Raw genomic sequence first — 64,999 nt, forward strand, 5'->3', positions numbered from 1 at the left:
AACAAGGTCCATCATTTCAAGGCAGGAGGGTGATAGTGGACCCAGTGCTCTTGAGCTTGCATGTAGTGACCGATGATTTTTTTTTTTTTTTTTTTTTGGTTCCACCAGGTCATCTTATCTATATGTTCCTGCTTTGGCATGATCAAGTTCACTGGTTATCTGTAAGAGACGGTTAGAGTTAGAGCAGGCATCACCTTTAATATTTGGTCAGCTGAAGTCTATGTTTTTGTTAAACAGTCAGGCCTTGAGTTTGCTTCGTTCCTTTTGCAGATTTTAATCTTTCTAATAGACACTCCTGAATTGGGTTATCAGGGTAGCTTTAATATGTAATCTTGTTAAATTAATAATGTGATGAGGTAAGCTTGTGCTTGAGAGGGGGAGGCCCCTAGTTACTAATTTTAGTATTAATTTGCCTATTATTATATGTTGGCCTGTAGGTGATAAGGGAGTTGTATTTTTTTTTTTTTGGTCCTTTCAGATGAGGAGCTTTGAAGCGCTCTTTATTGGTGACTGCTTAAAGCCTACAGTGTGAGGCATAACAGTTGAGTAGTTAGCTGCTAGGGGAGATTGTGTTCTTTTTCTTTTTAAATGAGCTGTATCCCCTTTGAATTGCTCATGATTTACTACATTGGGCTAGACTGAATGTCTGTGGAGGAAAATTAGGACAGAACTTAAATTTCACAGGCAACCAGCTATCACCCAGTTCAATTGGCTTTTCACCTCTACTAACAAATGATACCATTCTTTTGCAACAGAGTCAGTTTGCTCAGTGATAGCTGCTTTTAAGTAGCTCACTTGGGTTTTGGGATGGCAAGGTTAACTTCATTTTGCTCTTGCCAAGTCATGATGCAACGGTTACAAGGGTTTATCTTTGCTATTTAGTGCTTGGGTTTTTCATTACTATTTCATCTTTCCCTTACAACACAAATCTCTGGTGTGGCAATGGTCTTTTCTATTGCCTATACTAAATGGAAAGAATGTTTTAGTTTGGTGATCATTTCTAGTGGTTTGGCTGGGCTAGAGTAGGGCTTCAAGAGCATCTGATGGGTAGTAGACATCTTTCAGGTGTAAGCTGAAGGCTCTCAGGTTATAGGTATGTCTTGATATGCTAAGTGCACCTTCCAGTACACTTACCTTCTTACAACTTCCCTCCTCTTGAGCTGACAGGCACATTAGCTATACGGGTTTATAGGTTATGAGGAGGATGGTAGGCAGTATGTATGGGCCCCAGGGCTGACTTAAAGAGGCTCTATTGTTCTGCTTTGCTGCTAATCCGCCTTCTAGGGATGATTTCACATGTCTTTTGGTAGGTTTTCTGTTTTAGAAAATGTAGCCCATTTCTTCCATCTCATAATCTATACCTTGACCTGTCTTGTTAGTGGGGTTGAGGCTTCTATTTTTCACTGTTATGCTCTAAGGGGAGGTGAGCTGGCAACAGTGGTAGGTAGTCCATCTTGGTGAAGGATGGTTGGGTGCATTGTGGGTTAGCAATTCTAGAACAGGCTCCTCTGTGTGGGTTTGGGACAGTTCTCAGGAGGATACTTTGGTAAAGTATCAAGATTTAAGGCTAGGCAAAGTGAGTTATGTAATCCCAGTTTGTTTTTTTTAGCTTTAATGGAGTTTAATTAATGATGATCATAAAATCATCTTGAGATTGGCTTTAGGTGCATCTTAGGTTTATGACAGTTGTTACTTCTTGCTCTTAATTGCTTTGATAACGTGTTACCACTCTTTACATTAAATTAGAGTTAATTTGCATCTCATGTGTGACTGCGCTGGCTGGCACGAGATTTACAAACCTTAGGACTTGCTATAATTCAAGGTTACATTTATTGCTTAATGTTCATTACTGCTGAGTATCCATGGGGGGGTGTAGGTAAAGCAAGGTGTCTTGGGCAATGACTCGGTTGTGCCTGGTGCCCACTCCTTTTGCCTTAATAAGGCAACGAAGGGCATTTACACTGCACAGCAGATACTTGCATGTATATGTCTAGGATGAATTAATGGTAAAGTTAGGACTATGTCTTTTGTCCTTGGCTGTGTGTGTGGTAACCATCTTGGCAGCTTCACTACCATGGACACTTCAGTGCTACAAGAACAGTTGTTAGTTTGTTTCTTGATTTTTTTTTTCTTGTTTGTTGTTTGATTTTATGCCGTTTGCGCATGTGTAGGGCGGTTTCTTTAAGTTGTGGCGCATTGTGTATGTTTGTGTATGAAATATGTATTTAATTTGTTAATGCGATCCTGGTGCTGATGATATGTGAAAAAATGTAAACAAAATGTGTGTTAACAACACGGTGAACATTTGCTTGAAAGTTACTGGTGGTATTTAGGATTTTAGAGGAAGTGTGAATGTAAGAAATTATGTCCTGCAAGCATTTGCTAACTAGCAGCTTGAGTAACAGTGCATGGGCACACCATAACTAAATGTAAAGCAAAGCGTGTCATTGTTAAGATGATTTCCCCATACACTCCAACCATCTCATTAAGTAATTCTTGTGGACCAGAATTAGGCCGCAATGTATTGTATGCTCAAACTTAGATTGATCTCACCAGAGCACTGTCCAAAATATAAAAACCTCCAGCCAGGACTCTCACAGAGAACTGGCCAGGACTGAAAGCTATAGGCAGCCCTTCACAGCCATCCAGCACTAGTGCTCTGCACTTGCAGGTTGGGGGTGCACAAGATGTTGGGAGGGGACACAGCAGGGACCCCCCACTGAGCAAAGGGACATCCCACAGCATATGCTGCTCTGCTCAGCAAGAAAAGTGTGTGTGTGTGTGTGGCAGGGGTGTGAAGGTTTGGCAGGGGCTGCCCTTGCTCAGGGACCGGCTGGGCATTGGTCTTCTGGCAGTGAGAAAGGGCTTGGTTTTGCATCACTTGTTTTTCTTGGACTTTCTGTTTCTTGGTTTTCTTTTCCTACCCTTTTATTTTAAGTAATAAAACCGTCTTTACTTGAAGCCATGAGTTTTCTCCCTTCCCATTCTGACCCTGCATCACACTGTGGAGAAGGGAGCGAGCGGCTGTGTGGTGCTGAGGTGCTGGCCAAGGTTAAACCACAACAGCCTATAAGCAAAAGAGTTACCTACCCACAGTGACAGTGCTCACCCTTCCTTCTCCATCTCCTGTATCGCACCAGGACATACAAAAGCCTCAGCACTCTGGCTGCTGTTGGAGATGCTCCAAAAGCCTTTTTGGTTGAGCTGAGGCATTTATCACACCCAGAATGGAAGATAATCTCTACCCTTGCCAGGCGTTAGGGGAGGTCTGAGGAAACTGTCCAACAACCAGTGTGCAAGGAGGATGGCTGCAGGGACGAGCAAGCTGCAGGTGATGGTGGCTGCATAAGGAACTTCAGCCGTGCCTGGCCATGAAGGTAAGCAGCCAGGCCTCTGCTGCTCAGCTGCAGTACCAGTGCTTGGGGAGCCCAGACCTGAGAGACACTCATGGCATGGCGTGTTATTCATTTGGGGGAGTTGGTAATGTTTTTTGTTGTGCATTAAATCCAAATCCATTGCTGATGCCAAGTGCCTGGCACAACCTGCTCCAGAGACAGTGTCAGATGGTGAGTTTGACTGGGGCAGTACACCTGTCAAACCATAACACAGCTGTCCTAAGGTGAGCTCAGGGAGAATAGAAGCCTCCCACGGAACAGAAGACCAAGGCTTGATCTTGATTTTCAGTACAAATATCGTCCATGAAAGCAGGGCGTCACGATCTTTCTGACTTTTTTGGGTTTTAAGCAGGCATCCAGGAGACAGTGGATGAGGAACTCCAGGCATGTATCTTCACATGAGGAAGTCAGGCACGTAGGATGTTCTCCTCTGTCCCCCAACAACCTGGGGAATTCAGGCTGTTCCTGCAAGGACTGGTCACACTGGGAAAGACGAGGCTGTCTGGGCACCCCCATTGTATGTCTCCCTCAGTGGACCTGAGGAGAGGGCCCAGAGAGATGTCACACTCTGGTTGCAGTCCCACACCTGCTCCCAGAAACACCAGCCCCATCACTCTGTGTGGTCTGGTCCCCTGCCCTCTTTCCCATCCCTCCCCACCCCCTTTACTGTTCACTGAGCTGCCCAGGAAGGAAAAGCGACTTTGCAGGGCAGACTGCATGGCCTGGGTGAGGATCCCAAACCCATACCAATTTCACAAATAACTCCCGCGATGAGCACTTGAGCTCATCCTTCTCACTTGAGCATATCCTTCTCACTTGAGAATGTCCTGCTCTCCCTTCACACCCATGTTCCCCATAGACAACAAGGAGGCTTATGCTAGAAGAAAACTGTTTCTTTTTTAAACAGAACTTTTTTCAACCCTTGTTCCTCAGGGTTTTCTTTTTTGCAAAGATAAAGTATTATCTGAACAACCTCTGCATATATATCTCTCTCATATATTTGTGTGTGCATGCATACATTTATACACTTAAAAAGTCTTGCAAATTTGTGCCACTCATAGCAGCCCATCCTGCTTCATAGCGGAGAAGACAATTCCAACAAACAGCAAAAAAGCTCTCCCCCTCAACTAGAGGAATGCACTGAACCACATCCACCCGTGGCTCTGGAGGGAATCCCACCAGCTCCAGATGGGAGGTGCTGACTTGAGTGTAAACACATCGCTTTATAGTATTCCTAGACACTGGCTGGATTAGACAGGGCCATGCTAAGACACGTGCCACACTCACCTGTGCCCAGCCCTTGGGGAGAGCATGCCCAAAGACACTGAACAGTCCTTTAACAGGCGGCAAGCAGTCCTCCCTTTGCAGCTGGACTGTGACTTTCTAGCTCAATTAGATACCTATTGGCAGAAATGGCAACAAGGGAGGACGAGAAGATGTCTTTCTGAGAGAGGTGGCCACAGTAACAAAGCCCATCTGTCCAGAGCAACATTTCTGCATGTTAAAGGGGAGTCACTGAGCAAGTAGCCCCCACAAAGTCTCTTCATTCTGCCTGAGAGCTCCTCACTGTTTTTGACAGAAGACACTAATACAAACTGGTCAAGACACAGTAGAGGCAAAGGTCCAGGCTGGCAGGCTGGGCAACAGCCCTCTTCTAGTCACAGGCATCATCATCATCAAAGTAGGAGTCACCATCAAGGTTATCTGACTCATCATCAAACAGAAAGTTGTCTTCATCAAGGTCATCATCATCATCATCATCATCATAGTCTTCCTGCCACTGTGGTTCATACTCCTCATCTTCAACCTCTTTGCCCCATTCATCTGTGTTGGGGGAGTCACACAAGATGGTACGTTTCGGCCTGTTGAGGAGGAGAGCATCAGAGCAGAGCCTTGTCTGTGAGCAGCAACCACAACCCAGCCCCACACCACCCTCACCCTCCCTTCTACCATCACCTCAGCATCCCCATCTAAAGCCATGCCTCAGGGACACAGCAGCCAGACAGGTACACCTAGGAGAAGGTGATTAAATGGCCTTATCCATGCATGCAGCACAAGGCTGTGTCACAGGGCCATCTGTGACTGGGCCAACAAGCTGCAGTCTGCCACCAGCTCTGGTATCTCGGCCTCATTTCATGGAGACCAGAAACCCTGCTCTGAAATAGTGTTTCTTGACTCAGTTGTCATTCTTTCTTCAACACTCAGCACCCTGTTCAGCTCCTGGAAACACAGCAGCTGTCAGAGGGGACTGGTCACACTGCGACAGCAGATGCCAGTTGTTTTTCTTGGTTTGAACAGCGTGTCATACAGGAATGGACTTTGTTTTGAACTCATCACCTTCCAATCATACTTAACACCTGCCAGCTCAGTACTCTAGGACAGGGAAACAACAAAGCATCCATTTCACCTCTCAACACACTATTTTACAGCTGTGTCACCTCTTCTCCATTCCCCTCTTAAAATAAGTGTCAGGCCCCTTCCATCTCCCCCCATGTATGTTCTTATTCTTGCTTCTTTCATCTAGACAGTTCTTAGATCTCTGATACACCTCTGAAGAAAGAGTGTGACTCTCCACAGAAACTGAAGAGAGTCCAGGGAGAGCAACTTCCATAACTGGGACTGCCAGTGATTGAGCTTTCTTGACCATAACTGCATACCAAGCGGAGGTTTTGCTGGTGTCCCTACATCACTATGTCACATACATTGTTATCTCAAACCACAACACAGGATGCGAGTATCAGTATCTGTTATTAACTTATTGTTATTATTATTGTGTGTCAGCGAGCACAGGAAAAAACTCTGGTTACCTGCTTTTTGTCTGCACTCACCCATCCTTCCTCATTAGCCCGCTAAGAAAACTCACCCTATGCAGGCAGGGGCTGAAGTAGGCACATTTGACAGTTTCACCTTTCTCTGACCAGGATCTGCCAAAGTCTGGAGCCCAACATGGAAATCCTGCTAGCATGGAAGAACAGAGAGACAAGTATGTGATTTGGGGCGCATTTTGTGCTACAAACCCCTTCCCTACATACACACATCACTGAGAATCTATCCCCTCAGCTGATCAAGCCCCTTTCTAGGTTTGCCCAAGATCAAACTAGACCAGAGCAAGACAAGCCACTAATCAGGATGTGGAGTTCACCTGTGTAGAGTGCCAGAGAATTGCAAAGAGACGCTCCTTGATCCGGTGTACCAACTCCAAACCAGCACTGAAATGCTCTGCTTTCAGGAGCCGAAGAGAAGCGGCCAGGTCCTGGTACTGCAGCAGGGTTTCCTCTGCAATTCAAGGCCAAAAAGGTCACACTGCTTCCCACGCTCTTAAGTGGAGACCGCGCCCCTTGGCTCTGATTATGAAGCCAGTCACAGCCACCCAGGTCTCCTGTGCACATACACTCCTCTTTCAGGACTTACCCAGAAGGATCTGCAGAGCATTAGTGTGCAGCTCTAGGCTCTCAGTCTGCTGTTCCACAATATCCATGCTCTCAGTGTCCTGGTTATAGTAGCTGTACACACAGGAGTAGGCCAGCACCTGGAGCAATACAGATCATGCTGTAAGCATCCTCCTGCAGCTTCAGAGTGGGCAAGAAGAGAGTAGCATCAAACCCTTCCAGATTTCCTTACGTATCAGTGGCTGAGAGAAGCCTGGCAGTGCTTCTGCTCTGTGGTGACAGCCCAGTGAACCATTATGCCAAGTGACAGGAGTGCCAGGCTATCTAGAGCTACTTGTAGGATTGGAAATGAATGTGTAATTATTTTGTACTTAAGTCTGAAATAACTGATTGTTCCCACCTGCAAACCATCACAAGAACACAGACTGTAAATGAATAACAGGTGTGACTGACCAGAGTCAAAACAACCAGCCCACAGAATCTACACATTGCTGGGCAGCCCAGGTTGAACTCAAGTAGCAATGAACTGAGAGAACTGAGCCCAAAGGGAAGCAGGCATGGTGCTATACAGCACAAAGAGCCCACGACAAAGGCATTTCAACAAGTGACAAGCTCCTAAAGCAATCCAGGCACCCAGCAGGAAACAAGACCACTGTTTCCATTTAAAGAAACAGGCCAGAAAAGCCAGCAGCAGCAAGCAACAGTGATATGTATCCTGGCACACAGGGGCTACCATACTGAAAAGAAAAAACAGGGTCAGAAACCCTTGTTCACATGCCTCTCTCAAAATCAATCTGCCTGCACAATTAAGGTATATATTGCAAAAGCAATACTGCAAAAGGCAATTCCCATCTCCTTCCTGCGTTTCAGGGGATAGCAGGCATTGCAGGCCTATGCTGTCACAGGCTGACTGCACAGATGCAGTGGTTGCACTGCAAGTCCTTCGTAATGTGGCTATCAGGGCATGCAATAGGTAACTTAGTGCTCCCAAAACACCAATGGCTCATGAAATGAAGTTAAGAAAGGAAAATCATAACGTGAGCACCAAGAGGGATTTCCATGCTGTAATACAGCATCAGGAGAGCTTTCCAAAGGTAAGGACCACCACTGGGGGCATTTCAAATTGGAATGGACCAAACCCAGCATATGCAAACCCTAAATATGAATTCTTGTGCTGATTCCATGGTGTTAACTTGAGCTAAACTCCAAATCCTATGACCTGACCGTGAGGAACACTGCAGACAGAGCCCAGTTCAGAGTAAGAGCAGGGTAAGGCAGGCATGAGCTCTTCCCCTGTCCTGATGCTATTCCTCCTCTCAAGCTTTTTCTGTCTCCCCTTGTTTGGAGTAGAGCAAGGCTGGCATCTCCTTGTTTTAAGAAAGGCATAAAACACACTGATAGAATTAGGCCTAAACCTCAGCAAGCCTGTTATTCAGCCCTACCTTCCGTGCCTGTTCTAGCACTTTGCAGGCATCAAGAACAAAGGTCAAAGTCCCAATTTTTGGTACCTCACTGATGGAAGAAACCCTGTTCCTCAGCCTTGTGGCAAATTCCTGCAATAACCACAGGAGAAAAAAAAAAGTCAATGTCAAGCTCCACAAGACCAAAAAAATAGCACCTTCCACACAGATAATTGCTAAGCATCCTGAAGTGCCATCCCAGAAGATGCAGGTAGCAGGAGAACATTTACTGCATCCAACTAAGACATCTCTACTGTGCCATCACTTCAGTCTTTTACAGTACCTCAGCTCTAGACAGAGTTCAGTCTTCAGTCCTTCAGTTGCCCTTGCTTCCAAGTACTGCATCAGTTTTAGCATGTGAACACAAGTTAGGTGTTCAGTTTCCACAACAGACTTAGTAGAAGAAAGCAAGCCAAGAACTACCCATTACGTCAGAGCAAGGGTGAATCAGCCAGGCATCCCCACCTGGATCCAAAGCCTGTTTCTCAGCTTCAGGTGAAATACATTTAGACAAAACAGAAACTGTCCTGCTCACTGGGGCTAAGGCAACTGAGTCAGCACCTGCAAAGGAAGGAGGAGGCCTTACCCTTGCATGATGATGAAAGGTGCATCTCTCATTGTAATCCTGAAAACGCTTCTCCTGCCAAGCTGCTTTACTCACCTGAAAGGAAAGATAGAAGTAAGCTGTAGCAATTTCCCTCAAGCAACAGGGTTGCCTGGAAATAGCCACCACACAGACTTTGACAATACTACCTATATTACTGGCAAGTGCACAAAGTCCAGAGTAAAGGGCACAAGTGGAGATCCTCACCCTCTCTATGAGAGGCCAGGTGCATCTGAACACAAGCAAGCATGAACTACTGGGATATAGCAAACCACTCACCATAGCAGAGCAGTTGTAATAATCCTTATGAGTTGGCCTCCAGGGCTTGAGGCAACGCCAACAGAAGCCATGATTACACTTTGCGCACGTCATACTGCAGAGCAGAAGAACAATGGGAATTACTCAGTCTTAACAGCCACTTGCAGACAGTTCCTCCCAGTGCTCCCCTACATCACAGGGCTGGAGTGCGCGACCCAGTCACTCCCGTTCACTCAGTACTATGCATTTCCCTGCATGTATTTTTTAAAGCCTTTGCTGGAAGCAGATGATGCTTAGAACTAGTCATTGTGTCTCCAAAAATGAGCTGTGTAAACTGGCAGCACGATCTCACAGTACCAACTTTCCAAGTACTTGAAGGGTGAACTAAGCATTCCACAGTTTCAAGCAAGATCCACATGAGCACCTCACCTCTTCCCTCAGTAATGCAGCACTCCACAGTGCAGAAAGGCACTGCACAGCCCTAGAGCCACACACAACATGTGGGGATAAATCACAGCAGGGCACTAAGGGCTGTGCCAGTGCAAGAAAGAAACAAATGGTGACTTTTGAAGCCCTGGCTTCAAAGCTGGAGGTAATTCCTCTATCATGTAAAAAGCTGCCAGAGATCCAAGCCAATTCCAAAGAGGCAGCTAAAAGAAAATTGCTTAAAGTTACAGGAATAGGGGAGTATGAAAGAAAAAATGGTTCTGAGATATCCACTCCCCTAACCTGTAGCGCTGTATGTCTATAGCGGACTCTGAGAGACAAGCGTGCACTATGTAAAGGTACTGCAAAATGAGGCTTTGTTCTACTACAGAGCTATCAATGGATTTAACTCTGAATGACAGGGAACATTTTGCTTTTCCTAGGAATTAAAAGCAATCACTCATTCCTCTAAAACTATAAAACAGACCTGCTATAACTCTTAGTCCAGAGCCAAAAAAAAAAAAAAAAGGCACATGGACCTAACTGTATGTCTTTGCCCTCTTCTCCATCAGCAAACAAAAATGGATACTCACTGCAGGCACCCCTCATTTTTCTCTATCTGAGCCTGGCAGCTTGGGCAGTGCTTCGAAATGAGCTTAGCCAGATGTTTGCTTTGGGCTTCAGTTGTCATTCCCTCATAGTACCCATCGTCATCCACCCACTGAGACATGTGGCTGCAGCTGGCAGGATAATGGGCCTGTAAGAGAGAGCCAGTCAATCACACAAACGCAGAACGGTGCGTGCCAAACCCGAGAGAGTATTGCCCGTGATTCAGCTCAGCCTCACCTCTGGGAAGTTGCAGTTGAAGCAGGACATCCAGGAGCACTTGGAACAGGCTGCCCCATAACCAAGTCCATCCTTAAGGAGGATCTGATCACAGCCCTGAGGGTTGGTGCACCATGTCAAGTTGGAGCAACACTCAACGTAACCTCTAAGGAGGGCTTTTTCATACTGTAATAAAAAGTCAGGAAGGAGATTTAAAGCAGAGAAGCTGCATGGTTAGGCCTTACAACTGGGGTCTGGTGCCTCTGGGCTCTACATCTGACTAAACAACTGCTCACAACAAAAAAGCACTAAAATTAGTCTACTCTTTCATTCCCTTCCTGTAAATTTCCCACCCCTCGTGCCATATCTGGAGGCTGTTTCATATAATCACAGAATAGCTGAGGTTGGAAGGCACTTCTGGAGATAAAAACTAGCCCAACCTCTCCAGCTCAAAGCAGAGTTGCTCAGGACCATGTCCAGTTGGGTTTTGAGCATACCCAAGGACACAGACGACAAGCCTCTCTGCCCAACCTGTTCCAATGTCCCATTACCCTTACTGTTAAAAAAAAAAAAGTTTTCTTATGTTTAAATGGAATTCCTTGCATTTAAATTAGTGCCCACTGCCTCTTATCCTTTCACTGGATATCACAAGAATCTGGCTCCTTAATTCCATTTGTGTATTTACACATGTTGGTAAGATCCACCCCTGAGCCTTCTCTTCTCCAGGCTCACTCAGCTTCTCCTAGAGATGTTCCAAAACCTAAATAATTTTTGTGGCCTTTTGCTGGATTCTCCCCAGCATGTCCATGTCTTTCTTGTACTGGTGAGCCCAGAAATGGACACAGTACTCCAGATGTGGTCTCACCAGCACTGGGTAGAGGGGAAGCATCACCTTCCTCAGCCTGCTGTCAAAGCTCTTCCTAATTCAACTTAAGATGCTAGTGGACAACCTTCTTAGCCACAAGGGCACACTGCTGGCTTATGTTCAACTTGTTGTCCACCATGATCCCATTTTTTTTTTTTCCTGCAGGGCTGCTTTCCAGATGGTTGGCCTCTGGCACATACTGTTGCACTGGGTTATTCCACCCCAGGAGCAGGACTCGGCATTTCCCTTTGTTGAACTGAATGATATTCTTGTTTGCTAAGTTCTGTTGAGATGCCTCTAAAATTTGCTGAGGGTGCACTTGGTCCCACCATCCAGGTCATCAATGAAGATGTTAAACGACATTAACCCTAGTATCAACCTCTGGGTTACATCACTAGTGACTGGTCTCCAGCTGAACTTTCTGCTATTGATCATAACCCTTTGAGCTCAGCAGGCCATCTCACCATCCACTCATCCAGCTGGTACTTCATCAGGCTTTTTTCTGTGAGGATGTTGTGGATGAATGGTGTAGAAAGCCTTACTAAAGCTCAGATAAATAACATCTCCTCTCATTTAACAAGCCAAACATCTCACCATAGAAAGCTATCAGGTGCTCTTTTTAACTTTTTCTGATTTTAAGCTTCTCAGCAGACTTTTGCTTAGTTATATGATGTGCAAAGGGGAAGGAGACTCACTTTGCCCACAGCCTCTACACATTACTGCAGAGGACAAGGCAAATTGGTTATCAATATACGATTGTTCAGGTAGGGACTCAGGGATGCAGCTATACTGCACATAGTAGCTTAGTTTTTCTATGCTCAGTTACTATAGCGTAAGGACTGTGCAAACATACACAAAGCTAGAGGAAGTTCAGAAGAAATCCTGTAGTCTTCACAGCCCTCCTGCAGAGATTTTTGCATACCTGGAGAGCTGCTCTAAAGCCACCAGGCACCGAAAGGACAATACAGGTCACAACAAGCACTAGAGAGAAAAGGTGCAAGCCCTGAGCACTGAAGGGCTCAGACAGGGCTCTCATTCGTTTCTCTCTCTTGTTTATTGTTTCTTGTTCAGTCTCTCTCTCAGGCAACCCAAACCAGAAAGTGTGCGCTGACTGGCTGCAAGGATGTCAGCCTGTGTCATGGCAAAACACCTGGTGGAGGCAAAGTCTCAACAAAGCCACTTCATTCTTCTCAGATAGTCAACATCTGTGTCTGTTGTCATCCTATCCATAGGCGATATTATTATTTCTGCGCAGACACCTGTACCCAGAGAGATAAATGGGTACTTGAGTCAGCAAACAGCACCAAATCACAGCCTTCACAGAGGCTGAATTTCACAATGTCTGATGTCTGGATTTTTGCTCTATCCTCTTTTCTCGGTGAGGAGGAGACAGAGATGCAACTGCTGAAGTGGAACTAGGATTTGTACTGGAACCATAAGAGAAAGAGCTGCTCTCAGGAAGCCTAAAAGAAGAGGGAACAAGTGTCCAGTGAAGGTCTGGGAAGAAAGCTAGCCAGGTACAATCAAGAAGTTGCCAAGTACCACATGACACTGACCAACAGATCTTAGAGGAACCTTTGCACACACTGGAGTTAATCCAGGTATGAAGCTTATGGCATGATTCCCAGTAAAGAATCCCTGGGGGCAGAATGGAAGACCACCTCTGAAGAACAGACTCTCAAGGAACTTGAGGGAAACAAGGTTGAGAGAAAACCTTTTTCAGAAACATGACAGAGTTTGTGTTTTGTAGAAATACAAGCATGAAAAGTTTAAACTCAAATATTTCTGTATTAGCAAGAGTGCAGTCAGTAGGCAAGGGAAGGGATTTCTCACAGCTATTTGGCACTGGTGACACAAATGGATACTGAGAACAGTTTGGGCTCCCAAGTACAAGACAGACATTAACAGACTAGAGAAAATGTCATCCATAGGCCACCAAGACAGTCAGGGGCTGGAGCACAGAATGTATGAGGGAGGTGGAGAGAGCTGAGTTTGTTCAGCATGGGGAGAAGGCAGCAGAGGGGGATCTTACCACTGCCTAGAGCTACCTAAATGTAAGATGCAGAGAAGACTGAACCTGAAGCAGATTGTTTTAACTTCAGTGTTAGATCTTCACACAATAATCTGGCTATTTTGAGCACAGGGCTGGACCAGAGATCTCCACAGATTACTGCAACCTAAATTATTCTGTGACTGTATGTGTGACTCTGCATGAGGCATTAATGCTCCAGCCATACCACTTACTGAGAAAAAAGGAAAACAGATAACATTTCAGCAAGAGCACCAGAGCAACTTGTTAAAGTTGGCTGCAATTTATGTTGACATGCAATATTTTTTTTTTATAAAATAGCCATAGCAACAGGATATTAAATCCTGCTCTCAGACAGGTGTGACTACAGGATTTGAAAGCCAGTAAGAACTAACTGTCCAGACACATAGACTAATTCTCCAAGCACTTCTCATAGAAAACAAGATACAAAAGATACATTGAAGGAAATGCTTTTCTGTAGCCTTGCCCAATTTGGTTGCCAGTTTTCAAGCTTAAAGAAAAATTACAAGATAGAGCAGTCTTTATGACTACTGTTCATTTCTCCTTATGACTGTTCACACAGGATCATAATGACAGTAACAAACTGGAAGAGGAGGAGAATATTTTGGGAGAAGCAATTGCTGGTGGAAAACAGATGAGACATCTGTTCTGCCCAGCAATTAACAAAAAGAGTCTTGTCATGCAACAGCCACAGCCCTGCCATTAGGTGGGGAGGGAATTCAGCTCTAAGTAGTAACTGAAAACAGGACTAGGTAGAAAAAGTAGGTTCTGCCTCAGAACAAGCAGCTCCTGCTGCCCCCTGCTGACTGAGGACTAAGGTGAGCAGAGCTCAGGAAGCCTTGTTTAGACATGGCTGTAAACCCACGCAGACTTAATTAGAGTGAAGATTAAGTCTGATATGGTAACTTCTGTCATCTTCACAAAAACCTGAGGCACTCAAAGCCGGAGACTGATAGAAGAGAAAGGACAGTGGGGTCACTGATGCAGCGATAAAATTAAATTGCTCAAATGTTTTCTCTTCATTTGTCCTAGATTTTACAATTGCTTCCAGCACACCAGCAGAGGATACTTGTCATGAGCTGCTATCACAGCTCTCACCTGGTACTCAGCTAAGGATACACCTGAAATAATGTTTGCTGGAGACATGTTTAGAGGAAAAAAACCACTGCACTTTTTTGCTGATGTTATGCTTTCCTGAATAGCTGGTATTGACCGTGATCAGAGACAACACACACGACTGGGCAGAAATCTGGTCTGCCTCAATTATCATGCTGCCAGTCTTAGTAATGGGAAGGGGAGAAGCAGCAGCAAGATTATCTGCTAGTGCCAACCAAAATGAAACAGAGCTTGGACACCCAATAACAACCTCCCCTACTTCACCTTGGCTATAATCTCCTCGGAGGAAACGATGGAAAAAATGAAGGCTGTTGTTGGCTGTGCCTGGCACTCAGATATGGGACAGGTGCAGCTGACAACCATATTCTGTTCAATGCGAGTCGTGAGGTACTCACTCCAACAGGACTGTGAAGGCAGAAGAGGAGAGATCAGAGCTCAACAGGAGCTGCACCACCTGGGTCATGTGAAGCCCAGCCCACCCAGCAGGGGGTGCACGAAACCACCACAAACAGTGGGTAAGTACTCAAAAGCACAGAAGTGGGAACAGACCAATCAGGAGCTGAAGGATCACAACGAACAAGGAAGCTGGGAAAAGAGAATGTATGAGCTCTATGAAAATCACCTGATAACAGCTTCAGGCAAAGCCAACCAACTGCTACCAATTAGGCAGCAGCAATTCCCTATCAAGTTACAGGAGTCAAAGACCCCAGGACCTTCACCTTGCAGCAGTAGTGCATGCAGCAGAGGGTTGGAGGCTTCTCAGTGGGACATAGCTGGTTCACACAGACTGGGCAGTGGGTTCCTGGGCTTGGTGGGGGCTGGGCATCCTGCACTTGCAGACCCGAGGAGATGAGCAGGGTTTCACGGTTCTCCACATAGCACTGTATCAGGAAATCCACATTCCACCTGCAGTGCATGAGGAGGTGCCGAGCAACATCATCTGGGATGCTCAGGGTATCCTGGACCTGCTGTACTGTCTGGTTCATGAGCAGCTTCGCCTCCTCTGGACTAAGCGTGTGCCCCATTGGCACCTGCAGCATTGCCATGAGAAACTCCTCTGACCTGCCTGTGCCAGGATTCAACCTGACATGGAGAAATGTGTCATGTCCATACATGGTGAAGATGCACACCGCTCCCAACACCTGGTGACATGCATCCCTACCAATACAAGCAGTCTACGCTGTCCTCATCCGGCGATGCCTCTGGTGGCCTGCTCTGGAAAACCATCTGTGCCTGGCCGCCAAAAGGTGTTGTGGCTTCAGCAGAGGTGTATTCCAAGACATGAGGCCTCCCCTCCTGGCGCCGAAGATAGCCCTGGTTCAGCAGGTGCAGGACACAGGACAGCACGTCCACGCTGTGGCAGCAGAAGCTCAGGAACTGCAGCCCTGGCCCCAACTCACCCTTCTGACAGGCATCAATCACCTACAGCAGCAAGGGAGCCCCACACTGCAGTGCGGCACAGCACCCAGGCGGCCCCTCTCTGCCCCTCAAGCCCTCCATACCCGAAACACCAGGTTGTCAATGTGGAGCTGCTTCTCCACCTTGAGGATACGGGTGATGAGGCAGCAGAGAACGTTCCTCTTCCTTTCCAGGGCGCTGACCTCAGCCCTCTCTGCCCTCAGGTACCTCTGCTGGGGCAGCAGCCTCAGGTGGCGGCCAGAGGCATGGGCCAGGGCTGCCCGGTTCAGCCGCAGAGCACCTGGAGCTAGCACCCGGCCCAGGGTCAGCCAAGCCCCAAGGGCCCGGCCCAGGGTCAGCCAAGCCCAGGGCCCCCCCAAGCTGGGCCCTGAAGGAGCCCCAGGACACACGTGTGGCTCTTGGACCCAACCCTGGGCCTCCTGCTGCTGCCTTCACAGGTGGCAGCCCCGTCCCTGCCCCAACATGTGGCCCCAAGCAACAGCCACACACACAACCCTTGGCCCCAGTCCCCAAGCCCACACATCGAGCTGAGACCCAACCACCCATGCTGACCCACGCCCCACGCACAGCCCCAAGCCCCAGCTCCACACACCACCCCAGCCCGAGACGTTACCTCAGGCCCCAACCTGACACAAAGACCTGTGCCCTGAGCACCAACAGACTCAGCCCAGCCCACTCGCTTCCCCTACAAGCTCGTGCACCCCCTACTCCAGCACCCGCTTGGGGCTCAGACCAGCACCTCCCCAGCCACGCCCTAGCCCCACACTCACCTCCTGGCGTGCAGCTCTGCACTAGGATGCTCTCGCCGTGGGTCAGCGGCGTCAGCGCATGGTGCACCAGGTCAGCAGGGAGCCCCGTAGCCTGCAGCAGGGCCTCCACAGCCACCTCCTGCAGGAGGGCATGGGAGGGGAATGGCCGGCCAGGACCCACCAGCCACAGGCCCAGCCAAACAAGGCAGGGGCCTGTGCCCCAGCCACCGCTGGAGACCCCGTTGGAAGGGAGGACATGGCCCTGCTATGCTCCAGCACCCGCTGCCGCACTCACCCCACCATGGCCCCAGCTCCTACCTCGGCGCTGTTGAAGCGCAGCAGGATGTACATCTGCAGCGTGGACACGTGGAGGACGCAGTCTCCAAATCGCAGCTCAGCGTGGCCCAACCACGTCCACTGCAGCTGCCACGGCTTCGTGCATGCCCAGCCCAGCCGGCTCTGGCCTGCCAGGGACAGCATCAGCGCCAGGGCCGGGGCCAGCCCTGCGGGCATCCCCAGCACTCCCAGGCACTCCGGCCGCTTCTGGCTGAGCTGCTGCGGAGTGCCCGGGCCCCGGCCAGACCCCCACACACACCCACTGCTGCAACACTCACTCCGCCTGCAGAAGTCGGCGAACTCATCCAGTGGGGAGCTCAGGGCTGCCGAGAAAAACCTCCCAGGCTCATCCATGTAGCAGAACGGGGACACGGGCCAGCAGCGTGGGGACAGGGCCAGCACCTTCACCTCCGGCACCTCTGCCGCCGAGGCCGCCCCCAGCGCCTGCGCACGTGGACACGAGGGCGGCTCAGGACAGGCCCCAGGACCTCTGCGAGGCACACAGGTGGCTCCCAGCCTCCCCATCCACCAGCAGCTCACCTCGTCCAGGCCCGCGTCCAGCTCCAGCAGCCGCTTGTCCTGCTCCCGCAGCTGGAAGAGGTAAAACTGCCGCTGGAGCTCCTCTGACTCAGCCAAGTTGCTCAGCATCTCTTGGGGGAAGCGGCTGGGGAAGCACAGCCCGATCTGCTCCACGATGGCTCCTTCCAGCCAAGACGGCCCTTGCGCCAGGAGCCGGTCCCCCAGGTAGTGCCTGCCACAGCCGCCAGGTCAGGGGCCAGCCCGAGCCCTGTGGCCATCAGCCACCCACCAGGAGACACAGACGGCCCCGCTCCAGGCCTCACCCCAAGGCGCACGGGCCTGGCAGCACCTGTCTCCCCTCCCTGTCGCCAGCAGGGAATGTGCCTCCACAGACTGGCAGCGCCCACGGGCCCTCACAGCCTTCCCCTCCACAAACCAGAGCATGGAGCAGCAGAGCAGGAACACCACTGCCACACCGGGCCGGGCTCAGCCACAGCCCCCGTGCCGCCCGTGCCTCCCCCACCACACCGCATCACGCCGCGCCAGGCCCTCTGGTCCCGTGAGACACGGCACCCCTCACCGGTAGAAGTGCTCGAAGGTGTGGGCGAGCTCCAGGCCACTGAAGACGATGAAGGGCTCCAGGATCTGCTGCAGTCGCTCTGTGCTGCCCGCAGCCCCGTGGAGCTCCTGGATCTGCCCATCCAGGTAGCGGGCAAACCGCTCGCTCACCTGCAGAGGGACAGAGCTGGCTGCAGAGGGGGTTCCCCGGGTGGCCGCAGGGCAGGGCTGGGGCAACAGCCCTGGGGGCAGCAGCTGGGAAACTCTGGGGCTCTTGGGCAGGGGCCAACAGTGCCCAGGCACCAGCCTGTGACATGAGTGCACTGGGGCCAGGGCCATGCCATGACAAGTGACAAGCGCCGCACACCCGCAGGTGGGCGCCATCCAGGGGCTCCGTGGCTCAGTGCGCAGCCAGGACACCACCCACCAAGGGCTCGCCCCGAGGCCGTGGGCCAGGGCAGCCTCCGAGCCCGTGCCAGGGGCTGGTGGGGCTGGACCCCGGCGCTGGTGTCACGCTCCCCCGACTCACGTGCAGGGTGGTGGGGAAGGAGAGCTGCAGCAAAGCCCCTGCGAAGCCCTGGCCCAGGGCCAGCACAAAGGCGGCCCGCTGCCCAAAGAGCTCCTCCGTGGCACCGCGCAGGCGCTGGTACAGCCCGCAGTATCGCTCCACAAGGTCCGGCGCCTGCCCTTCCGCCTCCAGGAACTGCTGCACCTGTGGGACGCAGCACGAGAGGGGTGAGCCCCGCAGCGGGATGCGCCCATGGCCAGCAGAAACGCCTGCAGCCCCAGCCTCGCTCTGCTGACACCAACCACCCAGGTCCCAGCCAGGGGCCAGCTGGAGGCCCTGGTGCTGCCACAGGCTACCGAGAGCTTGTGGCGAGGCGGGAGCGCAGCCCCGAGGGCTGGGCAGGGGCTGCAGGGGCAGGACAGAAGCGCAGCAGCAGCCCAGCAGGGAATAAATAGCCCAACACCGTACCTGGCTCCCAGCCTGCAGCACCAGCCTGGGCACAGGGCCAGGCTCATGCCTGAACCCTGCCAAGGTGGCAAGCCTGGCAGGGCTGGCCCCACACTCCTTCAGGCCCCGCAGAGGTCAGGTACAGCCCTGCACCCTCCCCACGCTCCCAGGGCACCGCCAGGCCCTGCTCCCCCTGTAACCACCCGCTGCGGGGTCCCACGCGCCCTCTCTGTCCCCCATGGCCGGCCCTCTGAGCTCTACCTGCTGCTGCACCACACCACGCCAGCACTGCAAGATGCCCCACAGGCTGCTCGACTTCTCCACCTCTGCCCTCGCAGCCCTGGCCAGCACCTCCTTGTTCTTCCCCTCCTTCCCGCCTGCCGAGGGACAACACCAGGCTCAGCATGGCTCTGTGGGCAGGCTCTGCGCTCTGACCGCCAGCAGCCTCCCCCTCTCCCTGGAGGATGCAGGGCAGAGGAGATGCTGGGAAGGCATGGCCACTGCAGAGGCACGGCCACTGCAGAGGCACTGCCACAAGCCTTGCCCGGCTCAGGAGCCTCCTGTGTTACACGGCCCTCCCCAGAGCTCCCCAGCGGATCCCCACAGCCTGGCCTTCTGCACTGCCGCCCTCCCAGCCCCAAGGAGGGCAGCCCCTCGCTCACCAGCTGCTCTTGGCTCCTCTGGCTCTGGGCCGCCGGGGTCCATGTGCGCCAGAAGCTGGGTCAGGCGCCGCACACAGGAACCAAAGGCAGCACTGCGGCTCGTGGCACGGCGGGGCGGCTCCAGGCTGTCCAGGTACTCACTCAGCAGCCAGGTCAGGGGGCTGATGCCATGGGGGTCTGTGAAGCCAAACAGGCTCAGAGTGGGGTGCTTCAGCCTCGGGCACGGCATGGACAAGCCCGGGAGAGCGCAGGGTACCTGGACTGGTGATGCTCTGCACCAAGGGGTTCACCAGGGCCTCCCAGCACGTCCTGCCCAGGGCCCGGGACGCCTCGTCGTCAGGAAGGAAGCGGTTGGCGAAGCCCTGCTCGTACTGCAGCGCCCGGTTCAGTCTGCAACAGCGACTGGGCAGCATGTGGTGCTGCCGGGCACCTCCGACGGCCAGGGGGATCCCCCCAGGGAAGCAAAGTGCCGCACGCAGCTCAGCAGCCCCACTCGCCCCCAGCACCAGGGCCTCTCGCTGCCCCTGGGGCCCTGCCCGCGCTGGGCCTGGGGCCCTCAGGGCCCCCACCAAACTGGGGGCCTGCGCAGCACCCCTGGCCACAAGACCCTGCCCGTGCCTGAGCCACCTCCGCCACGTCAGGGTGCGCTGGCTCCCGTGGGGCACCTCTCTGGTGGGTTAACCCTGCCCATGCGCCCAGCTTAAACCTGGGGGACCCCAAGGTGGCCCTGGCCCTCTGGGACTGCTGGTGGCCAGGGAGGAGTGAGGGCCCCTCCCTGCCCAGGTGGGACACCCAGCTGCTCCTCTCCTTGCCCTGCAGTCCCCTCACCCTGCCACCACCGTCCCTCAAGGCCCTGGGACACCGGGGACACAATGGCGCAGCCAGGAGACAACTCACTTGCTGAAGAGCTGCAGCAGTCGCCCCCGGTCCCGGCAGATCTCCTGGCACCAGGCATGAGCCCGAGCAGTGCAGGAGAGGAACGTCCGCCAGCACAGCTGCTCCTTGAAGACGGGCCAGAAAGTGGGCTTGGGACCCAGCACCTCGATGCCACGCACACGTGTGTCAATGCCACCCTACGGAAGAGCGCGACGCTCAGCTCCTCAGACACGACCCCAACACCCCACACTGCCAGCTCCCTGGCCCGGCCCCCTGCTCCCCTACCTGCTGGCACCGCTTCACCCGGATCTGGATGATGGGCCAGAAGCGGGTCATGTTCTCCAGCAGGATCACTCTGCTGTCTGAGGGCAGGACAGTCACCTGCAGGCAGACGGCGAGCCCTCAGCAAGCCAGGCAGCGAGCACCAGCCACCCCGCATGCTCCCCTGGCCACCGCCCATTAAAGCCATGGCCTCTGTCCCCCCCAGCAGCCCTTACACAGACACTGGGCACCCCTACCAGGGCCCTGCTTGTGGCTCACAGCCCCAGCACACCAGCCTGCTGCACACTGGGCTGCAGGGCTGCCTGTGCCCAAGTCTCCAGCACCCGCAGCCTACAGCCAGGAGGCGGCTCCCGCAGCACCACTCCTGCCACCCCCACCTCCCTCTGGGGCACCTCCCAGGGCCCCAACAGCAGGGAAAGACCTTCACAGAGCTCAGCAAGGACCAGCCCACAGCTCCCACAGGGCCCCACGGCCTGAGCAGCCCGTGCGAGACTCACCGCGTTGAGCTCGGTTCTGATGCTGGTGGGGCTCTCTCCCCCCAGCACCACCACACGGGCCGGCATATAGCTGGAGTCCTCGCTGGCTACCAGCATGCTCATCTCCCTGCAGCACAGCAAACACGCTGCTCCCCAGCAGTCCCCAACCCCCCTGCCCTGGGCCCTGACAGCCCCACGCACCACTGCCCTCATCCAGCAACCCCCAGGACAGGGACCGCACACATCCCCAAAGTCCTCTCCTCCCTGCACAGCCACCAGCCCTTCCAGCCCCAAGGTCCCCCAGCCCTCCCCCCCCAGCCCCACCTGACCACCACACCACACTGCATGTGGACAGTGATGAAGTGGGAGCCAGTGCTGCCATTCGACTCCCAGTAGGTCTTGGGGTTCCTGTCCGTGAGCTTGCTGGCCCGGTGGGGGTTGGAGGACACCTGGACCTTCTCCCAACACTTGTCCTCCTTCATCTCCACGCTGGAGCCTGTGGGGAGAGCACACGGAGCCTCCAGCCGCCAGGCCAGCACACACCAGCCATGGGGCTCCAGCTCCTGCTCCCCACAATCACCTCGGCACAGGTTGTACAGAAAGATGTCAAAGAAGGGGATGCTGATGGGCTGCTGGCTCCGGCGGTGCTCCTCAATCTGCTCCAGGACCAGCTACGGGATAGGGCAAGGCTCTTACTGGGGGCCCTGTGTCCTCCTCCCCTCGCCCACCACAGGGCTGCAGCAGGCAGAGAGCACAAGGCCGCCCCTTGGTGCTGGGGACAGCTGGACGGCCCCAAGAGCCAGAGCCCCAGCGCAGCTGGGCCTCCCCAGGCCCACCTGGATGCAGCCAGCCAAGATGCTGGTCGTCAGCTTCTTGCAGAGGCTGGCGAACTTCTCACACTCAGTCACCAGGTTGAGCAGGGCTGGCGCCAGCGACGGGACCATGCTGTGCTTGTCCAGGGCTTTGGACAGAGCCTCACAGGCGCCCGCACGGCACATCACCACCGCGCAGTCCTTGCTGGCGGTGGCCAGGCCATGCAGGAAGCCAACGACCTCCTGCACCACCTGCTGAGCAGGCAGCTGTGAGCAGCTGGGCCGGCGCCGGGAGCCCCCCAGGCCCCAGCACCGGGGGGCTGCAGGGCTCAAGCCCCTCCACCCCAACACCGCAGCAGCGCCCGCGAGAGCCTGGCCAGGCACGGCGCTGGGCACGCAGCCATGGGTGGGATGGCCGCTCCCCGTCTCTCCCAGCACCTTGGCCAAAACAAGGCCGGGCTGCTGCAGGCGGGGACCCGGCTCCACCAATGCCAGGCGCGGCCGACGCACGGCACAGCCAGCAAAGCCGCCCCCGCCTGCCAGCAGTCCCGGGGCCCCCTCACCTCCCGGTCCCTGCTGTGGGCGCTCAGGGAGGACAAACACGGCTCCACGCACTCGTGCCAGGGCAGCACATCCTCCTCGTAACCGTCCAGGAACTTCTGCAGGATCCTGAGTGACGGAGGGGGCCCACTCAGGCCGGGGCACACAGACAGCAGGGCCAGAGGCAGCCCTGCTTCCCTGCCCCGCCAGCAAGGCCGGCACCCCAGGCACCTCAGACACCCCACCAGCACCCAGCCACGTGCTGCGCTGCCCCCGCGCGTACCCACCAGCACCCAGCCACGTGCTGCTGTCCCCACATGGCCCTGTGCCCCAGGACACGTGCCAGGGTGCCCCTGCCCCTGCCGAAGAAGAACAGCCCCACCAGCACCCACAAACACATGCCCTGTGCCCCCAACACCACCACCAGCACTCACACACCTGCTGAGGCAGCCCCAGACCCCCACCAGATCCCCCTGGACCCACCTGAGGATGCTCAGGCTCACGGCCTTCTCTGCCCCCAGCAGCTCAAGGCTGCGCAGCAGCAGCCTGAAGCACCTGCGGTCCTGCAGCAGCTGGGCCGCCTCACCACAGGGGACGGGGCCTTCCCCGCAGAGCTGCCGCTCCAGGGCCACCACCACATCCTTGGACAAGACGCCATCCCCCAGGCCATCCAGAAGCACCCGCACGTCCCTCAGGTCCAGCGGAGCCCCTCTGCCTGCCACGACAAGGACACGTGGGCCCAGCCCAGGCACTCGCTGCAGAGGCACTGGCCGGGTGCTCTGCCCCAGCAACAAGGCAGCCCTGCCCGCTGCACCCGCGGGGCTGTGGCACGGCAGGGGTGCGGGCAGCGCGCTACCTGCTGTCTCCGGGCCCAGGGGCAGCCGGTGCTCCACGAGGCGGTTGATCACACTGAGGGCCAGCACGGCATGAGGGCAGCCAGGGCTCTGCCCATCCCAGCAGCTCTGCAGCACGGCAGGGAGATCGCAGCTTGCCAGCTGCTCCGCCAGGCCCCGGTGCCCGTCGATCAGCATGTTCACCACCAGCAAGCCGTTCTGCACGCCTGAGGAGCCCCTGCAGCGACACAGCGATGCAGGCGCCTTCCTCCCCCAAGCACGGAGCCTCCCCTGCACCCACAAGCCACCTGCCTGCCTTGCCTGCTCTCCCCACAGAGAGGGTCCCCCCACCCCCGGCCGCTGCCCTCACTCTGCCCCTACCCTGGGACCCTCTGCATGGTGCTCATGGCAGCAGGGATGGCGCTCAGCAGGCTGGCCGAGCCCTCGCTGGAGGCAGAGCCGATGCTGGCAAAGATCTCCCGCATCATCTGCGCGTCGGCGTGGTTCAGGGGCAAGGGCTTCCCACTGGCACCTCCTGGCTCGCCAGCCGCAGCTCCCACCAGCACCTTCAGGGCCTGCAAGGTCAACAGCAGTCAGGAGGGCAGCGGGCATCCCCGCCACACCTGGGCGAGCCTGCACCCTGGCCCGCCCACTCACAGCATCCCCTCTGCCACGCTCACCACCAGGCCAGCCTGCTGCACCAGGGCGGAGGAGGCGTGCTGCTGCATGCAGGCCAGCACAGCCCGCACACCGCCCTCCGTGGCAAAGGGCACGCGCCAGTCGTACTGTGCCATGAGCACGGCCAGCAGCCGCAGCGTCACCAGCACCACGGCCTTCTCTGCCACCTCCGTGCTCAGCAGCTCCACTGCCACCTTCACCAGCTTCTCCCTGCATGGGAAAGGACGCCTCAGGAGGAGCCTCCTGGCACTGCCGCTGGCACATTGGCACCCCAGGCCCTGACAGGCACTTTCTCCCTGCCCACGTGGTTCTGCCGCAGCTGGGTATGGAATGAGACTGCCTGGGACAAAGTGACACAAGATCCACCTCTCTTCTGGCTGAGCACACAGGGACCTACCGGCCTTCACACTTCCACTGCCATCTCCCACTCCCATCTCCGGTACTGTTCCCCACCCTGCCGACACGGCCCTCCCCAGCCAGCAGGAACGGTGCGCAGCACCCCAGGGCTCACCCAACGCTCCTGGGCCCCAGCCCACCCTGGGCTTTGCCAACTTGTTGCTCCGGCTCAGGCTGCTCCTCCAGGATCTTCACAATGTGCTTGAGCCCGGCTAAGCGCAGCCCCACCTCTGAGTTGCTGCTCTGGATCACGTCCACCACGGCTGCAATCTTGGCCAGTGAGCCCCTCTCACTCACCCACTCGGAGCTGCCCAACACTGGCGGGAGGGAGGCGTGGACACAGGCATCAGGGTTAGCAATAACACCCCCAGCAACTCCCGGGGTGCCGTGCACCCACAGACCCAGCACCTGCAGGCCGCCCCCTCCTCAGGCAACCTCTGGGTGCCTCGCCTCCCATGCCCAGCCCAGAGCCTTCCTCCATCGAGGCAACAGAGCCACCTCCAGCTCCGTGTGTGTGCCCCAGCGCGTGATTACCTTTCATCTGCTCCTCTGTCACCTGTGGGAGGAACAGCCCTTCCCTCTCAAGGAGCTCACTGAACAGCTGCGAATCTGACTTCGCCACTGCAGCGGGGGCTCGGGGCGGCACTGTGGCTGCACAAAGGTCTTCCTTCGATGCCTCAGCCGTCGTGGCTTCAGGTCCAGTGCTCCTGCAGCTGGCACCCTCTGAGGATGCTGTGGTGCTCCCCCCGCCATCCTGCTCAGCCCCTCTACCGAGGAAGTATTTGGCGTAGATGTGGGAGCCGCGCAGGTCACGCTGAGCGCTGCCCTGGCACCGCTTCTCCAAGACCTGCAGCACCTTCTGCGCCAGCTCCGCAGGTACCGACAGCTGGATCAGGGCTTCTTCATCCACCTCTGACAGCTGGACACATGGCAGCAACTTAATCCTCACAGACTTGCCACAGATCCCACACCCCTTATGACTCCAGTGCCAGAACAGACAGAAAGGCTGCACTGCTGGAGGCCCCCACGGCCATTCCCCAAATTCCACCCTCCCCTGGCTCTCCCCAACCCAACTACCACCAGCCCAGACCTCCCACCTGCACTCACCACCCAATCGCAACCTGCACAATCACCCCATGGGTTTGCCTCGTCTACCCAAACCTCACTGCACAGTCACTCTTCCCGAGCCATGGCAGACTGCATTTCCTCTCACCTCCCCTCACCCCTTTGCTGTGCCCAGCTCCCCACGCTTTTGCCATCCCCAACTCACCCTCCCATTTCAGTCCCATTTCTGTCCCGTTCGGGCTGTCCCTGCACAGCTCATGCTTGCCGGCTCCTCCTCCGGGCCCAGTCCCTTCCCTAACATTCTCCCTCACTCCCTCCCTCCTGTTTCCTTACTGCAGGCTCTGGCCCATACCTGCTCTCCCTGGTCCTGCTGGATGAGACAGGAGATCTCCTTCTGCTCCTGTGCTTCCAGCTTCTTCACGAAGAAGAGCAACTCCCACCACTCGGCATGGCTCAGGGCCTCTGCAGCTTCTGTCTGCTGCTCCCCCAGGTAAGGCAGGGAGTACAGCCCCCCAAAGGGCTTGCAGGAGAATACAGGCTGCGCAACTGCATGAGAGCAGAGCCAGGAAGGGCACTGTCAGCTCTACCAATTCCCCCATTCTCTGCTGCACACCCCACGTTCCCCAGGGAAAGAGTTCATGCGGACTGTCTGGGCAGAAGAGGTCCCTGCTGTCCCACAACCTGCTGTGGGAAAGGGAGGTGACGAGAGGGCAGCGAGAGAGGGGGGAACACACTGGGAGGAGACCCTAGAAGCTGTAGGGATGGGGATTACCATCTTCACTTGAACCTCTTTGGGCTGTAGAACAGAAAAAGCAGATGCTCAAAATGGGCACCTCTAGCTCACTGCTCCCCCAACCTATTCCCACAGTGCCTGGACCAGCCAGGGCAACGCACTCGGACACCTAGCACCATCATAATCCACAGGGCCAGTGTGCAGCTGCAGAAGGGGAAACAGAGCTGGCCCAAGATGCTAGAGGAGTCAATGGATAGGAAGTTTATTCTTCCATGACCGTGTCTCTTTTGCAAACATCTCCTGCTGGCTAACAGGGCAAATGTTTATAGGCAAAAGCAAAATAGGACTGCACAGTTATCACGCTCCTTGTAGCTAATGCATCCAAAATTAAGAGAGGGAGATAAAATCCATTACATAAGTTAGATATTCCCTAGGTAATTTAGAAATAAGAGCTGAATCAACACTTGCTGTTATCTGCTAAGCAACAACTTGCAGCGCTCTCTGCAAATGCAAGGTGGGAGACATTCACCACCTCAAGACTCAACAGAAAAGGGCCAAACTCACTCCAAGCGGCTCAAGCGTGCTAAAAGCAACTACATACATGGCTGATTGCCAACAGTCAGTCAACATGACCTAATTGATCCAACTGTCAAGATCTAAAGTAGAAAGCAGCTGCTTTTTCAATTAAATTTCTATGTGGGATATGATGACTGGAAAAAGTTTAATATGAAAGTGAAATAGAGCCCATGCTTCTACCAAAAACAGAGAGACCAGAAAAAAAGGCAAAGTCTAACCAAGTTTGTTTTAACTTAGCCACTTCAAACTGATGTGCAGTTAAGTCTTTAGTCACAAGAGGTAGAAGACATTAAAGAAGCCATCTTTTCAACTGGCAATTAAAGTGCACAATTAGCTGCTGATCTCTCATATATTCTCTCTCTTGCAGCAGTTAAATCCAAATCACTCTACCCAAAAGATGTCCTACAAGATCACAGGCATGGTAAAAGTTACTTTAACAGGTTTCCCTGGCCACAGTCATGTCAGACGTTGAACAAGAAAGGGATATCTGAAGTCTGGATTTTCCCTTTTATCTTCTCCCAGTACAAGGATTCTAGGAGATACTGCAGATGACTTACAAAAAACAGTACACTTAATGCTCACCTTGCCCAATACTAAGCAGTATGAAGTTAAATACATCGTTGGCATGTGAATGCCTTTAAAAATCCACATCACTTAAATAAGGGGATCTGAGGGTACCTAAACCAGCTTCATCTCAGAGAGATTCTACGTTCTTATTTTGGCAGTTTGTTCAGTTAATTCAAACGCTCATTTTTGATAGCTGCAGTTTAAATCAAATTTTATGCTTTTTATATCATGACTTCTATTATATCATGACAGAAGTCTAGGATTCAAAAACACTCCATGCAACCACAAGCCATGTAATTACTTAAACAGCTCTACATGGTCATACAAACTAAAAGTTCATAATGCTTTCTAAATTTAACCTGCTATTTGCTATACACGTAGCCATGTAAAGTTCACCACTCAAGAATATGCCACAGCAGAATCAGAAAGAGATGATACAGCCACATACATGCAGCACATAACCTCACCTGTGTCTAGATTAAAGCTCTCTATGAGACTATATTCTTTTTCCTGAGCAGCAGAATCTTCCCACTGGTCTCCAAAGCCAATAATCTCCAACATGTGCCAACACATCCAGTAGATCTGACCTGTTGACTGCCATAAAACCTGTGGGTGAAACAGATCTAGATGATCAGATTTGCTCAGTCATTCAATCCTCATGCTACATTTGTCCTCCCGTTTCCCAAATGCATGGAGATAGCAAGCACTGTTCAAGTAGAATACCACCTAATTCACATACAGATTTCAACACACACTTTGCCTAATTTTTAAAGATACCGTCTTTATTATCTTGTTCCCCTGGTTACATCTGGATCTTTACTTAAAAAAAAAAAAAAAAAACAAACAAACCACTAACTTTGCTGCAATCACTACAGATCTCATCTAGCACAGCAGCAGTGACAGGAATGCATCCACCTAAGCATGCCTGTTCCAACAGTGCCCAGCAGCAGGTGCCTTGGGAAAAGAATACAAAGGAAGAACTTAACCAACACTACCTCAAGGCAGATGAGCTGCATATGAAGGGTCTTGAGGCACAAAGAAAACTATTTTTTCTACTCTGACTTTAGCTTCTATTGGTTATACTTTCGCACCTTGGTCATTCACCCACCCTCTCAGACAGGTTTTGGGCTCTTGACAAGCATGTCTCAAAGAAGGCAATTGTTTCCTGTACTTTTGTCTAAGCTGCCTCTCAAAATCAAAAGGATATTTTACATGGCTTCCCATACCATAGTTTTACATTTAACATCCTGAGCAGAAGGAGGACACAGCAACAGCAAGTACAACATGTCAATAACTTTAAAAAAAAGGCAGAAAACCATATGGCTTGCCTGATCCACTGAGCTCTTTTGGAGTTACACCAATGCTACTAGGACTCCATTGTGCTGGAGAGCTAAAGAGACAAGACGCTTAGAGACTTTAAGAAAGCACTATATGGAAGAAAATTGAGTTAAACTCTACACACAACACCAATTAGTCTTCAATGAAGCCTTGACCTAAACTAGTTATGTATCAAATATCATCTCAAAGGAGCCATAGAAAGATAAGACCAAAGGACCAGACACAACAGTGAAACGAGGCAAAGCAAGCAACAGAAAACAGAGCAACAAAGTAAAGATGAGAGGAGGTAGGAGACAGACTCATGATGGACTGGCCCCAGTCAAAAATGCACATGAATTTGCATTTTGCACACAGAAGACTGACAGCAAGCCTCAGTTAGGATGAGCTGCAAAAGCAGAACTAATCGAAAGGGAAAGGATCAAAATTTTAACAAAGACCAGGGAGAAGCAGTTCTTGTAACTTGAACTCACTAGTCACCAGCAGATAAACTGTCAATAGAAAGCAACTGTGATACACAAGACAGGAAAGAGGAAGAGGAATAAAAACCAAGTTTCCCTTCAAAGAGAGACTGATGGCAAACGCCCAGAAAAGCAACAATGATCAAGAGATGTCATTACAAAGATGATTTTGAAACATCATATTCCTGGTATCTCCCTTTGGTAAAAAAAAAACCTCATTGAATGGTATGACTCAGAAGTTTCTCACATAACTCTGGGGGACTGCTACAGACACATGCACAGATATGAACGTAAAGAGTAGGGTAAAAATTAACACCCTCAAAGACTGCATGTACGTTCCCAACTTCCTAGACAGACTGGAGGGCAAGAAACACTAATAGCAGCAGAAATTAGGTACTTCCAAATAATAACAGCCAACCAACTCCTTCACTGAATATTTATTACCATTTAGATCTGCTTTTGCCAGTAGTGTGAGCCTTACAGAAGGCCATTATTGAAAATAAGCCTGGGTGGAGCAATTGCAAGTTCATTCAACCTAATTAAATAGAAAAATAGACAGAAGAAGGAATGAGAGGGACCAACTGGACAAGGGGAATGGAAGTTAACAGTACACTTCAGCTCAACGGTGAATAAAAAAAACCCTCCGAAATTTATATCACAGGCAACAAGGAAAAAATGTGAAAGGATCTTGGTGCTCTTTCCAAGTGCGCAGTTACATTAAGAGTAAAAGTACAAGCTTATAAGAAATAGAAAACAGAATTTTAGAAAAACACAGATCTTTGAAATCAAGGAGCAAAAGCACAAAAAGAGAATCAGTAGGAAACTTACTTCCTTTGTAATTTATCCTTACAGATTGAGTTATAAAAGACAAAAGGTTTATCAACCTCTTAAAAATAAGACGCAAAGCAGTTATTCAATTGAGGTGGCCTGAAATGAAAAATGACCTATGCATAGTTGAAAACTATAAGAGTATTTTACTTGAATATTGAGTAAACACAAAAGAAAGCAAAGCAAACTGATAACAGGTAGAGGGGTACATATCCAGAAGTTGCCATAACTGAGAGAGAAGCAAAATTCAGTTTGGAAGAGAGAGATGAAAGACAGGCCAAGTAATCTGCCAGAAGCACAGCTGTAAAGTGGGAAGGATTTAGGTTATTCAGTGGTGTTTCCATGTGCCTGATGAACAGTAAAGTCAGTGCTTCTAATTTGAGAAAAGAATTTGATCAAATAAATCATCACTACAGCTTCACTACTTTGACTTCAGTAGCACACAAACCTTTAAAGTATATTTTAGTGGAAGGAACAACTAAAGGTGCTCAAGATAAACAATAAGTCTGAATTAACCTGCTTCAAGTTTCAATTCTGACAGATTGATGCATTAGATTTCTTTGCTGAAGTAACTAATTTTCTAGATTTTTTTAAAAAAAAAAAAAAAAAAAAAAGAGATCGATTTCAATTGTCAACTTCAGTAAAGCACAGGGAATCAAATGGTAAATTATTAAACCAGAGAAGAAAGTGATTAACTAGAGGAACTGTGGGCAAGAAATCTGCTCAACAGAACCTAAGAACTTAGGAATATGAAGGGAAAAGAATGGGACTACAAAAAAGTGCAAATAAGATAGGCAAGCCATATTTGCACAGCATGTGCTGCCCTAATAGTTATGCTCTCCCAATACAAGCACATACTGGTAACATCCAACACCAAACAAGCAGATAAAGCTGGATGCACCTTTCTGGCACATGCACATTTTGGAGCATTTTAAGCTGCTGGTTTAAATTACATCTGCAAGAAGTGCTCCAAAACTAGAAGGCAGCTAAGGAGCCTGGACCAGAGTACGTTAAAGTTACTAAAAGGCAACTGGAAAAAGTCATCCTAAAACCAGTTCTCACTGAAAAAACAGCATAGTATCAGAAGGAAGAAGCAGTCTGCAACTGGCTGAGGCAAAATAAACCAAAAGAATATTCACACAATTTCCTGGTGCAGAAGAAAGCAAAGAGACACGATAGGAGAAAAGAAATAAGTCAGCGTTCAGTGTTCTTAATTGGCTAATTTTTATTTAGCTGTAAATGAAAACAATGGCATTACACAAAATCAAATGGACTGTAGTCCAAGAAGGCTAGAGAATCTCGTGCTTAACAAAAGCCAAACGTAGATTTAAAGGAGATGGTCTTCAAACATACAGAAGGTAATGTCAAATTCTCTACCTCCTCTCTGGAAAAGTTAGTAATGAACTTCAAGTTATTGTGAGAGAGATTTGGAAAGAGCATTAGGAAGTCACACATTTCTACAGATACCAGTGTGAGACTTTTCAGCTATTGATTTTTGAACATCAGCATCACAGAGCTTTGCACTAGTATGGCACTTAAGTCTATTCACAGGCCATCTACATCCACAGAAATCAGCTTGAAGTAGGGAAGCCTTTGAGCATAGGCTGAAGTGGCACCTGAACTACAGCTACGACCAACTGAAGTGGCCTCAGACTCCTTATTTATCACCTGCAAATCTAAAGTATGCACTTTTGCAAATTACTTGGGGAAGAGAAAACAAAACAAAACCCACAATTGCAGAAACTAACATATGTGCAGTGGTTACAGTTTTTCATTTTACTGATTACTATCTCAATTTAATAAAGATTTCATGAACTGAATTATAGCTCTGCAGCCAACACAATGCTGGACTGAGCAGAGACTGCCCTCTACCTATAGAAAACAGCCAGCTAAAGCTTGATTGTTAACAGAACAGAAATTGTGCCTCTAGCTGCAGTGTTTGGGAAGCTCAAAGGCATGGTCAAAGTGCAAGATCAACAGACAGCCTGCAGAAATAACCATACATAGATTAGAGTGACACACAAAGCCCACCAGCTCCCCACTGTATAGTCAAAACAAAATCTCAGCTCTCACACCCAGCCTTCAAGACTGAGGAGAAAGTCTCAAGAAAAAGGTCTAACCAGGAGCAAACATTGTTCTGTGCCCACTAAAAGGCTGGAACAGCACTCAAATGCCCTCCCACTCCCAGGCCCGAGTCAAAGCCCTGTTGCTCCAGCACTGACCCATACATTAGAAGGATGTTCTGGGAGTGGGAAGAGCTGAATGCCTTAGGCCAAGAATCAAGTCAACAAGGGGAACCTTGTGGTCAGCACTTACTACAGGCTGCCAGACCAAGGGAAGCCTATTGACAAAGCCTTCTTACTCCAACTACAGGAGGGACTGCACTCGCAGGCTCTCATCCTGCTGGGGGACTTCAACCACCCCATCTGCTGGAAAAGTAGCACGATGAGCTCTAGGCAATCCAGGAGACTCCTGGAGTGTATTGAGGATAACTTCTTAAGCCAGAGGAGATGTGTTACCGGACCTGTTGGTCACCAATGCAAATGAGCTAATCACAGACATTAAGATTAGAGGCAGCCTGTGCTGCAGTGATCATGCACTGGTGGAGTTCACAGTCCTGATGAATATGGGACAGGCAAAGAGTAAAGTCAGAACCCTGAATTGTAGGAAAGCAAACCTCCAGCTGTTCAAGGAGTTAGTCAATGGGACTCCCTGGGAAACTGCACTCAGGGACAAGGGAGCAGAACAGAGCTGGCAGACCTTTAAGGATGTTTTCCATAGAGCACAAGAGCTCTCAATCCCCATGTGTAAGAATAAGGAAAGGAACACAAGAGACCCACATGCCTGAGTCAAGACCTGCTGGTCAAGAAGGAAACGGAATGCACATGCAGTGGAAGCAGGGAGAGGTATCCTGGGAAAAGTATAGAGATGTTGCCCAGTTGTGTAGGGATGGGGTCATGAAAGCCAAGGTGCGGCTGAAGCTGAACTTGGCAAGGAACACAAAGATTAATAAGAAGGGCTTCTGTAGGTATGTCAGCCAGAAAAGGAATTTCAAAGAAAGCGTACCCTCCCTGGTGAACAAGACTGGCAAACTGGTAACAACGGACAAGGAGAAGGCTGAGGTACTCAACAACTTTTTTGCCTCAGTCTTCAGTGGCAATCTCTCTTCCCATACCTCTTGAGTGGATGGACCTCAAGGCAGGGAATGGGAGATCAAAGTCCCTCCCACTGTAAGAGAAGATCAGGTTCACGACCACCTGAGAAACCTGAACATACATAAGTCTACGGGGCCCAACAAGATGCAGCCCAGTGTCCTGAGGGAATTGGCTGATCTAGTCACCAAGCGACTCTCCATGATATTTGAAAAGTCATTACAGTCAGGTGAAGTCCCCAGTGACTGGAAAAAGGGAAACATTGCACCCATTTTTAAAAAGGGTAGAGAGGAGGACCCTGGGAACTACTGACCTGTCAGCCTCACCTCTATGTCTGGGAAGATCATGGAATAGATCCTCCTAGAAGCTATGTTAAGGCACATGGAGGACAGTGAGGCGATTCAAGACAGCCAGCATGGCTTCACCAAGGGCAAGTCTTGCCTGACCAACCTAGTGGCCTTCTATGATGGAGTGATTACATCAATGGACAAGGCAAGAGCTACTGATGTCATCTATCAGGACTTCTGTAAGGCCTTTGACATGGCCCCCCACAACGTCCTTGTTTCTAAACTGGAGAGATACGGATTTGATGGATGGACTACTCAGTGGAAAAGGAATTGGCTGGATGGTTGCATTCAGAGAGTAGTGGTCAGCAGCTCAGTGTCTGAATGGAGATCAGTGATGTCCCTCAGGGACCAGTACTGTTTAATATCTTCATCAATGACATAGACAGTGGGATCAAGTGCACTCTCAGCAAGTTTGCAGATGACACCAAGCTGACCAGTGCAGTTGACATGCCTGAGGGACGGGATGCCATCCAGAGGAACCTGGACAAGCCCGAGAAGTGGGCCCATGTGAATCTCATGAGGTTCAACAAGGCCAAGTGCAAGGTCCTGCATCCAGCTCGGGGCAACCCCCGGTATGAATACAGGCTGAGGGATGAAGGGATTGAGTGCAGCCCTGTGGAGAAGGACTTGGGGGTACTGGTGGATGAAAAACTGGACATAAACCAGCAATGTGCGCTTGCAGCCCAGAAGGCCAACCGTATCCTGGGCTGCATCAAAAGAAGCACTACCAGCAGGTTGAGGGAGGTGATTCTGCCCCTCTACTCTGTTCTTGTGGGACCCCATCTGGAGTACTGCATCCAGCTCTGGAGCCCTCAGTACAATAAAGACACGGACCTGTCTGAGTGGGTCCAGAAGAGGGATGGAACACCTCTCCTATGAGGAAAGGCTGAGAGAGTTGGGGTTTCTTCAGCCTGGAGAAGGCTCCAGGGAGACCTTATTGTGGCCTTTCAATACTTAAAGGGGGTTTATAAGAAAGATGGGGATGGACTTTTTAGTAGGGCCTTTTGCGACAGGACAAGGGGTAATGATTTTAAATGAAAAGAGGGTAGATTTAGATTGGACATAAGGAAGAAATTCTTTACAATGAGGGGGGGTGAAACACTGGAACAGGTTGCCCAGAGAAGTGGTAGATGCCACATCCCTGGAAACGTTCAAGGTCAGGTTGGACAGGGCTCTCAGCAACCTGATGTAGTTGAAGATGTCCCTGCTCATTGCAGGGAGGCTGGACTAGATGACCTTTAAAGGTCCCTTCCAACCCAAACTATTCTATGATTCCTACCCCTCCTCAAATATTGAGGCCTTTTCTCTGATCTCTGGCACAAACTTAGCAACTCAACTGCAAATATGCAGCTCTAACAGCTCTTATCAACACAAGCTCTCATTTAAGGTCTACTTACCCAAAAGGCATTTTTAAAGGGAAACAGATCCCGGCATACACTCGCAGATCAAAAGAAACAGCTATGTAGGTTGTGTCCAACCCGGTGAGAACAACAGTATGCCATAAGTACTGTCACTCACATACCAAGGCTTAAGACCTTCAAGCACCTTTTGCTGTGTTACTTACTTGTGCCAGCTAGCCTGTTCCCAAAGCACCCCCAAGATCAAACCAGGGCTAGAGACTGTTCCTGGGAGGCAGGATATAGCCACCTGTTTTAAAGGCTAAGAAATCTTGGCAGGACAGCCCATATGAAACCAGACTAGCTTTCCTCAGGACATGCACTTCCAGCTCTGAAAGGTGAATTCGTTGCTAGGACAGATGCAGACAGTGTCCTAATTATGATATGCCTATTATCCAACCTTCTGCAAATGAAGACATCATCATGAAATCATCAGTCACCCCTGTCACTCCCCTCTGCCATCCCAGCCAGACTACTTCCACTAGTGACCTACCTGCACTGTTTGCATGCTATTAGTGCTCTGAAGAAACTCGCCTTCCTCCCCAGCTCTAACATCACCACAGTCCTCCAGCAAGCGCACCTTCATGCCGCGCACCAGGTTTGCCTGTAAGTACTCCACATAGCCACTGCGGTCTGCGAAGTCTGACGGGGTCAGGAAGGCACGACCCTGCTTTTTGCGGGGACCATGATTTGAAGTGAGCACAGGCATTTGTGGAGCAGTGCAGGCTGGGGTCTTGGGCTGGAAGATGGAGCGGGCAGTGCGAGGCCGCAGCTCATGTTGGGGCAGCAGCTCTGGCTTATGGCTGCAGTCCCAGCCCATCACATGCACCAGCTCCAAGATGAGGTTTGCCATAGCCATGCTGAACTCAAACTCCTGCTTCATAGGGCTCCTCTCCTCAGTGAGAAGGCTGGGCACAGCGCACTCTTGCTGCTCCCCTCCCTGCTCCACGCCACTGCTGAGCTTGTCCATGAGAGAAGTGACACACAGGTAGCGCTTCACCAGGACAAACAGCAGCTTCCCAGGGATCTGCAACAAGCACGGCTGTCAGACTCTAGCCTGCAGAGCACCTCCAGCCCCCAGCTGTCTCCAAGCCATCAGCTCTTCCAGAGTCAGGCTCCTGTGATAGCACTGGACCAGCAGGCAACAGCAGAGACCTCTCAGCACGCCCTCATCTCCCAGCTCAGAGACAAGGCTCTCCAGGTGCCTCTCCACCAGCCCCCAGCCTCAAGCCAGGCCCAGATCCTGTGCCAGCTCTCCCAATATCCAGTCCTGCTCAGCTGCCCACTGCTGACTATCCTCCTGTCCCAAACAAGGAGACCAGCTCTGGCTCCCCACTCTCACCCCTCCTGACCCCTTAAAGCCCACAGGCCCAGGGCTGGCAGGGCCTGTCACTACCTGGGGAAGGTGAATCCCCTCCAAGGATATGCAGTGCTCTTCAGAAGACATCATCTCAGCAAACAGCTCCAGCATGGTGTAGCGGCTGTCAAAGTCCATGTGCTGCTCAATGCCATCCTGTTGGCTCAGGGACAGCAGGACATAGGCCCAGCTCCCTGCAACAACAACAGAAACCCTTCCGGTCCCCTAAAGACAACCCTCACCCCACCCTCACCTGTGCAAGACAGCCTTGCAGGCAAGGACCAGCTTTGCTGCTCAGTGTAACCTCGAACCGTTCTGTCCTTTAATCTGGATTGGTAACATTTTGCTCCACACGGCATTTTTTCCACCCCTAAAGCTGCAAGATTCCCCCAAAGCAGCAACCCCAAATAACTGACTCCAGAACAGGGCTCCAGGGAAGAAAAAGTTAAGTTTTAACCTGAATCAGCCCCCCATCTGCCCCACTGGAGAGCCACAGGACCTCAGGCACTAGGTCAGGAAAGCCATATCTCTTGTGGGACACACCACCACTAGCAACTTTCCAGGGACACCCAAGCCTCGCCAGGCACTTCTGAGCCATGGCAGCTCCCCTCAAATGAGAGGAATGGGTGAGGACCAGGCCTCTACGCACCACAGCCTGAGGAAAGGCTCCCTGCCAAGAACAGGCCTTTCCAATTGACAGCATGCAGCAGAGACACCCCAACACTCTGCCAAGCCCCTTGGCAAAAGTCCTAACAGTTAATCAGGATCCCAGCTCAGGAACCCATCAGGGGAAAGAGGCTCCCAAGTCTTAGAGCACCCCAGACAACTACGACCGAGGAGCCACTTGGGACCTCACACGTCTGATTCTTCCCCTTTTGCCAACAAGCCCCGAGACACACTGCTTCCCAGGCACCCCACACCTACAACAGGACCGGCACCCCCCAGCAGCACCTCCTCAGTGGCACTGAGCAGTAGCAGCCCCCACCTGCATCATGTGAAGCCAGGGCCCTCAGCATTTGCCGGCACTGCGGCGGATTGCTTCCTCCCTGTGGCACAGCATCTTCATCAGCAAGTCAAGGGCTCCCGTCTCCTTGAAGGCACCTGCCAGCGAGCCAATGCTGGCGTACGCGCTCAGCACGTGGATGGTGTTGAGGATGGAGGACTTTGGGCCCCCGGGCTCAGCCAGCTGCCGGCCAGCTCGCTGCACCAGGCTCCTGACATCAGCCTTCATCTCCAGCAGCGATGCTTCATCAGCGCAACATCCGCAGCCAATGGGCTGGCTGCCTTCTCCTCCTTCACCCCACTGCCCTTCCAGCTTCCTCTTGCCCAGCAGCGCCGGGCCAGCTGGCACAGACCTCTTCTGCAGACATCCACATCGAGATGTTCTCCAGCTTGGTCTCTGCCGAGAGCCACTGCTACCTCCCACTGCTTTCTCTTCCAAGCTGACGACACTCCACTGGATCAGGTACTCAGGCTGGCCATCGTGGCCTCGCCGCTGCCGGAGCAGCTCCTCTGGGTAAGGCCTGCAGTTTGGGTCCCAGGTGCACAAGCAGGTTGTCATTATGCCTCTCGTCACCATGACAGAAAATGTCCCTGCAGAGACAAGGGGAAGCAGAATCAAGCTTATTTTCTGAGCTGCACGCCAGGGAAAGCGTGAGCAAACACCTCAGTTGCTTAACAGTAGAAGTGGCTGTGGGACAGCTTTTGATCCTGACATCCTTCACCAGGACTAAAGCTCTGAAGAAAAACCCCATTTTGCAGAAGCTCACATCCCCCTATCAAGAAAATGAGCCAATGTTTCATATACAAACCCCGTTCTCAGTATTACCGGCACACAAAGAGGTTCTCCTTAAAAAAAACAAGGCAAAATGGGCCCCTTCAGGTCCTCTTATAAGACAGCAAATAACAGGAGACCTGGGTCCTGTTCTTCTCTGCCACTGTCCACAACATGACTCTGGGCAAGTTGCTGCTTTTGCACTTCTGTCTTCCCTCTTGTTATTTACCATTTATATCTGTTTAGACTGCAAGTTTACCTAGAGCTCAAGGCTTCAGGCAGACACTCTCTCTCACTGTGGAGCTGGACCTAACTTGAGTCACCAGGCCCTGAAGAAAATAACCAGCAATTTCTCAGATCAGTTCACATACATCTAATCAGGTCACTATCTAAAAGCCACTCAGTATTTCCTCCTTGGCCTCCTCTCAGATGTTCTTTGCCTTTACAATGTTTAGTCAATGGGTAAATTCAACAAAATGAAAAGACTGCTACTCTCTACTGCCTGATTGTTCTGCGTATCTTAGGACTACAAAGAAGAAACCATGACACTTCTCTGCTTTCATCTATGCAAAGAGGAGCATGAAATAACTTGCTGTCTAAGACTGAGCGCCAGCAATCTGCTGGCCAACCGTAGACAATACCGCACACAATAGACTGACTTCATTACTACAAAGGATGCCAGATCAGAGACTCTTAAGAAGGTTCTTGAAGGAGCTCAGGCAGGTGGTAGCAGAAACACATGAACAGGCCCTCTTGTCATTTACACATACTTGCAAGAGCAGCAGTGAAGCTTCTGCTGCTCAGCTGATGGTAATGCAAGTCATTCTTAAAAAATGAGTTAACATACATAGGAAATAGTCAATCCATGTACAACTGAAGAAGATACTGACCATCAAAGACAATGATAGGCACACTAAAGATGTTTCCCAGGTGCAGAGAGAAGAAGCCTGAACTCCTGAGAAATTCATACCTAGCTTCAATTGTGCCTTCCTTGGAGTTTGCAGCAAGCCAGATGGAAATCTTCTTGCAGTCTCTCTGTAATAAAAGGACCAAGTTATTCTCCTGTGCTTTGTAACAGTGTTTAGATGCTGCACCATAAGCCAAACAACTGTTTTCCTTAACTACACTTATAGAGTGTACAAAAAAACCCTACCCCAAGAGGTTCACATTAGAATAAAAAATCATAGCAAAACAAAAGTCTCTGTGAAGCATTATTTTGTTTCATAACTTCACCCCATCCCCACCATCATAGCATTTACCATGAAAAAAACTCTTTAGAGCAAAGCAGCACTCAGAAAGGGCCTAAAAAGATTTGTAGCTAGGTAGGGAGAATTTGGATTTAGGACACCTGAAGAAGTACCTGCAATGCATAGATGAATAAGGCACGCTGGAGCCTACGACAACCCGCAGCTAAGTTGTCAGAGCGCTTAAATACATGCTCTATGGTAAGTTTCAGAGTTATGGCAAATGAATGTGCCAGCTACGATGCCGGGTCCATAAAGCACCACGGCACCCAGCTCCGGAGCGCAGCCTGCGCCCAGGCAGGCAGAGCCAACTCCCCCGCACGGCGGGGCCGGCGCCGCCGCACACGGAAACCACCGGAGCTACTCACAGCGATCTCGCCTCGGCAATGGCCCGCCGCGAAACAGCCGCGTTTTCTTCCGGGTCGTTCCAGACACCTCGGCAAGCCCTACTCCACCCGCCAGCCCCTCTCCGCTCACCGCTGCCGGAACCGCAGCTGGGCCTGCCGCAGCGCTGCCGCAGCGCGGCAGGGTGGACAGCAGGGCCGGCGCCGTGCACGGGGAGGCGGCTTGTCCCTCAGCTCCGCCCCGACGCGGGGAAAAGGCGGCTCCCCCTCACACGCCGGCCCCCTCGGGAGGGCCCGGCCCCATCCGGCGCCGTTTCAGTTCTCCTCCCGCACCCTTAACAGCCCGGGGCGACGCCGCGACCAAGACTCGCGGCCTCCGCCAAGGGCGGCGCGAAGCGGCACCGGCCCCGGCCCGCTGCTTCCACCGCCGCGAGGGGAGGGCACCGGCACGAGGCCGGGAGGGACCGGGAGCAGCACCGCAGCGCACACCGACCACACGCCGCCGCCGCTGCAGCTCCCCGCTTCCGGGACCCCGGCACGCCCAGGCAGGCAGGCCACGCCCGATACGGGTGGTGGCGAGGGCTGCGGGGAGGTGCGCGGGAGGGGCGGGCGAAGGCGGGGCTGTGCTGCGCGCTTGCGCTCTGCCGGCTCTGCTGGCGCGGTTGTCTTCCGCCGCCCGTGGGCTGGGGCATTCGGCTGGGGCTGCGCAGGGGCCGGGGGCTGTGGTGCTGCTCGGTGAGACCCCAGGGCCACAGCCCGGTGCCCAGCCCGGTGCCGAGAGGAGCCGGCCCGGCCCGCCCGCGGCCACTGCGCCTCCCCCCGGGGACGGCCCGACAGCCCGGTCTGCTTCGGGGGGGACGCGCGGCCTGGGCTGGCTCCTGAAGAGAGGGGGCGTGTGTGTGGTGGCACACTCCAGCGGCGCTTCTGCCTCTCAGAACGGGCGTGAGGGAGAGAAAAATATGGAAAATCAGAATATCTTGTGATCCGTGCTAGGAAACGGGAACAAATTGAGGTTGGGAGCAGACTGCATCTGGAAGAGCTCGAGGTGCCCGTGTGACACAGCACCGTGCATTGGTATGGTTTCTGTGGTGATTAATGAATTTTGTTAAGGATTGTTGCAGGGTAAGTGAAAGGAAGGCTAAAAGAACATAGGGTCAGCACTAACATTGTTGCAAGCACGTGTTAACCAAAAATTAGCATTGCGGGAACTTCTCCAGGCCTCGGGTTCTGGGGTAATTTCAGCCCTGCACCCCACCGGCCATCCACCTTGTCCGGCTGACTTCAGTGAGAACCGCGCTCCGCCCTTGGCAGGTGTTGGGGTGTGAGGCTGCCCCTACTGTCAGTGTTGCTAGAGAAGGCAATTAAAGCCAGTTGCACACGAGTTTGGCCTGTTTCCAGTTCCTTTCCTGCTTTGGTGTTATCCTGAACTGCAATGCCCGTACCATAAAAATCTGAATCTTAGCCTTTGCCCATATTCCTTTCCTCGACAGGCCTCACAGCAGTTAGCTACAATCCAGTAGATGCAGGTGTCTATCGCTCTGTTAACATTTTTTTTTAATTATTCACAGAATCACAGAATCACAGAATGTTAGGGATTGAAAGGGACCTCGAAAGATCATCTAGTCCAATCCCCCCTGCGGAGCAGGATTACCTAGACCATATCACACAGGAAAGCGTCCAGGCGGGTTTTGAATGTCTCCAGAGAAGGAGACTCCACAACCTCTCTGGGCAGCCTGTTCCAGTGTTCGGTCACCCTCACCATAAAGGAAGTTTTTTCCCCATATTTATGCGGAACCTCCTGTGTTCCAGCTTGCACCCATTGCCCCTTGTCCTGTCAAGGGATGTCACTGAGAAGAGCCTGGCTCCATCCTCATGACACTTGCCCTTTACATATTTATAAGCATTAATGAGGTCACCCCTCAGTCTCCTCTTCTCCAAGCTAAAGAGACCCAGCTCCCTCAGCCTCTCCTCATAAGGGAGATGTTCCACCCCCTTAATCATCTTCGTGGCTCTGCACTGGACTCTCTCTAGCACTTCCCTGTCCTTCTTGAACTGAGGGGCCCAGAACTGGACACAATATTCCAGATGCGGCCTCACCAGGGCAGAGTAGAGGGGGAGGAGAACCTCTCGTGACCAGCTAACCACACCCCTTCTAATACACCCCAGGATGCCATTGGCCTTCTTGGCCACAAGGGCACACTGCTGGCTCATGGTCGTCCTGCTGTCCACTAGGACCCCCAGGTCCCTTTCCCCTACGCTGCTCTCCAACAGGTCTGTCCCCAACTTGTACTCATACATGGGGTTGTTCTTGCCCAGATGCAGGACTCTACACTTGCCCTTATTATATTTCATTAAATTTCTCCCCACCCAACTCTCCAGCCTGTCTAGGTCCCTCTGAATGGCTGCGCAGCCTTCCGGTGCGTCAGCCACTCCTCCCAGTTTGGTGTCATGAGCGAACTTGCTGACAGCGCACTCTATTCCCTCATCCAAGTCATTAATGAATATATTGAATAGAACTGGTCCCAGTACCGACCCTTGAGGGACTCCGCTAGACACAGGCCTCCAACTGGACTCTGTCCCATTGACCACCACTCTCTGGCTTCTTTCCTTCAGCCAGTTCACAATCCATCTCACTACCCGATCATCCAGACCACACTTCCTCAGTTTAGCTGCGAGGATGCTGTGGGAGACCGTGTCAAACGCTTTACTGAAATCAAGATAGACCACATCCACAGCTTTACCATCATCTATCCACCGGGTTATGTCCTCATAAAAGGCTATCAAGTTGGTTAAGCATGACTTCCCCTTGGTGAAGCCATGTTGAGTGCCCCTAATGATCCCCCTATCCTTGATGTGCCTAGAGACAGCACCAAGAACAAGTTGTTCCATCACCTTTCCGGGGATGGAGGTGAGGCTGACCGGTCTATAGTTACCCGGGTCCTCCTTCTTGCCCTTTTTGAAGACTGGAGTGACATTCGCTTTCCTCCAGTCCTCAGGCACCTCTCCCGTTCCCCACGACTTAGCAAAGATGATGGAGAGTGGCCTAGCAATGACTTCCGCCAGCTCCCTCAGCACCCGCGGATGCATCCCATCAGGGCCCATGGATTTATGGACGTCCAGGTTGCTTAATTGGTCCCTGACCCAGCCCTCATCAACCAAGACAGATTCCTCCTCTATCCTGATGACTTCTGGGGCCTCAGGGGTCCGGGGCTCCTCAGGACAGCCTCCAGCAGTATAGAGAGAGGCAAAGAAGGCATTCAGTAACTCCGCCTTCTTTTTATCCTCTGTCTCCAGGGCCCCCACCTCATTCATCAGTGGGCCTACATTGCCTCTAGTGTTGGTTTTACCTGCAATGTATTTGAAGAAGCCCTTTCTGTTGTCCTTGACCTCTCTTGCAAGGTTTAATTCCAAGGAGGCCTTAGCTTTCCTAGTTGCCTCCCTACATCCTCTGACAACAGACTTATATTCCTCCCAAGTGGCCAGCCCCTCCTTCCATGATCTGTACACCCTCTTCTTCCACTTGAGTTTGCCCAGCAGTTCCCTGTTTAACCATGCAGGACATTAGCCTTCTAATGTCATGTTAAACAGACATTAGAAGGCTAAACAGATGAGAATGTTTTCCTATTTGATCCTGGAGCGACTTCATGTATGTGCCCAACCTCATTTCTGCCCTTGGTACTAATGCAACTGATTAGACAATTTCCACCTATGTTTTACAATAGCAATCAGTAATTAATGCAAACAATATAATTGCAGTTAACTATAGGCTGGATAAATCAGTGCAGTGCTGCATCAGTCTGTGGGGACCATCCTCGAAAGCTGTGGTACCAGTGGTGGACTGTCAATGTTTATGTTTCCAAGCCAGCCTCTTGATTTCTCTATTAGTACATGTAACCTCTGTTGATGCTATTGGTGCTCTCTTTCCAGAATCCCCTGGATGCTCTTGAAATCTCTGAGTTTTCTATTAATATGTCACTTTCCTACCCCATTAACTCCCAAGGCATTGTTAAACTTTAGAGGATCGAACTGGTATTTAGTTATATCATGCTTTGCCTTTACAAGTCCATTCATCTCCCGTAGAGATAAACACAGTATATTTGCAATAATGAAGGGGAAAGTAACTTCCTAAATGCCACAGAACTACATAAAAGCTGGTACCACACACACAACCATTGCTATTTTCCTCTGTTCTTGGCAGCTGTTATTTTGTGCATGTACTGTACCTGCAACAGTGCTGTGTTTAATGCCAGAAACACAAGGTGGTGATAAAGCTCTGCAGTGTGAAATGCAGCCTGCCTAGTAACACCAGCTGGCAACACCTCACAGCCTAAATTGTCACCAACAATAAATGGCAGTGGCCAGATAGGACACAGGCATCTTGTTTGTGATGCTGAAAGGTTTTCTGTGGTATTCGTATGCCCTGCTTATGTCTTGGCTCTGATGGTCTTGATACCATGCTTAGCCGTTTAGCCTAAAAATAAAGATTATGTCTGTGGTATCTTGCTCCACGTTGGGAGTTTTATACATCATACACAGGCCCCTGTGCACAAGTAACATGGGGTTACTTGTGCTGAACCACGAGACATATCTACATAGGCATGCTGAACATGGGGCTGGCTGTGGTGTAACCCATAAAAGTGAAGCACCTCCTCTCCTGATGGGGAAAGAGCCATTTCAGCTGTGTTTTGCTCCTGTGCACATCTGTATATTCTCCTCTCCTGCTACACTGAGATACATTGTCTCCAAATTGCACTGTGACGAATAGTGCATTCCCTCCACCACACAGACTTCTACCAATGCTAAGCTTTACGTTATACTGGTATCTGCTCCAGGACCATGTAGAGGCTAGTAGTCGCATTTTTAGCTGGCATACTGTTGACCCAGCAGCACTGATGATTGCAACAAGCCCTTCTCCCTTTGGTTTCTTTCCCACCTTTAGGCACTTTACTGAGCCCCCTGTGCCCTTGACCTGACTTCTAGGAGCCTACAGGCATCCTCCTTTGACCTGACTTTAAGTAATGCCTCACCAGTTTGGACTTTGAATATTGCCTCACAGCAGTTTTCTGCAGGGAATTTAAGTCTTGGTGCTGGGCCTCATAAATACAACAGTTAAACTCCACTCTTAAAGACATCAGGTGCCCAAAAGTAATGGACTTGGAAGAGGGGAGGGGAAACAACCTCACTTTCATTTGAGACCTGGATCAGATGCCTGTCAATGTCAGAGGAAGCTGTTCTGTCTGCAGCCTTTCAACTGGTTTATTTTAAAGACCAGTTTGTTCTTTCTCCTTGTTCGGAGGCCTCAGCATGGTACTGCACACCCCAGCCACCATGCCTGGATGCTCTGAGATGCCAGCTGCATGACATCTCCCACAATGACAGGGCGTTGGCCAGCATCACTGTCCTGTATCAGGTAAACACTGCCTTAACAGAAGCATCTTCATACAAAACTTTTATCTGTCCTCAAAATACCTCTGTCACTACTAAAAAAATATCTGTCCTCCTTTGGTTTGTGGTAGTTTATCAAGATATAAATACATAATCCACCTGGGGTCAGCCCTAGGGATCACCTTATCTTTGATGTTACAATGGCAAAAATTCCTCTTCCTAGGCCTTAGTTATTGCCTAATTACTCCATAAGCAACATGGCCTGTTTGTCCTTCCCCTTTTAACTCTTGCTCCTGCTCCTCCTTATTAACGCCCATGAATTAGAACAATTCTTTTTCAAAAGTCTCTGTTCCTCCTCATTCCTGGTTTTTATTTCTCTTGACTCAACACCATGCCCTGCTCACCAGCACCGTTCCTGAGCTTTCAGGAAGGACAGCCCTCAACAGCCCTGCTGTCCACCACAGGCCCCCTCTGGCCCACCCAGACTCTGGGACTCCCAGAGCAGAAGTCCAGCTGGTCAGGTCTCACCTGGGCAGGAGGCAGTGGGGACGGAGACTTTTGCAAAGAGTTCCTCTTTGCTACATCATGCCCAGACAGCCCTCCCCATCCCGCTGCAGTACAGAGGCAGGTGCAGGAATCTGCCTCTGATCCCCATTCATTGGCCCCAAGATGTGTGTTGTCCCCTCCCACAAAGCATGGCCAAGATCCCAAATCTGTGCACAAAATGATAACATTTATTGAAAGAGTAATTTTTTTTTAATACAAAAGAAAGCTCTGTACATAGTACTGTGATTACTTTCACATCCTTCCAGAAACACAACCCTGGAAACTGGAGGGGAAAAAAAAAAATAATCCCACACACTTATGCAAACACACGCGCACACACACGCACACACACACACACACACAACCCTCAAACCAGTAAAATGAACTAAAAAATGAAAAATGTCACCACACAGTAAATGTCATTTCATCCCTGATACACAAGTGTTCTTACAAGCCTGCACTTAAATAAAATACACCATTAGCGTTTAACCAGCAGTTGCCTTTGGGGAGCCAGGGAGGGGATGCAGTCAGACACCCTGTAGCAGCAGGGGCACTCCTGCCATCCCAGCCCAACAGCTCTGCTCCACAGTGCTAGCGCCAGCAAAGCGGAGCAAAGCCAGGCCACAGTGATGTGCTGGGGCAAAAGACAATGCAAACCCCAACCCCATCCTTCTCCCTGGACAAACTCCTTGGTATCCAGCCTTGTTTCAGAAGCATCACTGAGCAGCTTTCACACACCTAGCGATGGGGCATGGCACAGCACTCCCACATGCTCCGAGCTGCAGTGTACGCATCACAGCAAGGATAGTAAGGGGAGGTAGCATGCAATGTCACTCTCACCAGATGGGCCACCCCACTCCCCACGAGCCCTTCCTGGGCTGCATAACAGACCGAGGGCTGAAAGATCATTCTGGGAATTCTTTGCACAGTGGGCTTGGAGGGGACCTGTCCACATCTGTGCACTAAGGAACAGCTATAGAGGGACAACTACAGCCCAGATCATCAGCTAGGAGTTCAGGAGATGCTACCTGCACAGTGAAAGCAGTGATTAGCCACTGCTGGCCACTCGCCACTCAGGGAGGAGTGAGTATGCCTATATCCCTTAGGCAGTCACAGGTAGTACTGCTCCACACCAAGAGCAGTGACAGAACAGCTACAGGTCCCAGGACTAAAGGTGAACAGGGCAGCCGTCAGAAAACCCAGGCCATCTCTGGCTTCCAGGCATGCTGCAAGCCCCTTGCTCCCAAGGGATGGGTTTCCCACTTCTAGAGAGTAGCCACTGCTTCACTTGCCTTCTGCCTGTTAAGCCCAAAGTGATGGGTATGGAGTCTTCAGTACAGGTAATTGGGAAACAAGCATTCCACTCAGTTCAGCTTGATCCCTGGCACACGCTGGTGGGTGGAGAGCGCAGCTTAAACGCTAATGCTGAGGGAACATGTCCAAGATTACAATACAAACTCAAAAGCTAGGCCCCTTTCCTGCCTCCATGCCCCCCCATCCCTCTCCCATCCCCCTGGTACAAAGCCCATGAAAACTGTACAGGAGCCAAACTTTTATTCCTTAAAGAATTACATAAATACTGAGTTTAACACTTAGAAAAATAAAGTAATTTTCTTTTTTTTTTTTTTTTCTTTTTTCTCCAAGGCTTCTTTTGTCTTTAACTTAAAAAAAAAAAGTTACAGTAGCTGCCTCTTCCCCAAAGGATTCAGCAGCTTCTCTCACTTGCTTGCTCTCCCTCCAGGGACAGGGCTGGGTAGCAGAGCCATTCACAGCAACTCCCATGCAGGAATGCTTGCCCTTCTCTCCCGGCACAGGCATTGCAGCTGCTCCTCCACAGCCCAGGATGGCCTGCAGGTCACTGTGGTGCTCAGAAGAGCCTGCAACCAGCCCAGCAGCTCAGTGCCCCGTGGCACTTGAGTTGTTTCTCCACCTTGCGTCGGACATAGAAATTTCAAAAGTGCTGGCTGGAGCTGCAGGGGGATGTGGGAAAGACCTGTCCACGTTCCCCTGGGTGTACAGAGTCCGCAAGCAGTGTGAGGGCTTAGAGGAGCATGGGGCTGGGCCAGCCACAGAGCCCCCCAGGAGCTCTCTGGGGCATCATTGTGCTCCTGGGCATCCACTGACCACCTCAGCTGTGCGAGGGCAGCTGCCGGAGCAGAGCCAGGCAGGCTGCAAATCTGCCAGGCAGCCCAGCAAGGAGGTGCTGAGGACTTACTGTAGTGCATACGAGGAGGACCAGGTCGTGTGCCACAGGCTGTGCCCTGACCTCCCGCGGGAAGGCGCGCAGGCCTAACCAGAGATGCACATGCAAGCTGGCCACTCTCCCCTCTCCAGAGCCCGGGGTGAGTTGCTGCAGCCAGGACCTGTCACCCCCAACAAAGGCACATTGCTGAGGCCAGTGGCACAGCCTCGGCCCACTCCACTCTGAGCTGCACCCGCAGGACGGCTCTGGGTCTGAGCTGAGCCCTGCACAGAGCAAACGCTCATGGGCAAGGTGACTCGGAGTGCCCAGAAGGAGCCAGAGCCTCCAGCTGGGAATGGCCCGCAGTATTTATTTACAGTGCAGAGCAATCCTCCCCTCAAGAGACAAGTTTCTTTGGCTGGCATGAGACAAGCACAGCTATCGCAGCATCCAAACGCTCCCAAGCCCTGCATGGCCCCAGCACAGCTCCACCCCAGGTGGGTCCTGCAGCCCCACACGCATGCCTGCGTGTATGTGTGGGTGTGTGGGTGGGTGGGTGCATGTGTGTGTGCATGTGTGGATGAAGGAAACGTGAAAAGGCAACAATAAATAACTGGTGCAGTCTGTACGAGAAGGAATTGTCACCAGCCCCAGCACTGGCATGACACGCCATGGACAACACAAGGCTGGCAGCAGAGGCCTCTCAGTCACTCTTGGCGCTGTGTGAAGTGTCCAAGTTGACAACCTGCAGCTCCGTCAGGCTGCTGCCACTGCTGCTCTGCTGCCCAATGACAGCCATCTAGAGAGAAAAGGGAGGAGGAAGCACTGGGGGACAGCATGCCCTCCGACCACGTGTGCCGGCAGCCCAGGTGGCACTCTCCTTTCTGAGCACTTGTCCAAGGAGGGAAAGACTTCCTCACCCAAGGCTAGGTGGCACTGACAGCTTTCCCAGACCTGAGGACTCATCCTGCCCGTGGGCCCGAGTCTGCCCAGACCCACAAAGGATGTGCAGGCAGAGGCAGAGCAAGGACACCCCCTGAACACCTGCAAGTACCACTCTGTGCCTACCTGATGAAGCTGGACAGCTGAAACTGGGATCTGAACGGTGCCTGATGGGGCTGTCAAGAACACTTGGGGGACACCACCTGCCACAGAGAGAGAGCACAAATGACACCATCCCTTAAACAGTGCTCTGCCATGGGTCCTTTCTCTGAGCTCCATGGAGCTTCACAAGGATGAAGGTGCTTATTTGCATGCATGGAGGCATCCCAGAAGAAAGCCACACGCGCTAATCTTCCAAATGCTGGGAGAAGCAGGCGTAAGCCCCCAATCCAAGTCTTGCCTGCATGGCTTCATGCTGCTTTGCCCCCTCACACAACCACACATCCTCTCCCGAGTCTCCTAGCTCCCTCCACTGCCTGCCCCATATGCCACCCATCCCAGTAACCCTCACCCTTTTCCCCCAGCAAACGGCTCAAGCAATCCTTTGCATAGGAGAATGATGGGATCTAAAAGCACACATCAAGCATCAACCTTGCCAGGCCTTTGTACAGCCGCTAGGAATGCTTAGAAGAAAATTCTTTGCAATTAATATACAGCATAAATACATGCAAGACAAGAAAAATCAGAGTGTCAGAGCACTTAAGGGAGCACTGACCCAGACAGTTGTCTTACCCTGATCCTGGACCTGGCCGTGAGACACTTGCATCGCTGAGGGTGCCTGTGAGAAAGCGTTGAGGACTGCAAGTCCACCGTCCGCAAGGCCGGATGTGGGCGCATACATCACTGCATGTGGGCTGGGGTACATCATGTGGCCACCCACAGTGGTTGGCACAGACGACGTCATGATGGTCGCCGGGAGGGTCACTGGCACAAAGGACAGACTACATGTGAGCCACACGAAAGAAGTCTGCTACACTCACACGCCTGCTCAGCACCCCTCCCTCAGCCACCCTTGACGTGCTGTCCTGAAGCAGCAGGTGCATGGAGATACCCATCTTGTTCTCCCAAGATCTTGGGGAAAAGCCCCAGGGAACAGGCAGGAGAGCTCAAACCTCTCATGAGTGAGTATGAGAGGGCAGAAAAGCACGGTAGCCAAATATCCCAGGACTGAATTCAACTTGAGATACAAGTTTCCTGATGAAGCTTTAATAAAGCTGCCGAACTGGATTCAGTCTGCATCCAAGCACCTGAACTCAGATGTTGCTAACAAAGGCATCCTCTGCATATACCGTAAAAATCTCAAGCAGATGTGAGCCAATGCCTTCTACTAGGGGCAATGCTGGCTCACTAAGAAACCATCTGAGAACTGGGCAACATGTTCCCAGCTCCATGCTGCAAGTAAAAACAGATGATTTATCTGGAGAGGCTCTAAAATCCCTTGAAAGGTGCCCTATGCACAGCAGCATCTACCCAGATATAGCATAGCACTTGGGCTGGCAACAGGGACAAATACACCTGGGAAACTGTCAGAAAGGCTGGGATAGAACTGGTCTGAAGCAGGATCCTAGACAGGGAGCAAGCATGAGGTCTGTTGGTGTGGGTTGTTATCAGCAGTAGTTAGGAAGATACAACAGGGCTACGGTAATATCCCCATTACCTGTTCCGCTGGAAGAGGTCTGGGTAAGGTCAGTGCTGCTGTCACTAGAGGGAGACATTTGCTGCGGTGCCTGGTGCACCTGGATCGCCTGGACTGGGACCTGCTGAGCCATGGTACCACCTGGGGAGAGAGAGGAAGCCATGAACCTGTGGCTCAGCAGGGATACAGGCACTCTGGGCTATGTGAAAGCTCCCCAGTTCTTCTCTGGCCGCACACAGCTCTGCAGCGTGGCTCTGCACTGCGCTGGGGAAGGCTAGCCAAAAGCACCACGTGGCAGAAACCAGGCCCTGCCCCAAAGAGCAGGCCAAAACCTGCACTTTCCTGGCACACAGGGACCAAGGAGGGGTTAGCTGGCCTACAGGGCTCCAGAGAGAAAAGGAAAGGCCACAGCAGCTTTCGTCCAACTCCGAGGCACGGTTCAGGAATGTCTGGGGCCCTCCTCACCATTTCCTGGCTCCACCAAGACACGCCACAGAAGATGTTGGAAGGAAAGGGCCCAGCACATGCCCCCAGCACTGCCCATGCTCAGCCAGCCCTGCAAGGATCATCTCACTGCACCAAGCAGAACTGCGAGAGCCCAAATGCCCAGGCCAGCTGGGCCCCACTGCCTCCACGCTCTGGAGCCCAGCTCCATCCTCCACAGGGTACTTGGGGAACAGCTATCTCACCCAGCTTGTGATCTCAAGGACATCACAGTGCCCTATACAGGGATTAGAGACCACTGGGCCACAAGGCGTGCACCCCAGAGCTGCAGGGGCACAGCTGCACAGCCTCCAGCCCAGCCCACTTGCTGCAAAGCTCTTCAGCTCCAGAGATAGAGCTTGGCACAGAAAGCTCACCTCAGGCTCAGGTCCTGTCTCCAGAAGGAAGAGCAAGGAATGCCAGAGAGCAGGAATCACCAGCCACCTTGCTCAGACTGGGCATCTCCCCACACCACAGAGACACACGTCCATTATTCTCTTAGCTCCTCCAGATCACAAGGGAAATCCAGTCCCCTTGCATGGGATCACGCTGTCTGCTGGGGCCCACAGGAGCCATAAGGGCTCCAAAAAAGCATGCAGGCTATCAGACTCATCAACTTGGGCACAAACAGGGAGGACACAAGAAATACTGCCTCACTGTCAGTGCTGGTCTTCAGATGATGGCTGCCTCAACAAAGGAGAGCCTAGCCCTGCTCTGAAACTCCAGCCAGGAGCATGGCGAGCCCCAGTACAACACCTGGAGAGCCTTGACTCAGTGCAACAAGAAATTCCTACAAAGGACAACGTACACAAGGCAGCACAGCAGCACCACTCCTTCCTCTGCTCTGGGTCTCTCCTAATCTATCCTCTACACTGTGGTTCAGTGACTGACTGCAGATCCAAATGCAAAAGCAAGGGCAGCTGCTCAGAGCCAAATGCCAGCACTCAAAAACCATCCATTGGGCATCTGAGCCTCTGCAGTCTCCTTCCATCAGGCCTCCCTAGCAACACAGTCCAGCCTCAGCACAGCTGCACCAGGGACCCGTCTCCTCTGCATTTGCTAGCCACAGGGCAAACCCTGGCGCAGGAGACTAACAATCCACTGCTTCCCTCAGTCCCAGGATGGTGCTCCTGCCTGTCCCAAGCATTCTCTGCCCTGTCTTCCCATCTCTCCCCCACAGCCACAGCCAGGGTGCCCTGTGCTCTGCCTCATCTGTGCTCCCACCTCAGTTGGGGGTCAGTTCTCTCCCCACAGACGCCTCCAGCCCCCCACCTCAAGCAAGCGGAGGAGAAGCGAGTGCTGACCTGTCAGCGACACAATCTGCCCTCCAGCTCTGGCAGGAAAGCGGAAGACTGTCTGCTGTGCCTGCTGCAGCTGTCCAGCTGTACCCGTGACCACCTGGCCCTGCTGGCTGGAAAGAGCCAGGGAGTGCGGCTGTAACTGAGTGAGAGGAATGGTAGGGGTCCCCGGAGAAAGGGAAGCACCTGCCGAAAGGAGGGAGAAAGAAAGGCTTTGTCACCACCAGCTCTTTTCACTCCCTCCAGGCTGCTTGGTGCTGCCCTGGGGTCCCAGCTCGGCTCCCTGCCACTATGCCCTTCCCAGCAGCAGGGCCAGCTAGCAGCATCTTAGGAAACAGTCACTACATGACCCTTCTCCAGCCACCACCCTGGCTGGGCTCGAGCAAGGAATCTCAGCCAGGTTCACCCTACAGCAGCAACCACACTCTGCTTCCTCCTGCCACTAGGTCTCTTCTCCTCTGGAGAGGGCAGCAACACACTCCAGGTGCAGAGATGGATGGATGCAGTCCTCAGCCCCTAAAGGCACTGACCTGACATGAGGGTGAATCCGGTGGGTATCGGCATGAGGCCCCCAGACGTCACTGCACTGGCTCCAGTAGTCTTCAGCACTGTCCCGTTGGCACTGGTGACGGCATTGGGGCTGATGCTGGCAGACACTGGCGCCAGGTAATTAGTGATGGGGAATGACGGGCCACTGCTGGCCTGCATGGAAGTCGAGGTGGTGGGGGCTGTCTGGATGGTGGACGTTGTCCCCGGCAGGTTGGTAACAGTGAACGCTGGTTTCAGTGCGTCCTGGGGAAGGAGAGATTGTGACAACTCAGACCAGCCCTTGGATCTGGTCAACATCTGCGCATGAGACCAAACCAGGCTCCATAGGTTGCATCCCCATGCTAAACCATACCCCCATAGCCTGCTGCCAGCACACGGAGCAGAGTCAGGGCAGCAGAGAGGAGTTGCTTGTACAAACATGAGGAGACTGTGCCCAATAACGCAGCATGAGGAGAGCTGGAAAGAGCTCAGCGTAAACCTTGGATACAAGCCCAGGGCCACACAAGTCCCCTGAGAGACTTCCCTGCAAGACACTAGGGTATGAAACAACCCTTCCCCTCCCCAGGAGTCCCCACAGCCTCTAAGAAGCAAACAGACTCTTTTTGGCACACAGCAGGCAAAAGCAGTCCTTGCAGGGACAGATGTAAAGGCAAACACACTGTCTCCTGTCAGGAACACACATCACTTCCCTTATGGCAGGAAACACATGGCCAAGAACAAGCCGAGAACTGTCTCTTAAAGGCAGCTGTACACCGAAAGCAGCAAGAGAGAGGTGAGTAAGGCCAAACCCGGACACTAGGGAGGCCCAAACCCAGCCCTGACAGCTGCTTTGGCAGGCCCTGGGGGAAGGGGAGAACCTGGCCAGGGGACACACCCATTTGCCAGTCCACTAGCATGAGATGGCCATGAGGCAAATGCCTCCACGGGACCCTGCACGTTAGCTACAGCCAGCACACACCACGGTCCTGCAAGAAACACTGGAGCTCTACGCCTGTCTGAGGACAGCATCGCCAGGGAAGCTGAGCACCAAGAGGACAAGGGCCCTGCACTGGGCCAATGCTAGCCTGAGAGGCCGGCCTCCTGGGTCTGGGAACAAGGGAGGAACTGCAGGACTGCAGGACAAGTAACACCCCAGTTTCTGCAGCCACAAAGCATGTGGCTAGACGTGGCTTGGACCTGGAGGAACCAACCAAGCCCAGCATGATCCCTGCTGCCCCTGGCAGTCACACTTCACCTAACATGCCTCCTTGCCCCAAATCCCGCTTTGGATACCCATGGTCTCCATGGCCGCTCTCCTACTCTGCTCAGCTGGTCAAAAGCAGACAGCAAATACACTGCTCCACAGGAGACCATGCCACACGGGACCTGCTGTCCCTGTGCCCTGCCACGGCTGCCAGCACGCCTGGGAAGAGTTAAAGCTGCCACACTCCCACCCCTCCCGCCGCAGGCTGGTGGGCCCAGATCTCCCACGTGCTAAGCCTTGTTCCCAGCTTGTCAAGCTGCCAGGAACGAGGAATTCACAGCTCAACGAACAGCTAAAAAAGGGAAGGCAGCCCATTTTGGACAGGGGGAGCCAATCCCGGGCACTCAGCCGTGTCCCAGGGCCCGGGGAGGGAAGACAGCAACACCCCTCTGCCTTGGCACCACAGTCCCTGAAGTCCAAATTAGAAGAGGCACGTGATAGCAGAGGGGAGCCCAGCAGAGGCACTTTCCATTAGCTCAGCCACAATCTCCTGCCATCCCACATGGGACATGAAGGCTGTGGGCGCTCTCCCCACGTGGGCGACAGGGCAGAGCTCCCCCCAGCCTACTAGGCCATGGGAGTGACAGCAGAGCAGGGCAGGGCAGGTCCTGTTCCTAGCTGGAAAGGCCAGGCTCCCTAATGCCCAAGCATAGCCCTGAAGCTGTACACTCCTGAGATATAGTCCCCAAGCAGGGCACTTAGCATTCCCCCACCCTCCGTACTCTCAGGGCTGGAGGAGGCATCCCAAAAGATTCACAGCACCCTACTTAGGGGGATTCCCAGGACTCCTCAGAAGCACGAGGGCAAACCTGAGTATGATCAGAACAGCACAGGTGCTTGGTAGGGATGCTGTGCCAGCAGGTTCGAACCATGCACACCCCATCTCTGCCCTCCCTACTCTGCCACAGATGAGACTCAGATTCCTCCTGTCTTTGTTGTGTTTCTCTTGCGCTGCAGCAACAGTTCCCAGTACAGAAAGAGAGCTGGGAGAGGCCTTGGGATAGGACACCCGTTGCCTTCTCCCCATGCCTGTCTGGGACACCTCAAAGCCCCTGGGCACCTTGGCTCCCCCCAGCACCCTGCAAAGCTCAGACTACACCGACAAGGCCAGCCTTCAACAGGAGCCAAGTCATGGGTCACCTTCAGCAGAGATTACCGAAGGGGCCATGGGCAAGCCCTGAGGCAGCAGAGCAGCCCTGAAGGCCCTTCCCTTCCCGATCCAGCTGCACGTCCATTCCCCACCATAGCTCACTGCAACCTTCAGTCTGCAGAGCAGTGCCTGGGGAATCAACACGCAGCAGAGAGGTGCAGCATAGCGGCAGGACATGTCTGCACAGACCCACACCACTGTGCATGCTTAATAAACGCTATACGGCATGAGCGGACCACAGGACACAGCCTAGGCCATCTGATGCCCATCCTGGACCATAGCAGTGTCTTGGGGATAGAAATGATCCCACTTCACAGCTTTCAGAGGCTGCCTGGGACAATGCTGTTCAGCATGGCCCAGACCCCTCAGCCAGCATTATTACACAGATGTTGCAGGACAACTGGTCTTGGAGATACATGGAAAATCCCAATCTGGTCTCCAACACCTGGTCTGCACTCCAGATGGGGCAGAAAGTCTCACCTTTACCCCCACACCAAAAAGAGATGTCCAGATCAGGGCTACTCCCATGCTCTCATCCTAATCTAGAGCCCCTGAGCTCCCTTCCAAAATCCCCTCTGCTAAATAACCACATGCAGGAGATTACACGAGGGCACTGTGTCCTTTGGGGCCCATAAAAGATCAGACAGGTCAGTGCATGACAGTATCATTGTGAGGATATAGCTGTTGTCTTGAAAGTCCAGCATGCCCCAGTCCCAGCTGCAGTTCGAGCTCAGCCTCATGTCAGGGAGTTTGGGTTCAGCACAGCAGCAGGATCTCATAGCTGCTGCTGGCTGTAGCGCAAAGGAACACCAGTGGGCTGCTGACTGCAGGTAACAGCCTGGCTGCGTTGCTCTCCGCTCTGCTGCAGCAGCTGAACACAAGCAGGTTTTGTCCATACAGAGGTCCAGGAAGCAGAGTCCACAGGAAGGCCAGGGAGCAACTGCCCAACCCTCTCAGAGCATCCTCTGTGGCTGGACCTGACTGTCCAGGAACTTAATTTCCTGCCACCTCCTCCAATGAGGCACCCGTAATCCAGTCCTGTGTAACACCCACCCCTCAGCAAGGATGCCAGCCACCTAGCATGGCCCACCTACAGGCTCCCTTCATCCTCAGAGGGTTTCTTGGTCTATCTGAATTGGGCTGATCTCTGCCAGAGCACCAAAACAAGCTTCCAACCCTGCAGAAGGCACAGCAGGACTGAGGAGGGTCAGCGTGGGACTGTCCCCAGACCCAAGGTTTGTGATGACAAGAACCCTCAGCAGGCCAGGGGTGGGTTTAGCCAGAATGTCAAGCAGAAGACAGGGCCACAGGGCTCCTCCAGCCCCACACCAAATGCTGGCACAAAGTACCCCACGCTAAGCAACACCACTCGTGAGTACTAGGATGGAGCTTGCACAGCACTAAGTGAGGGTTGCATCGGAAAGCGGGCAGAAAGAAGTTGCGTTAAGATGATCTCTGCTGCAGAGTAACTGCACCCCAAGAGCACACTTCCTTTGGGGCCACCTAGCAGTATTTTCAGGGAAAATCTTAAGGACATGATGTGGACAAGCCCCATGCCAGGGGCAGGTCAGCTGCCATGCACAGCACTTCCTGCACCTCCAAATTACTCCAGGCACAAGTAATTTGTCTCATTACAAAATGCCCACAGGACTTGCCTTTTAATCCAGGAGAAGCCCAAGAGACACAAGTCCTTACAAACACAGGCTGCACGAGAGAGAAGTTGCTGGTGACAAAAGGCTCCTTTGCCTGCTGGAAAGGACTGGGGCAGCTAACACTAGGAATCAGAGGCACCCAGGGGAGTCACGCCACACTGGGACATCCAGGACTGTTGTTGGGCTCCCATCAGCAGGAAGCCTTCCCAGGGACTCTTCTGGGCTCCAGCACAGAGGTCTCCAGCCAGCAACACCTTCGCCAACCCCAGCTCCTCTGCCTGCAGGGATCTCTGGGACTGCCGATATTTCTCAGGGCTCAGCAGCAATAAGCTTTTGCTTGGTGCAGCACTGCACACACATGGGAAAGAGGGCATGGAGGCATCATGGCTGCCAGGTACCCCAGCAGCACCATGACCAGAGCTGTTGGGCTGCCACAGGACACAAAAACAGAGCTGAACACCCCTGCAGCCCCAGCCAACATGCTGGGGGCATCTCAGGGCTGCACTCACTGCCTTTGGGATTACAGCACAGAGTTCTCAAACACCCTGCTCCAGGTTCTGTCTGCTTAATGTTTAGTGGCTACTGTATGGCAAGGATGCTTCTAGGGCTTGTGTACAGTTGGCTGAAGGGCTCTTAGAGCAAGGCCATGGTTCATCTGGAAGGATGCTTTCGCAGCAAGCCCAGTATCCATGCCATAAGCACAGGTACAGCAGAGCTGCAGCAACTCACAGCACCCAACGGCACTCCTCGCAGGCCCGGGAAGCTGTGGCACAACCCCCAGTTCCACACATCATCCCAGCCTTGCACCACAAACTCCCCTGCCTCCTATCTCCAAGTGCCTGTGGACCCGAGCACCAGCCTGCAAAGGAAGCAGCAGGGATACGGGACCTAGCTTTCTTGCCACAGCTCCAAGGAACAGCATCGGGGGATGCAGGGACAAGACAGAGCCCTTCCAGCAGAAAAGGGCCATTGCCCCACTCTGCACCCAAGGACAGTCCCTCTGCAGCACCCTGGGCAACAAGCCACAAGTAACATGTGCAGGCAAGGGCCAGCGCCCGCAGGGACACCAGGCAGGGAGCAGCAATGGTCCGTCCAGCCAAATGTTTCCATTCCCCATGTCCTCCCTGCCCCCTTCCAAAACAGCACCAAAGCAAAAGACAGCTGCAGCTTATAAGGAATGTGAGGGGCCCAGCCAGGGACTCTGGCGAGGGAAACCAAGCCTTATAAGGCCATGGAGGCAGAATCAAATTTTTATCAATGAGTGCAAGAGCATGGAGACGCCCGGGGAGAGATAACAGTGCCGAGGGCTGGCCAGGGGCATGGGCTGGGCCAGTGGGGAGCCCCACTGAGAAGGCCAGGGCTAGGACACCTGCCACCACTTCCCTCCCTCTCCGAGTCACCACTACTGCCAGCCAAGCAAAGGAGCCAGCCTTGAGAGGCCACGGCACGAGCTCACTGGAGTTGCAGCAAAAGCGGACCCATCCTCAGCTTCCCAAGTGGTTATTCAAGGAGGGCTGGGGATGATTTGGGCTCCCAGCACAGCCCGTGCCCCCCCAGGGTGACCAGGCGTGTGGCTGAGCACAGGAATGTTACCTTGGTCTCTCCGCTGCTGTCTGACTCAGACACCTGGTAGGTGAGGTCAGTCTCCTCAAAGCCTGTGGCGCTCATGCGCTGGTCAGTGGTTGGGTCCGAGCGTGGGGGCGAGTCTGGGGAGTTGAGGCACGTTTGGATCAATGCCTTCCCCGTCTCACTGGTGATCATGGGCTGCAGCTTCCGTGTGGCAAAGGTGTACACATGGCCCGTCTCGCTGGCCACCAGCAGCAGGACTTGAGTGCCGGTCAGCGTGGAAAGCTCGTAGGCCTGCCAGCAGCACAAGGGAAGAACAGGGAGTCACAGACAGCAGGGACACGTACAGTGCAGGACAAGAGTCCCTGGCATGTCCCTGCGCTCCCAGCACAGCCCTCCTTTTGCTCACGCCAGCTGCGTCTTCCTGTCACCCCAGAGCTGTGGCCTCTAAAACCAACTCAAGATTGGTTCCCTACAGTGCCCTGTGCTGTGTTCCCATCTCCTTTAGCATTCCCTTAGGGGATGTGCATGCCAAGAGGCTACAGGAAAAGAGTGGTCCCCTCAGGAGAGTAGTCCAAGGACATGGGGACACTGGGCTGTCCCCATTCTGGATATCCCACCAGCTTCTCCGGACACATCTGGATGCCTCCCCCCCTCACCTCTGCTGAGCCCTGTAAGAGGATGCTACTCAGCCCACACATCTCTGCTACACCTCTTTCCCCTCACCAACACCCCAGCCAGGCTAGGACCCAGATTCCCCTCTCAGTCTTCACAGTCCTGAGCACAGCTGCACCCAGACACCCCTGCAGTGAGGCTACCATCCCCCAGGATTGACCTGTGGGCTCTTCATATGCTATCATGGCACACTCAGTGGTCTTGCACAAGCTACCACAGGCAGGATGGCCTCCTTCTGCATCCCGCACAGCCAGGATGTGCCCAGCAGCACCCCACAGCCGTTCCCACCTTCCCAGGGAACGTGAAGCCCAGCTCAGCCGGGATGCAGCGCTGCCCAGTTGTTCACAGGATGCTACGAGCACCACTGGGGATGCAGATGAGCCAGCACCATCCAACTGCACACAAAATCCCCAAGTTTCTAATCTCTCTTTGCACAACGGCTCCAGGAATCACGGAGAGCACTCGGAACGGATCGAGACATGGTGCTGGCCCCTTCCACGGTCGAAGGAGCCGGCCCTGTCAGGCCCTTGGCGGGGCAGGACAGCTCAGCCGTGCCACAGGACGGGCGCAGCACCCAGCAACGGCTCACGGAGACCGGGACGCCGGTCAGCTCCGGCCGAGGGCTGGAGGCTGCACCGGGACAGGCCTCCCAGGGCGCAACAGCCAGCTGGGGACAGCCGGGCGCCCCCGGCATCCCCGGGCTGCGTGACCGTGACCGCCCTTCCCGCTCCCGGCTGTCCGGGTCCCTGCCTGGAGCCTCGCGGACGCCAGGGACCAGCCGCCGGCGACAACCGTCCTCGCCGGAGGCTCCCGCGCAGCTCCCCGGAAGGAGCTGGTGCCGGGCCACCTCCCCCTCGCCGGACCGGGAAGCCGCCGCCGTTTCCGGGCACAGCCCCGCCGGCCGGCTCCCCGCTCGGCCTGGGCGCGCACCGCCCGGGGGCCCGGGCTCCCGCCGGCCACGGTCAGGCGGGTGCCAGCCCCCCCCGAGGCCGCTCGCAGCTTCGGGGCCGCACCTTCTTCATGATGCCAGTCTTCCTCTTGCTGAAGGTGGTGTAGCGCCGCAGCTTGTTGTCGATGAACTCCATCTTGATCTTCACCCGGCCCCGCGTCTTCTTCCCGGGCTTGGCGCCGCTCACGGCCCCGCCGCCCCCGCCGACGCCGCCGCCGCTGTAGGCGGCCGCCGCTGCCGCTCCCGCCGCGGGCCCCGCCGCCGCCGCCTCGGCCAGGCCACGCTTCACGCCGCGCCGCTCGCCGCCCAGCTCCTCGTCCTCGGCCGACTCCGAGTCGCCCTCGCTGCCGCTGTACAGCGCCTCTCGCTCCAGGCGGCCCCCGGGCGGCCCCGCCGCCGCCCCGCCGCCGTTCGCCCCACGCGGCACCGGCGACCGGCCCAGCCCCGAGCCGCGGGCCAGCGCGGCGGCGGCGCCGTTCCCGGCCCCGGCCTGGCTCGGCAACATCGCGGCAGCGAGCGCGGGTCGGGTCGGGTCAGGCCGGCCCCGCCATGGCCCCACCGCCGCTCCGCGTTCACGGTCCCGCTCCGCCACCGCCCCCGCCACGCCGCGCCGCCCCCATATAAAGCGATACAATGTTGCCTTTTATGGCGAAGGCGCTCCTTATATGGGGCGAGCCGGCGCCCCGCCGAGAGGCGCCATCCCATTGGCTAGCGGCCGCCAAGCGCCGGTGCCTATTGGCCAGCGGCTGGCTTTTGATTTGCATACGTTCCGACTGCGCTCGCGTCACTCCCAGATTGAACCACGCAGGGAGGCTCTTAAAGGGACAGCGCACCTAGCCGCGCCGACGGCGGTGAGCACCGCGGAGCGTTACGCCGCTGCGGACGGTGTGGCGTGACCGTCCTGCAGCAGGGCGCAGGAGACTGGGCTGAGACACCCCTTCTTCCAGCCCTTGCTCCCCGGTTCTGCCACCGGCTCCAGGCACTCGTGTCCTCGTAGGGGACACACGGCGTAGCTGAGAGCGCAAGCCTTACCTTCCGCCCCCGCCTCGCTATCCTCAGGGTGCAGTCGGGAGGAGCCCCGCGCCACTGCCACCACCCTGCCTGCCTCTTAGTGATGCCACCAGGTGTTGCTCCAGGCAACCCTCCACCCACACTGCTCCCACACCCTACAGGGGACAACGTGCTGCCCACTGGTCTCTGGTGGCTACAGGTTCAGGAGGAGGTGCTGCAGAGACACTGAGAGGGTCTGGGGGCCACATGGGTCCTCAAGGGTGTGCAGAGCACAGGACTGGCCAGATATGACCAACATACACATTGCCCAAGCACAAGCTGACAACTGGTCAGAAGAAAAAGGGATGGGCCATTTAACAGGATAGGCCACAGCTACCTGCGAGTCCACACAAGGAGAGAATGGGGTCCTGTCCCACAGCCATCAGCGGGTAGGACAGCCCACCTGTACGCCTGTCCCCTCCGGAGATGGCTGGGCTGCCCCCAGTACACAGGCAGGGGCCCATGTCCACCTCTGCTCTGCAGTTCAAAGGGTTCCTAGTGGGTGGCACAGGCCATGTCCTCCACTCAGGTGTGAACCAGAACCTCCACTGGAGAGGGACAACCCATGCAGGTAGGACAACTGGGTACCAGGCAGGCTGCATGGGGGTCAGCAAGGGTGCAGGAGAGACCACACAGCCCCAGAGCTCAGAGCAGTGAGGACAGACAGAGACACATCCTTGGCTGAGAAAAGGGCTCTCCCACACCCTGCCCTACAAACAGGAACTGCGACCCAGGGCAAGACCTCACCTCTGCCAGCACCAGCCCTGCCACAGACCCATTTTGCCTCCTGGACACCCTACAGAGAGTTCTGCTGCTTGCACAAATCCTTTCCATATCTTCCTCATCACTCAGAGGACATGCACGCTTGCCACCAGCCTTCACAGCTGTCTAGGGCCGACATCCTACAGAGCAAGGGAGTAACTGCAAAACCAAACACTCCCCCCTCACCGCCACCGCCGCCACCGCCTCCCCCTCCTCCCCACCAGCCATGCTCCTCCAGTGAGCGCACACGCCATTTATAGCTCCCAGCAGGGCTGCTGGGATTCACATGCCTCCCATCACATGCCCTTGGCTACCCTCCCTTCAAGCTGAGCGCAAACTACACCTGCCACAGGTGAGACGGAGGCCTCACTGTGTCACCCCAGGCTGAGGAAGGGGCAGCGAGACCGCCTGCATGGCTGGAGGCACCAGTTAGGCTGAGAGCAACTGGTAAGTGGATCTGACAGCCAAAGCCAGGCCAGTCCGCCTGCTCAGTGCAAGTGTGCAACCACTGCAAGTACCAGGATTGGGGTTTCTCTTGCTCAGGGGGCTGCTACATGCTCCCTCCTTCCCCCTCCCCCTGGGCCTTTTGATTGCAGGGCCACGTGGAGGCCTTTTGGTCCCCAGGCTGCAGGAGAGCCTGCACAGGCAAGAGGTGAGAGCTGGCTCATTTTGGGCTGGATCATCCCTTCTGCTGCCATCCTCTCCCTCCCTAGCCTCACCTTGGGGATGCTTTCCAAGATGCTTGTCCCACTTGTGCTCTGAATGGGACCAGAGCATCATCCTGCCTCTGAGCTTCCTGGGATGTTAATCTCTCAACAAGGCAGTCAGACACACGCTGTAGAGCCAAGCCCTGTCCCCAGGCCACCATCACCCACAGAACACAAGTTTCCAGCAACACTGGACCTCCCTAACACAACCATCACCCAGTGGCCATTGAAAGCAGCTGAAAAAATGGTTTTGGCCACTTGACAGTCCCATTTAATCTTCAGGGCTGCTCTCATTTACAACCCCTCCCCCCCCCCCATAAAATTCACATTTCTAACACTCTCGTTACACAAGCACTTGGCACTATGCCATAAAGGCCTCTTACCCCCAAGACAAGCTGCTGCCTGTGCCACCTCCACTGTAGTATGGGCCCTGCTGCCAGCTGCGCCCAGCATCACCCCAGCCCTCTGTGGCCCCTTTGCATCTCTCCTCTAGGCCATTGCAACAAGCCCTTTCTCATCCTTTTCCAGTTCTTTTCCATCCTTTCCAGTTTCTCAACGCTGGGGTTGTGGTGGTTTCTATCCTGTTTCTGATCTTCTCACCACTGATGCTTCAGCTGCCTTTTTGATTGCTGCTGAGTGCAGGTAGATGCTCCTTTTTTAACAGCCAGATCTCTTCTATGAGCAGTAACAACTAGACTGAAGTACTGCTGCACATGTAAAATGAGGTTAGGGCCTTTCTTAATGTGTTTTTTTTTAATCAGCAGAGGGGTGCTTCTGCCCTTCATAAATGATATCTGTGAACAGCATGAGTGGTGCTGCTCCATGAGGGGTGACTAGCCAGTGACCCCATGCCCTCATTAACAGGTACAGTCCCACAATACCTGAGCAGACCAGAGATAGGTGTTGGTAACAGCATCCATCCACAGAGCAAGCGACGAACCAAGTCTAGTTTCCCCCAGTCAGGATATAGGGCCAAAATCAGGACTGGATAATAAGGCTACAATATATGCCTAGAAGACAGGGCTAGGGGCAAGGCCAAAACAAGAACAGCTTACAAGGTTGCTCAAAACAAAACTGAAGGCCCAGGCTTGAGCTTAAATGCAGCTCAAAGGAGTGGGAGGTCCCAGGTGAGGCTGCCTAGGACAATTAAGGTCCATTAGTTCCCCTACAGGTGTCTGGCACAGCTGCATATGAGCCATGGCGCAGCAGATGAAATTAGAGCAAACCAAAAGCGCTTCTGCAAGTTGCTTAGTGGATCTGTGCACTCATTGCCCCAGGGTGCTCAAAGCACGCGGAGTTGTAAGGGGAACTTGGATAACTTTCTGGCAAGAAAAAAAAATCAAGGACTGCTGGAAATGCCTGGTTTGGAGGTCCTTATGCTTTAGGGAGTTGTTAGCTGGGACAGTGCACACCTGCTTGCTGTCCTCTTATACTGTTCAGTAAACGGTCAATTTTTGCCACAGCTAGGGGACACCCAGTGGCCTTTGCTCTGATGGAGCCGTGCTGTTCTTTCTGGCCCTGGATACCACAGGTTGTCTTCCTTTCTCAAGTTTTTTTTTTTTAAAGATGTTCTTTCAGTTTGGGCTGAGGCAATTGGATCCCACCTCTGTCAACTGCCCAAGTCCTCTCCTTCTCCTGCAGGGGCTCTGATTTCCTGCTCTCCTCCACCGCATTTAGCTAGGACTGTATTTGCTCAGCCCGCTGTTTCCAATTAGTTTGGCCACCATCTGTTCTGTCCTCAAGGATACAGAACTTTTTCATGACATCATTCCCAAAAATACACAATCCCAGCCCCAGTCTTTCTGCACCCTTTGGGTCTGGAGTTTGTCCTAGCTTTGGTGCCTTTCCATTTGGGTGCTTTCCTGTAGCCACCAGGTCTTGATTGTATGGTAAGCAGGTACTCAAATCCTGGGGATGTGTTGGGATAAAGCTGAGCACCCTGACACTGCTCACGGAACCAGCCCACTGCAGCCATGTTATTCCCTCCCACAGATACCTGCATGCATGAATCTGGCAGAGTAAGAATGTCACTCCAGAACTCCTTGGCATCTCTATTCTCCAGTTGTGGCATCACAGAGATGCTGCTTGGCTAGGCCACCACAAGTGATGGTGCCTGGCTCCATCTCCAGCCCACCCAGGAGCATTTTGAGTGAGCACAGCAATAGCCCTGCTGCTCTGCCTGTCACGTCCAACACGGGGCAGCAAGGTGGGAGGACAAGGTATCATTAATTGTGGCCAATATGCAGATGGCCTTCACCTGGGGCAGAGACTCCAGGTCACTCACCCGCCTGTCTGTTGGCTGATGCTGTACAATTGCCCTTACCTGCCCCTCACCTCCCAGACAGTAGGTTAACGTTTGGAGTTGATCATCTTAAAGGTCCTTTCCAACTTAAATGATTCTATGACAGCCTCTGAGGAACAGCACCAATGGCCAGGATGGAGTTGGTAACCCCTGCTGAGGGATGAGATGCTGCAGCGTAGGAATGCTAGTCCATCTAGAAGGATTGAGTGACAGGCTCTGATCCACCACTGCCTAAGGAAGCAGTTGCAGAACCAGCTGGGAGT

At 53.2% G+C, this 64,999-nt stretch overlaps 2 protein-coding genes across 3 annotated transcripts; both read right to left on the bottom strand.

Moving 5' to 3' along the window:
* Positions 1 to 4,340: 4,340 nt before the first annotated feature.
* On the bottom strand, positions 4,341 to 39,100 carry LOC137662695 (cullin-9-like). Its single transcript, XM_068399394.1, is given in 44 exon segments — positions 4,341 to 5,257; positions 6,259 to 6,353; positions 6,538 to 6,671; positions 6,807 to 6,924; positions 8,227 to 8,337; positions 8,831 to 8,905; positions 9,128 to 9,221; positions 10,126 to 10,289; positions 10,379 to 10,543; positions 14,653 to 14,793; positions 15,108 to 15,471; positions 15,551 to 15,810; positions 15,891 to 16,093; positions 16,578 to 16,695; positions 16,875 to 17,020; positions 17,171 to 17,336; positions 17,433 to 17,643; positions 17,992 to 18,140; positions 18,499 to 18,681; positions 19,186 to 19,301; positions 19,587 to 19,763; positions 19,843 to 19,976; positions 20,484 to 20,659; positions 20,748 to 20,843; positions 21,242 to 21,347; positions 21,545 to 21,716; positions 21,801 to 21,891; positions 22,057 to 22,284; positions 22,596 to 22,701; positions 23,056 to 23,287; positions 23,429 to 23,643; positions 23,787 to 23,980; positions 24,086 to 24,293; positions 24,595 to 24,796; positions 25,014 to 25,398; positions 25,897 to 26,090; positions 27,888 to 28,026; positions 35,434 to 35,967; positions 36,337 to 36,491; positions 37,283 to 37,315; positions 37,318 to 37,597; positions 37,599 to 37,703; positions 37,706 to 37,890; positions 38,962 to 39,100. Coding segments are annotated over 43 exon segments (7,554 nt in total). The 5' UTR covers positions 37,877 to 37,890; positions 38,962 to 39,100; the 3' UTR covers positions 4,341 to 5,049.
* A 6,656-nt stretch (positions 39,101 to 45,756) lies between these two features.
* SRF (serum response factor) lies at positions 45,757 to 60,503 on the bottom strand. 2 transcript variants are annotated; one of them, XM_068405846.1, is made up of 8 exons: positions 59,980 to 60,503; positions 58,319 to 58,585; positions 52,662 to 52,923; positions 52,138 to 52,317; positions 50,372 to 50,491; positions 49,447 to 49,638; positions 48,841 to 48,917; positions 45,757 to 48,571 (listed from the first exon to the last, which is right to left on the bottom strand). In XM_068405846.1, the coding sequence occupies exons 1-8, from the start codon at positions 60,418 to 60,420 to the stop codon at positions 48,476 to 48,478; spliced, it is 1,635 nt and encodes a 544-aa protein (XP_068261947.1). In that variant the 5' UTR covers positions 60,421 to 60,503; the 3' UTR covers positions 45,757 to 48,475. The 2 variants fall into 2 exon arrangements, with proteins under 2 accessions (XP_068261947.1, XP_068261958.1); XM_068405857.1 differs by lacking the exon at positions 52,138 to 52,317.
* Between the last annotated feature and the right edge of the window lie 4,496 nt (positions 60,504 to 64,999).

Source organism: Nyctibius grandis, chromosome 1, assembly GCF_013368605.1.
Source record: "Nyctibius grandis isolate bNycGra1 chromosome 1, bNycGra1.pri, whole genome shotgun sequence".
NCBI lineage: Eukaryota > Metazoa > Chordata > Aves > Nyctibiiformes > Nyctibiidae > Nyctibius > Nyctibius grandis.

Bases quoted from the DNA above. Each gene is read 5' to 3' on its own strand.
- SRF (XM_068405846.1), bottom strand. From the start codon at position 60,420: ATGTTGCCGAGCCAGGCCGGGGCCGGGAACGGCGCCGCCGCCGCGCTG. The intron at 52,318-52,661 runs GTCAGTGCCTTT...TCCTTTCGGCAG, and splicing joins CGGATTCACCCTCATGTCAG to GTGCTTCCCTTTCTCCGGGG. The intron at 49,639-50,371 runs GTAATGGGGATA...CCTTTGTGCCAG, and splicing joins GACCTCTTCCAGCGGAACAG to TGACCCTCCCGGCGACCATC.